The sequence below is a fragment of the Cupressus sempervirens genome, chromosome 3, assembly GCF_028749045.1.
Source record: "Cupressus sempervirens isolate cs-2001-9-10 chromosome 3, ASM2874904v1, whole genome shotgun sequence".
Classification (NCBI taxonomy): Eukaryota; Viridiplantae; Streptophyta; class Pinopsida; order Cupressales; family Cupressaceae; genus Cupressus; species Cupressus sempervirens.
Genome location: NC_143120.1, coordinates 1,095,536,805 through 1,095,608,893, shown reverse-complemented (window position 1 = coordinate 1,095,608,893; position 72,089 = coordinate 1,095,536,805). Strand labels below are relative to the sequence as shown.

At 34.4% G+C, this 72,089-nt stretch overlaps 1 protein-coding gene and 2 long non-coding RNA genes across 3 annotated transcripts in view; all 3 read left to right on the top strand.

Annotated features, from left to right (window-relative positions):
- LOC149570602 (uncharacterized) overlaps positions 1–1,355 on the top strand; it is a 3,461-nt gene extending 2,106 nt beyond the window's left edge. Inside the window, exon 2 of the mRNA XM_089823181.1 lies at positions 743–1,355. Within this exon, the coding sequence (XP_089679307.1) occupies positions 743–1,180 (438 nt within the window). The 3' untranslated portion in view covers positions 1,181–1,355. The remainder of the gene's footprint in view (positions 1–742) is intronic.
- A 15,761-nt stretch (positions 1,356–17,116) lies between these two features.
- On the top strand, positions 17,117–29,026 carry LOC149570600 (uncharacterized). The gene is made up of 4 exons (XR_016362975.1): positions 17,117–17,382; positions 17,459–17,584; positions 27,334–27,384; positions 28,697–29,026. It is a non-coding gene; the product is annotated as an uncharacterized LOC149570600 (long non-coding RNA).
- LOC149570601 (uncharacterized) lies at positions 19,394–21,018 on the top strand. Its single transcript, XR_016362976.1, has 2 exons — positions 19,394–20,289; positions 20,379–21,018. It is a non-coding gene; the product is annotated as an uncharacterized LOC149570601 (long non-coding RNA).
- Positions 29,027–72,089: the final 43,063 nt, after the last annotated feature.

Sequence of the window (72,089 nt, the reverse complement as noted above, 5' to 3'; positions counted from 1 at the left end):
AAAGAAAGAAATATCAGACCAAAATACGAAGAAAGAATTAAAAACTTCTTTAAGATTTCACTGAGAAAATTACTTTTCTCTGTTCAGATTGTATAGTCTAGCAGTCATCTGAGCAATTGTTTTTTTTTCTGTTTATTCATTTCTGAACTGTTTCTTCATATTTAAAGGGTCAAGTATCTACGCGTAAGTATGAGTGCAGGTTATATATTGTATATCAGAAAACTGAGTAAATTTATTGACCTGTTTGAGAAATGGTATAAATCTGATATTGTTGTGTCTTGTTCTTTGAATCCTCTTTTCCATTTTCCAATTTCTTTAAGTTGCCATTTTATATCAGCTCTATAGAGAGGCCAAAGGTTTCTTTTGTCAATGAAGTTTTAAATAAACGATGTTGCTGAGAGATGATTCTGTTAAGCAAATAGCCCGCTGAATAGAACCAGCACCCTCTGAAGCTACTGCTTATTGGCACGAAAATATCCAGAATCATGTTATTCTTAGTTCTTTCTAGCTATCCATCAGCTTAGGAGAGGCTACTAAGCCTTTTTCTTTCCTTAGACCAGTTCAACCCAAATTGGTCGCGTGGAGAACCAAAAAAATTGAGTTTTTTTGTTCAAATTGTGAAAACTGGTGCCTGCCTTAGCGGGGCAAAACTAAATAATTGTGGGTTTGATCGATTGATAGACTGGTTTTCAATTAATTGTGATTCGAGAGTTTCTGATGATGAGCTGTTTTTGGGATGCAGGGTTCGGACCTATTGGTAAGGGAGGCTCGGAGGTCATTGAGCAAGGAACTGGTGACATTACTCGGTTCCTTAGATAAAATGGGGACCCAACCTAAACCCTCGGTCCAGGGTAGAGAGGATTTTGCGGTGAGGATGTCAAGTGATTGTTTTGATTGCAGTGGGGAAGCGCCCATGCCACATTCGGAGTCGCTGACAGAGGAGGAGGACGAAGAAGAATTTACTCAAGAGGCGAATGATCGGAGGAGTTATGCGTCTGATAGAGATAGAGATAGGGACCATTTCACTCTCGCGCGCAACAGAAGCAGACATGGGCTCAATTATCACAGACCACCCGATTTCGACGTGCCGAGATTTGCAAATGGCAAAAACGGCAGGAGAAGGTTTGGTTTTCCAGAAATGCCTGATTTTCGTTACGATTGTTATGATTTTCCCTTCTGAGATGTACCAATTACTCTGGAAATTTTCCCCTGTTTTGGAAGGGCGCCAGCGGCTTTTTGCTTGGTTTGTATTGCACGCAAGAACTACAATGAATTTGGTGTGGTTATACACAAAACATCGATTAAAGCTGTTACTGTATTCGATTCTTATTCTTTTACTAGAGTGGCTTTCTTTCTATTGTTAGTATTTAATATGGTAGTACTTACATCAGGTGAAGCCTCAATGGTTAAGCTGATAAAAAGCTAATCTTATTTACTTAATTAGAAATAAAAGCTAATCTAGAAGTCTTAAATATTAGTTCTCTTTTAGTTATTCAATTTAAAAATAAATTTTCTTTTCATGGATAATTAATAATTATATTTGTTTAGTACAGTTATGTTTTATTCGTTTTTACAAAATCCATTTTATGGTCATATATAGTGCATGTTTATATATTAATATAAACATGTTGATTGACATATTTTTAGCTTGTTTGTGACGAAGGTATTGACATCTTGATCTTACTTCTCAATATAAAAGCCCATTGATTTTGTTTTTACTTATCCTCTACTCTCATGAAGATTTATAAGAACATTGGAAACTCACCATTTCTCAACATTATGGCCTCTTTGAAAATCTCTCTTTGGTATAGTAATATTTGTAGGTATAATAGATAATAATAATAATAATAAATAGATTGGAACTTGATGTCCAAGAAAACATAACATAAATTAAATAAGTTACCATTATTTAATTATAACTAGTTAAATGAAATTAATTAAATTTGTCAATATTAATGTATTTTTTAAATTTCTCTAATATACGATATATTTCTACAATTTCAATAAATTATTTATTTTATATATGAAATATGCAACGAATAACTAATTTGATTTGTGTTTGTAAATGTATTTATATTCCACTATAATGTTAGTTCAACATACAAACTCATAACATCAACAATAACAAACTTTCAAACCACAAAAGCAAACTTTCCAACCACAAAAGTTTTATGGTACACATACTTTTTCTAGAATATCATATTTGACATCAATGACAATAGACAACAATCATATATTTCTAACAAAGATAAGATTTTGCTAGCATGGCTCTCATACCATGTTTGAACTTTCTAAGATAAATTAACAAGGACAAAACTCCCAACTAATATCACATAAACAGTCTAATTGATAATAGTTAAATGTACATAGAAGCTTACATATAATTGATAATAGTTAAATGTACATAGAAGCTTACATATGCATGCATGCAAGCTAGATGAGGTAGACTAGTTGAATGCAACAACTAACCCACCCTTAAGATGGGACACTTGTGATCACACTTAGTGTGTACAAGTGGATAATTGTATGCATGTAAGCTAATGAGGTAGACTAGTTGAATGCAACAGCTAACCCACCCTTAAGATAGGACACTTATGAGCATACTTAGTGTGTGTACAAGTTGATAATTTACATGCATTAGGTATCCAAGCTAGATGAGGTAGACTAGTTGAATGCAACAACTAACCCACCCTTAAGATGGGACACTTGTGAGCACACTAGTATGTACAAGTGGATAATTTACATGCATTAGGTGTATCACTAAGTGAGTACACATGTTTCAACTAGTTTAAATGAGACAAAACATTTAGGTTAAACTTATTTATGAATAGGCCAATCTAGAAAGTGTTAACAACTTACTAGTTAGGTAATGGCACTACTGACACTAAAATTTTTAAATTCTTAACTATCTTTGCTGTAACAGGCCCAAAGAATGTGAAACTAAAAATATGAAATGAAAGAGAAATTATTGATTCAGATTTTCAGGATACATTCGGAAACATAAAGAATTGATAATGAAAATGACATTAAAATGATACTAGAATAATACGAATAATATTGAATAATTTACATTGATGTTTGGGCATCTTTATATAGTTTTATTTCCCCTTACAACAACCACTTACAGGAATAACTTCCCACAACTATATATTGAACTGACTTTATTTATCTAATCAAACACAAAAACTAACCTAATTAATGTAATAAACCTAACATTCCCCCCTTATTACATTAATTCAACAATCATTCTTGCTAACCTAATTAATGTAATAAGTCCAAAATTCCCCCCTTTATTACATTAATCTAACAAAATTGAAAAGCCTTCACCAAGATGATAAACTTTGATGAAGCTCCTTCACCAATCTTTGAAAGTAATCTGCAACTTCAAATTGCAAAGCCTAATCCTGAAGTTGAGCTCCTTCACCAATCTTTCTTTGCAACTTTAGATTTCAAATCCTAATCCTGAAGTTGCCCTCATATCCCAACTTTAGATTGCAAATCCTAAAGTTGGCCTCATAAAAACATTGTTCTACCTCTTTTACACAACAAGACATAGTTCCTCCACATTTTCACATCTCCATGGAGTGTGCTTGATGTCTCCTTTGGTGCTGCACATGAGACACCTTTCCTCCGAAAGTCCACATGTCCTCCGAGTGTGTCTAACGCCTCCTCAAGTGTCGTAGAAATAATCACCACTAATATGTTTGGACGTCTTTCCTTCGAAAGTCAACATCTCCTCCGAGTGTCTCAAATGCCATTCTTGAAACCTACCCCCCTCACTCAATAGAAGGACAATCACGTAGCCAAGCCCCCTCTTTTCTTTAGGGACACAAATCTATCAATTCCCCTCTTATCTTCAGGGAGGAATTGGCCAAGCCCCAACTTTACAAGGACACAAATAGTTGCCTCTCATGCAGTAATCATCTCCAAGCAAGAAGCTAGCTTGAGATGATAAAAATCCTCCAATCTCCATTTCCTCTAGCCTCCTATTTACTTCTATTCTTTATAGCAAAAAACTTGTACCTTTTTCACCAATCCATATACAATATCCCATAGATCTTTTTCAACCAAAAGAAACTGTATCTTAATTTGCCATATGCAGAATTCAAAACCTTCAAACTTAGCAATAGTAGACATTTTATCCATTTTCTTCTTGATTGATTTGAAAGAAAATCAAGCAACTTAAATAAAATGCACAATAGAAAAGTGAACACTGCTTACAAATTAAAATGCATGCAAGGCTGTAGGAAATGGTTCTCCAAGAGCATATGAACCAAAGCAACTTACAAATTATGAAAGGCCAAGCAAAATCTCAGAATCATTCCTCTTGCATTTATAATGAATGCAATGCCAACTTCACTGTTGCATATAAACATTATCGTCACTGCTGGTCACAACACATTTTCATCTCACCATTAACTCTCCATTGCCTATATACCTTGCTCTGATACCACTGTAACAGGCCCAAAGAATGTGAAACTGAAAATATGAAATGAAAGAGAAACTATTGATTCAGATTTTCAGGATACATTCAGAAACATAAAGAATTGATAATGAAAATAACATTGAAATGATACTTGAATAATAAGAATAATATTGAATAATTTACATTGATGTGTGGGCATCTTTATATAGTTTTATTTCCCCTTACAGCAACCACTTACAGGAATAACTTCCCACAACTATATATTGAACCGACTTTATTTATCTAATCTAAACACAAAAACTAACCTAATTAATGTAATAAACCTAACATTTACTAGTCTTTACTAGTGTTTTTAATTCATGTTGCCACATATTATTAGTTGACTTATGCTTATTTGAATATGTAATAATTCATCAACTTTGTGTGATTAAAGAACACTTATTTCTAATCAAATGTGTAAGGCATAAGTGTTAGCAACTTGTCGGTTAGGTGATGACACTATTTACACTAATTTTTTAAATTCTTAATTGCCTTTACTAGAGTTTTTATTTCATGTTGCAACATATTATCAGCTGACTTATGCTTATTTGAATATGTAATAATTCATTAACTTTGTGTGATTAAAGAACACTTATTTCTAATTAAATGAGTAAGGCACACGTTATTTGCATGTTTCATAAACTTGGGTGAATTCTATAATTGACAATTAGATATGATTGAAGCATATACATATTAGAAAATGTAGAGATTGACCTTCTGACACTAATGCAACATCTACAAAGTTATCAAAATTAAAGGGAGTCAGCCATAAGGTCAAATGTTGAACAAACAAATTGGCATCATATAAAAATATTTTAAATAATATAGGAATGACAAATGTACAATTGCGACTAAAATTGTCAAAAAGATAAGGCACAACAATAAAAGATGTTGCATCGATTCAATCAAAAGTTCAACGAACTTTTCTAACTAACAACCCAACAAGATATCAATTAATTGTCAAACCATATCAATGCAAGATAAAGATTAGACAAAATATTAATGCATATTAATGACAAAAGTAAACAATCAAGTGTACCATCTTAAAATTGAAGCACTTCATTTTGAGACCTTTTAGCCCTCCTTAGCATGTGTTTGGTCTCTTTCTCTTCCTCCTCCTTCAATCTTGCTCGTATTTCTAGGTCATCTCTCTTTTTCAGACATGGCCCTATATGTATTATTTTATCACCCTTTTGGTCATATCTTCCAATGGTTTTATTATTTTCTTGATCTTTTAGTACTTCCTTCGAGACCTCAACAACCTCTGGCTTTGGATCTCCTTAGGAGTAGGTCGACCCAAGTTGAGCTATTTTGGAAGAGGATGATCCAGGTCAACCTCTTCCCAAGGGTTTCGAGTCTTGGGGCTCAAAGTGTCTCGAGACTCTAAATTGTTTAATCTTGTTGTAAAGTTAGTCTGCTTTGTTTTCAATCCCAAAAACTAGTATATAAATAGGTTTAGGAATCTATTTTTCAATCCATCAAGCTACATCAACATCCCACAAGCAAACAAGAGCAAGCCTACATGCAATCATAAGGTATTCTTCGAACATTCATCAAGATCAAGAATTTCCTTCTTAAATCAACCTTCTTCCTTCAAGGTTGTAGTGGAGTTTGGCTTCCAAGGAGGGTTATCGATCACTCAAATTATTCACATTCTTCCATTCTACATCATGGCACATCACATACATTCTCATACATGAGGTTTTGACTTCTATAGTTTCCTTTAGGTTTCTTTGAGTCAAGGCTTTTACATTCACATACTTGATCGCATATGAAATTTAATTTCATCTACAAAGGTAATTGTATATTTTATTGATATATTCAATTCTACTGCATACTAGCATTTCCTTTATCAATATTTTTACATCTCAAGTTTCAATTTGATCCCTCAATCTAGGGTTTGACCAAGGCAATCCTGTTAGCATGAATGATGATGGTATTCCTTTGGGGGAGTATCCTAAGCATTGGTAAGCATGTAGCATGATTGACATGTTGCATTTATAGCTATGTTTGTCATTGATGACAACGTAGTATGGTTTCTGTGAAGATTGCAAAGTAGAAGACAAAGAATGAGGTCGTACATACAAAGGTTTGATGGTCAAGTGACACGTGGTTAAGGACATGTTCCACACTATGTCTTGATGACGAGGTTAAGTGTGTGTAACAAAAGTCAAATTTACAGAGAGCAGTACAAAGACAGAGTACTTGATAAGTAGTTTTTGATGATTGGGTTGTATCTCCTAACATAGATATAATCAGGGTACACAGTTATACAGTGGCAGAGGATAGTCTGATGATGACATTGGCAAGTGTGCAAGTTCTAAAGTAACATGTGTGAGAAGTCATACAGATTGTGACCCAACAGTGTTATGTGATTGTGAAATAATTAATTATCTTATTGTGGTCCTATTATAATTAATTGGGAAAGCTTCAAGGCTAACTCAAGGAATTGTTTTGAGGACTTGGTATAAAGGAAATTATTTTCCTTGATTGTAAAGTGTGATGGGGATACAAATCAAGAGTGAAGTGTGCGAACAAGAGTAGAGTATTTGGTAAATGTGAGTAAGCGATCCAAGCGATTATTGGATGTGAAGTTTGTTATCTGGTATCAAGATCAGAAAGAGCAGAAGTCTGGTTGATAGGATAGAGAAAAGGAAGAAGAAGTTCTTCAATTCTATTAGTCTACAAGGAATAATACAAAGATCATTTAGACTGTGGGTTCTTTGGTCTTGCCCTTGAAGCTATTTGGACAATGGGTCCATTTGCCTTCTACAACTCCTAACAAGGTTGGCACAACTCCTAACAGGGTTGGAATATCCTAACAGGGATTCAAAGTCTCCTAACAAAGATTGATATGTACTGAATGTTTTCATAGACTCCTAATAGGGTCCATCCTCTAACATTGAATATTTATATTACGATATATCAACAACAAAAAGTTGGAAATTTGAGAACCATCAAAATCTGGAGCTAAACAACAAATACAGACCCCTGAGGAATTAAAAAAAAGGTAAGAAGCCCTATAATTTTTGTTGTTATAATTGGGGAAAATTTGATCATATCACAAAAAATTTGTAGAAGAAAATAAGCAAGCACTACAAGCAACACATCTTTCAATTATTATTACAACTACAACAAGTTTGGACATAAAGCCTATGAGTGTAGATCAAATAGAACATTTGAGAATATTGCTATAAATGTAATCATCATAGACACAAACCCAAAGAATGCTAAACCAAGCAATTGACAAAAATGAAATTGATAAGCTATAGGAGAAAACAGGTTAATGACCTTGTTAAATGTTTTCAATATGGAAAAAAGGAAGAAGATTTGGGTAAAAAAGGAAGATGATATTGCATCAACATTAAAGGAAGAGCTTGTGTTAGATGGTGCCGGGGGATTCATCTACCAACTAAGAAAGTAAGTAACTACTTACATACCTAGAAAATCATTGAAATTATTTTTTAGTCCATAGAGCATTAGAGTTATAACATCTATTAGCATATAGATGCATTATAATATAAGTTTGCTCATTATAAACCAAAAGAGAAAATATGTCTTATATTATCGAATAAAGAAGTGACTTATTGGAATGAAGAGTATTATCAGTGATTGAGCTAATATTGGTAAAGAGGAAAACTCGTCAGCTTATAATTAATGATTTGGTACAATAGTTAGTAGGCACTTCACTACTATAAATAGGGATATTTTTCATATCATTTTCACAACTTGAGAAGCTATTGTGTAAACAATTTTGAGCAAACATTACAATATGTTGCGCCAATTCAACATACAAAAAAAGATTTAAGGATTGATCGAGTTGCGAACCCCAAGCGATCAAAATCTTGGAAAAGTGTAGGAACTTACAAAAGATACTATGTCTGGGATGTTTGTAGTAGTTGATAGATCACAGGAAAGAGGATCACTTATGTAGATTGATTATTCCTCATAACAATAGGTTGTCTATGCTCTAACTATTCCATACTTTTAACTCATTAAAATGATTTTTTTGCCAAAATGAATCATACAATTATTTTGTGACAAAAATGATTTGAAGAAATGGAAAAGGTAAAAGCGCAGACAAGGAAAATGCTTTTGAGAATTTATATAGATTTTTAAAATATATATATATATATGCAAAAAATGTAGAGATATATTAGGTATTTGAACTAATTTTTGAAAGCTCACGTATTAGATATAATGTTGTTTATTTTTTTTAAAAAGAGTAAAAACTTTTGAATTTGACATCAACCACATTTGAAGTAAAGGTAGTGTTTTATTTTTTAAATATATTAAATAATTCATATAAAAAATGAGTGAGTGAGAGAGAGAGAGAGAGTAAAGAATGATCATATTAATTATCACGTGGTGATAAAATATCATATTTTTAATAATTATAATTTACTCTTATAGATGAACTATAATAATGTCTTTCATTTTGTGTGGCTACTTTGATGCCTATTTTAATAAATTGTCTCCCTTAAAATGATACTTGTTTTATATAAAATACATGTACACTAATTTAGTACAAATACATTCATATTAATAAGATGTAGAAAGACCAATCTTATCTTATTTTAAATTTAATAAGGTTTCACATATCTTTGTTTTATTCATGATTTTATTATATATCCGTAAAATATATAGAAGTTCACGATATGACAATAACTTACATTATATAACAAGAGCTCTTTGCAAGCTGGAGTCTTTGCCTTTTGGAGTCATAATGGAGTTGTAGTTGTCAACATGTGTTCAGAAAGGAAATATAGTTGTATATTTGTAGCTTCTGCGATGATGCTGGCAGAGTTTTAATATCCATTAGATGATCATTCTTGTCAAGGGTGAGAGTTTCAAGGTAGGGACAACTTTCATTAGATAATGATATCTTTGACATTGCTCTAGGAGCTATAAATACCTAAGAGACCAATTAAATAGTAAAGGTCATTCCCCAATGATTTCAAAAGGAATGAATGAATGTTCATAAATACAATAGCTTAATAGTCAAGTTACAATTGCCATACACTACGAAACTAAATCAATATATATTAAAAATAATTTATCAACAAATGACTTTCTATATGAAGTATTTATAACAAATGTGTAAATTATCTTTTGTTTTATTTAATTTTTTAAAATATTATTTTCCTTAAGAATTTAATTTGATATATTTTTAATCTAGAAAAATTAATGAAAATTTTAATTAAGTCATCGAAGAAAGCTTTCAAAAAATAAGTTTAACAAGAGCTCTGAGGTATATCTTATGATATACAAATAATTCAATTTTAAATATTTGATCCTCTTGTCCTATTGATAAAAAAAAAAATTAAAATATTAGAATTATTTTAATATTACTATTTTATTTATATTTAATACCAAAAGCTATAAAAAAATTGACATTGAATACATTAAAATTATTTATTTATATATTACATATATTATGATATAATAATAATTGATAAGAGGCTACTTTGGAATTAGTGAAATTTGAAGCGAATTAGCAAATTTTTGCAGTAAATGTGGAAGATAGCTGTGAACCCCTTGATGTGACGAACTCGGGTAGAAAGGCAATTTTGTGGAGGAGATCTCTCCTCCACGTGGTTTTCTTTTCTCTCCCCTTAATTAAAGACTCTATTTATTTTGTACTATTTTCTTTTATGGAGCTCAAATCTAACAGCTCTGTATTTAGTTGCCCTAATGTGGGAATGCCTTCTTTAAATGCTAATCTGGCTTCGACTACCTGTATCTCACCTTCGAAATCTACTAGTATGGTGTTTGGAGGGGCTAATCTAGCCTCTGTTGCCAATAACCCTTTAGGAAATCGACCACCTGCTAAGACTTTTGTGAAAATCGTAGCCCCTGCCAACAATGGAGTCTCCTCTAATGTGAGGTTTCTTTGGGTAGCTGGAGGAGAAGGACCAAGATAACAACGTAAGAACTCCTCCATTGCCTTGGAAGATTTTTTCTTTTCACCCAATGATGATATGATGAAGGAAATTATCCTAGAGAAAACTATGTTAAGCGATATTGCAACTTTTTTGCTTGTGTGGATGTTGATAAATGCCTACCCAAAAAATTCTTGGATGACTAGTTCCATAATTTATGGAACCTTAAATTAGGGCTTCAAATCTCATTCTGTCGTCAAATTCAAAAAGGGCTTTATGTTATTTTCTTCATCAACCACGAGTCTCAATTAGAAGCCCTAAAAAGGCAATACTGGGTGGTTGGAAAATCCTCATTCTAGGCACTTGCTTGGTCTCAGGAGGTTGTTTGTGAAGAAGTTCTTACTTTATCTAGCCCAAGATGGGTCATCCTTAACGATGTTCCCCCTTCCTATGGTGATTTCTTCCCCAATTAATGGAACCTTTTGGTAGCATTATTCGAGTAGATGAAACTACCAGATTGGTTTCAAACTTGGATGCTATAATACTTGTCTCCATCAAGCTAGGAGTTGATATCCCTCAGAGGCTAAACCTTAATATCTGTGGTGATAACTTCTCCTGTCCTATTGAGATCCTTGGAGGGTTGAACGCATGTTTTCTCTGCAAAAAGGAAGGGCACCTTAGGAGGAATTGCCCCATTATTTCTAAAAAAAACATAAACCCAATTCATGTGAAACTAATCCTACTACTCCCAGCAATGAAGTTGTTCCTCCTATTCATAACACACTTAATGCTATTGCTGTGTCTGATAAATCTAATAAGAAAAACTTTTTCGATAGCCCTAGAAAGAGTAAGGAAAATAGTGGGTCATTCCTTGGCTCTTTTTTGAGGTGATCCTATGCCTCTACTCCCTTCCCTCCTAAGGTTGCCAATGTCCAGAAAAACAACCCTGTTATTCACAATGCCCTTTCTAAAATTGTTCCTCCAACTGATAATGATGGTTTCCAAACTCTTAACAACAAAAAGTGTAGAAGGAAGAACACTCAACAATTTGCCTTAGACCAAATTCGATCTAGGAATTGTAACTCAAACCCTTTCTCAAAGTTAGCTTCACCTACTTTGCTGATTGAAAATGTTCCTGCCATTGATAATGATAGTGTTAACTTAGAGCACTCCAATATTATGATTGAAAATAATTCAATTCAATCTATTTCGGTTCAGAGAAAAAAAGTTGATCTTAATAGTAGGATTGGGGATGTTATTATGTGTAATTCTCCTATTAATGGAAATAATAATTCAGAGATGGTTAGATTACCACCTGACCTTATTCCAAATATAGGGACCCCCCTGATGATAACACCCCCAACCCTACTATCTCTATTTTAAATGAATTAGATGATAGCTCCTATATTGAGGTGATTTATGCCAGACCAAATCCTATAGATAAATTAATCTAGGATCCTTCGGGATACTTTATTAATGATATATGTGGTATAAATTACTCTCAATCTAGAGATATTCAACCCGAATCTTTAGAGGATGTTGAGGACCTTCTAATGGGACCTAACTCTTCCAAAAAGAAAGGTGGACCTCTTGGTTCTAAAAACAAGAAGAATGGAGAGCCTATTGCTCCTCTAGTAGTGCTATTGATCACTATTAATCATGAAGTGCATATCATGGAACATAAGGGGACTTGAGTCTCCTGATAGAAAATTTATAGTCAAAAGAACATTGACTTTCTGATGCTTCAAGAGATTAAGGCGATTGACTTTCTCCTCAATGCTGCTCTGGATTGTATTTGGAGAGATGCTATCAAAATTTCTACTAATCACCAAAACGGTAAAGGTGGTGTTGCTCTTCTTATTAATCCCTATTGGGCTAGACACATCTCGAATTCTAGCACCTCTCCTTGTAACCGTGTTGCATGGGCTACCTTTGACCTTAGAGGTTCCCAATTTGGTGTTTGTTCTTTGTATGCTCCTAATGATTCCAATGATAGGATGCTTCTATGGAAATGGTTGTGCGGCCTCCCTAATATCCCCTAGATATTGGCTGGAGACTTTAATATGATTGAGAACCAGGAAGATAAATCAGGGGGTTTGCCATTCCAATGGAAATCCCCAAAAAATGTGTATTGGGATCAACTCAAGCAGAAAATGAACCTCTATGACCCTCTAGAAGGTCAAAAATCTGAGAATTCAGATTTTTGGTATACTTGGTGTAATTTTAAGAAAGGGCACAACTGAATATACTCAAGACTTGATAGATTTTATGTTAATGCTAATCAATTCTCCTTCTCCCCTAATCAGCTAAACTCACCTATTACTATCATCCTTGCCACCCTATCTGATCACCTTCCTATTATTTCTTCTATCTCTTTTAGGAATTCTATTGATCATTGCAATCCCTTGAATAAAAAGTTCATTCTTAACTCCTCCATCTCCATGACCAAGATGCTCTTGTCGTCATTAAGATGATCAGATCCTTCAATTTACTCAATAAAACTACCTCCCATAATGCTCGTGTAAGGAAACTTGGCAAGAAAGAGTATAACCATTTCCACATAACCCATAATAGATCTGAAATAAACACGGAATTTAAATCCACATGCAAGAGAATAGACAACATACCCACAAAATTGTGACACAAGATATACCCTGGGAAACCCTCATTGAGGGAAAAACTCAGCCTCCAAAAGCATCCATCACCATGTATTATTCAGCAAAAATACCATTACCATACAAGCATAGAAGCCTTCATGGCCATAGCCACAACTGAGCAAACTATGTGAACAAGCATGAATCCACACATGCCATGCCATGCTTCCAACCTTCACAAATGCTCCCTTGGCTAACTTGTCAAGCCTTGTCCCACTCGACTCTTGCCTTTCTCACTCTTTTTCTACAACAACTACCCTTGTGGCTACTTATATAGTAGTAAGTCCCACAAAACCACTAAGTGGTATTACATAAACCATGTGCTAAAACCATGTGCTACCTAACCCACTGACCCCACATTTAATATTGGGCATTTAATTCTTTTCCCCAATATTAAATAATTACATGAAATATTATCACAATGTTACAATACAACTCATCAAGAATATTCCATGGGAATCTTTACATGTTGCACGTCCATCTAGGTGGAACATTACATGATAAAATAAAATAATAAACTATAAAAACATTCTACAATGTGTGCAACAACCATTATCTCAACAGCTCGCTGGAATTTGAATGTCATCTCCTAGAAAAAGGTTCTTCAGACTCTTGGTCAAAAGAAGGCCAAGGATTATAGGGCCCAAGAAAATTTCCTAAATGAACAACTTCAGGTTGTTGAACATGAAATCTAGCTTAATCCCACCTCCCTAGCTCTCTCTGAAAATGTCTTGCTTGCTATAGATGCTCTAAGACAACACCAACAATACAAAGTTAGGGGTGTTTGTGTTAGAGCCAGGAAGAACTAGTTACAGTATGGTGACAAAGGTTCAAAATTCTTCTTCGATCTTTTGAAGCAGAAGTAGGATAAAGAGAAGATTGATAGAATTTGTGTTGATAACAAGGATATCACTAACATTAAGGATATCATTCATGCCTTTGAGGAATTCTATAGGAATCTCTTTTCATTAGACGATAATAATGCGTCCAGAGAAATTCGTGAAAAATGCAAAACCATTATTCCTAAGAGGATCTCGAAGGATGATGCCCTTATTCTTAAATCTGAAATTTCCCTTCAAGAAATTATCAATGCCATTAATTATCTTAAAGATAACAAGGCTCCTAAACCTAATGGTCTTCCCACAGAATTCTTTAAGGCTAATATTTAGTGGATTGCTAAAGATCTTCATGAACTTTATTCAAAGGCTTTCGATTTGGGCACTCTTGGAAACTCCATCAACATGGGAATCATTAAGCTAATTCCCAAGGATGGTGACAAAGCTCTTATCAAAAACTGGCGTCTCATCACTCTCCTTAATGTCTCCTATAAAATCCTTGCTAAAGTCCTTGCTTCTAGACTTGTCAATACTCTTCCCAAGTTTATTTGCTCTACCCAGATTGGTTTCATCAAAGGGAGGTATATCTTGGAAAACCTTATTACCAGTTGGGAGGCTATGGAATGGGCTAAGGAATCTAACCAGCATGCTGCTATGTTTCTCCTTGACTTTGAAAAAGTGTATGATAGAGTTGAATGAGAGTTCATTCTTACTATGCTAAGGGCTTATGGATTTCCTATGGAATTCTGTAGATTTATCCAAGTCCTTTTAAAAGATGCTTCTACTCTTATTGAAGTTAATGGTAATTTATCCCACTCCATCCTCCTTTCCCAATCCATTAGGCAAGGTTGCCCTCTGGCTCCTACCCTCTTTGTTATTGCCTTTGATGCTCTCTTCTATCTTCTTAGGGACAACACCCTTTCTCCTAAGGTTCACGGTATCACTCTTCCTAATGATTCTGAGTTGCTTAATATCCAATTTGCTGATGATACTTCTCTTTTTCTGGAGCTATTTGATCACAAGATTCATAACCTTACCCTTAAACTTGATTTCTTTGAGAAGGCCTCAGGTGCTCGTATTTCTAAATCTAAGTCCATCCTTCTTGGTTGGAATGATGATCCCCTTATTTGGATTCAACACTTTGGCTTCTCCTAGGGGGTCCTCATAAAATTGTGAGATATTTAAAGAAATGTGGGCCTGGGTCAAGGAGAGAATCACTAAGAAAATCAATAAATGGGATAACAGAGTGCTCTCCATTGCCAGAAGGATCCAAGTCTGTCAAAAAATCCTCTCCTCTTATAGCATATACTACTCTTCTGCTTGGATGTTTAGTAATTATCAAATTCATGAAATTCAAAAAGCTGTTAGAAGCTTTCTCTGGTCTAATGGGAGAGGGAAAAGAAAGGCTTATAGTGTTAAATGGAGTTGGTGCCATGTAGATAAAGACCTGGATGGGCTAGGTTTGAAGGACCTCAGGCTTCAAGGGATCTCCCTGATGGCCAAATGGATCTTCTAGGCCCTTGATGGTCAGGAACCATGGAAAGTTCTCATTAGAAATAATATTCAGGGAGGTGTCCCTAAGCAGGCCAAAACTTGGAAGAATCTCCCCTTTAGCGATCTTGTGGCTGGTTCCTTCTCGGTTTCGATTAAGGGTACTTTGGTCTTCAAATCTATTTGGAAGGCTTGGGAGCACATTCATGGATTCATCTATAACTCTAGATTTGATAATTACAATTCTCTTCATGGTGAACGATCAATTTGGTGGAACCTTCACCACAATGGAAAACCTTTTGCCCTAACTCAAGGATGTTCTGCTAGATATTGGCAGAATAAAGGTATCAAGTGTTTTATGGACATTCTCGATAATGATAATCTTATTAGTTGGAAAATGCTCAACAACAATTTTGATATCCCTGTTTCTCATAAACGGACTTTCAATATGATTAAAAGTGCATGTTACTCTCTTAATCTTCCTCGGTTCACGGATGTGGACTCTCATAGATACTTCACCTTTCATTGGGATGATCGATTCTCAATAAAAATCTTCAAATCCTAGATTATCTGAACTCCTTATGGTATGTTAATTTTGATACCCCCATATGGCAGAAAATATTTAGCAAATGTTGGAAATCTTCTATCCCTCCCAAATTAAATGTTTTAGGTAGTAGCTGATGTTGGATAGATTGCCTATTAAAACTAATCTTGGTGCTTGTTATACTTGCACTATTTGTAGCATGCCTGAAAGTATGAGACATATTTTCTTTGAATGTTCTTTTGCTAGAGAAATTTGGTGGCTTTTTGGTTTATCTTTAACTCAACATGTTTTTACATATGATATTATTACAGGTTCTATTCCTGGTCTTAAAAAATATGCTAACCTTTTTTGAAATATTCTCTCATCATACATACTTTGGTTCATTTGGAAGTTCAGAAAGGAGGAAAAATTTCAAGGTAATGGAAGAGTTCTTATGTGGTTTTCTAAAAAACTCATACGTTTTAAAATCATCTCACAGGTTTGTTGTGTAAATTAACTCACAAAGATATGTGCAAGTTTATAATATTTTAAATAATAAATATACAGTAGCATGATTAGTTCATCTACACATTCTATCACCAACCATTTCCATATATATGTTTTTTATGAATTTTGTTTTTATGTTTTTGGTGTTAATCTAAAAGTTCGAAATGGGACTTTACACATTGTTTGCATTACAATTATGACAATGTTATCCTCAACTTTTTTTTGGGTGCTTTTTTCCATTTAAAAAAATTTGACTTATTCCCAAGAAATTGGCATGGGGTCAATCAAAAATCAGAATTTAGAATATTATAAATGAATTTATAAATATTGTATTCAAAACCTTAGCTTGAAGCAATATTTTCTGTGATGAAAAATTAATGCCATCTACTGAGAGCATTAGTTCCTTGCCTGATAAATAAGGCAGGGACTAAAAGATCATGAGTATATATACTTTAAAAAAACTATTGATAATATACAATTTTAAAAACAATAAGATCAAACTAAGCTAGACTAAATTTATCTTACAGACATGTTCAAATTATCTCAAGTCAAGTTGATGAGATCTTGAAGAAAGTAAGGGCCCATTTGGTTGCTGGAATAGGAATAGACATTCCAGAATATGTTTGGTTTTCTCCATTTGGTTGACCAAATTGGAATAGAGAATAGGGTTTCCTATTCCAATTTGACCCCTAAAACGAGCATAATTCTATGCCAAAAAAAACTTATTATTAGAATAGGCCATTCTTATTCTCAATCCTATTATGCAAAATTTATGAAATTTTCAGGTCCGTGGGCGAGCGCATCAGGGCATAAGAGCATTTTCGCGGGATTTCATCGGGCTATATCCACCGCACTTGTCGGCTCCACAGCTGAGGTTTTCTCTGGGGCTCCATAGTGATTCTCGGGCTCCATAATTTGTTTGATGTTTTGTCGCTGACGAGGATTCGTAGGTTCACACTCAAGCATTCTCAGTCATTCTCAGCTCGGGTTCCACTGCAGGATAACGACATCGATAACGACAGAGGTAAATTTATTTAAATTATTTGTTGTCTCTGCTGACTCCAAACCCTAAACGGGCTTTTATGGCACATTCATTGCAGATGTAAATAAGTTTTTATTCTTCCGCCTCCAAACCCTAAACGAGGCTTTTATGATTGTTGGTTATATGGAGGCTTATAAATCGGGAAGAGGGGCTACGTTTCATTGTCCACAGCATTTTGCTCACAGTAAATGGGTGATTTGATTTTTCAGTTCCGTCTATTCTGGCTAATTCATTAAGATGGCAGAATATAGTTTTTGCAGTTGAAAATTGCTGTGTTGTTATTAGGGTTTTGCCTAAATGTGACGACTTCCTGGGCCATTACATTGTTGCCCTGTTTTCAACCAATGCATTCTCTGTTTTCTCTAGATAATGTTCACACCATATTAGAATTTGGAATGGCTCTGGTAATCAAACTTAAAGTAGTATTTTGATAAGAACAAGATGATTTATCATTGTTTTTTGATGTCAGAGTGATGGGTGTTTTTTTTCCTTTGGCCTAACATATCATTACCGCTACATTTATCATTGTTTTTATTTTTAAAGCTCCTTGTATTGATTTGCCAGCTCCCTGTATTGATTTGCTAGTAGAATTTGCATAGATGCTCTTGATCACATATGCATAACTAATGTCTAGGTATGAGATGCATCTCTACATTGAGTCGTTGAAAGTTATTTTGTCCTTTTCCATACGGAGCTCTCATGCTAGTCATGGAGGTCCTGTACAAAGGAGCTCTCATGCTAGTGAACAAGCTGTGAAAATTGCCCATTGCCAGATGCCTGCATGAAGAAGAGCCACTTTAAGTTTTCAAAGTATAACAGGTGCAATCTAGTGGTGTGGCATGTTTCCTTGATCCAAATAAGTCTTAACTTGCATCAGTTTCACAATATTTTCACTTTTATAATGTCGACATTTTTGTTTTCATTCTATGGATTGTAGAGTTCTTAGATTTTCTCCTGATACAACTTTTTTAGTATGAAGTCAAGCATCACAATAGAACTGCCTTTTATGTCCAGTTAAATGCAAATTACTTACCAGTTCTACTCTCATGTTTTTCTATACATTACAAAGTATTGATTAGGTTATGGGCATAGTGGTCTACATTAAAACAAATGTAGCTTAGAATCATTTTTGGAGTAGGTTTGAATCCATTCATATTGAAAAGTTGAAAACTATCCAGCATATGCATAAAACTGACAACACAACCTTTACAAGAATTCCAATTTATTGATCATTAGAATACCGCTATACTTTTGAAACCATGAAACATTGGCCACAATGATAGTTGACTATGGAGAATTAGAATGTGATCAATATTTGTTACCCTTTGTATGTATAATTTGCATTTGTTCTTTAGAAGCTTGTTTTGTCACTATTTGCTAATTTATGTTATCTGTTGCATGATTTGTTATTCTAGCAGAATACTTTGAAATGTTATTATAGAAAATTGTCTGGCATGTTTAGCTTATCTAGCTCGTGAGAAAGTTTGAAGGCTTATGAATAGTATGAATGTAAAATTTGATTTCCAGCAATGCAAGTATGCAAAATGAAATTAAGAAAGAAATAGAAAAGGAGTTTTATGCATTAGAAAAACAGGCACAACTCTCTTCTTAAACATACAACTTTTCTTTGTGCTACTGTTGGAGGGGTAGACATTTATGCTTTGTATTTTCTATATTTTTAGCTAGATTAAAAACTCTGCAAGCACCTACAGGACTTGTGAGTTGAATTTGGGTCCTGAGTGATCTGCAAGAAAACTCACGAGTTATTGTGAAAAATTAATTCAAAAATGAAAATATTGTCTTCCTTATAGAATTTGAGGTTATTTTTAATGGATCATAATGTTGACTGTATCAGCATCTATATTTTGAGATATATTATGCGGTATGCTATGATATATATATATATATATATATATATATATATATATATATATATATATATATATATATATATATATATATGTTTAGTATGTCTATACAAGGCCATGCGATTAATGCTTGCCCTACATTTTATATATTTATATATTGTTATGTGAGTACACCAAACATTTAATCCATTATGTGGTTATAGGTCATTCGATGGATCCTATTGATGTTATAGAAATCCAAGGAGCCATTGTTAAGAAGACCAAGGTCATGCACCTAATCGCTGTTTTTCTTGCCAGCCTTGTCGTAATCATAGTAGCATCTCATGAAGAAGCTAGAAGTCAGAGACATAAGCGAAGAATACCTTTATGTCCTTTTTATAAGTGCATTATCCATTCAAATAATACTAATTGCCATGACCAAATACACATGAGTAGAGCAGCCTTCTTTCACTTGGCCACAATTCTAAGGCAAAAAGGGAGAACTGAAGATACACCAAACTTAACATTAGAAGAACAACTTGTTATGTTCCTCTATACCATTGGCCACAATCTAAGGAATTGTAAGATTGGTCATAACTTTGATCATTCTGGGGAGACAGTGAGTCGACACTTCCACAAGGGCTTGAAGGCTATCTTAGGGTTGCATAACGAGTATCTTTTACCCCTTGTTGCAGCCACTCATCCAGAAATAGCTAGGAAGGACCGTTTTTATCCATTCTTCAAGGTTAATATACTAGTGCCACGTATTTCATCACTACAAACTAAAATATGGTATTATGTATTTGATAAGAATATTGCTTATTGTAGGATTCTATTGGCGCAATTGATGGAACCCATATGCCAGTTACGGTTGATGTGGACGTCCAAGCCAAATATCGAGATAGAAAAGGCAACTTGTCACAAAATGTTTTGGGTGTTTGTTCGTTTCAATACATTCTTCCTAGTTGGGAAGGGTCTGTTGTAGATAGTCGAGTGCTTGCTTTGGCTCTCTCTAGAGTAGATCCCTTTGTGGTTCCCCCTGGTATATTAATTCGTATTTTTATATGGTTATATTTTGATTATGTTAAATGAAACCCTTATGCTATATGTTGACTATAACTTTATTTGTAGTTGCGTAGGAAATTTCTATTTGGTTGATGTTGGGTATCCAATTGTACCTGGATTTCTTACTTCGTACCGGTGTACGTGTGACCACCTAAAAGAGTTTTGTAGAGCAAACCCCATCAGCAATCCTCAAGAGTTATTTAACTGTTGACACTCCTCTCTTAGGAACGTGAAAGATCGTACATTTGGTATCTTCAAGCAATGCTTCCCTATCCTGAAGCATGTGACATCATATAATATCAAGACCCAAATAAAGATTATTTTAGCATGTGGCATATTACATAACTTCATTGCGATGGAGGATGGTATTCCATTAGAAGTGGAAATTGAAGATGATGATGATGATTGTGTTGGGATTAACGTACTAGTTCTTGATACTTTTGGGATGAACCAGCAAGATAGAGATGACTGGGGGGAATTTTGAGATGAAATAGCCCAAAGGATGTGGGAAGACTACAACTCTCCAACTTAGTTGTTCTAGAAAACATGAACATTTATTTGCACTTTCTGCTTAATATAAATTGCACTTTATACTTATGGGTGCCAGACATTTCAGTTTGTCTAGTATGTATGGACTTATATAGATTTTTGAGATATTTAGAATTAATGTACTTGGTATTTCTATAAAAAGGCTTCGTGGCTGCAACACGTAATTTTTTATTATTAATTTCTGAATATAATTACATCTATTCATTTGGATTTACTCATTACCTACATAAATTGTCTACATAACTAGTTCATAGTTTAAAATATATATTTTCTACATAATTGTAGTTCTTCATATAACTTTATTTTTGAAAGATTGAGAATTTTGTGATCATGTACCTTTACCTTTACCTTTAAGTTTTAGTTCATACCAAATGACCTAAATACCTAATACCAACACTTCATTGGGTTATGAGCAAAGTAGAATAGTTGTTTTGAAACGACACATCTATTGGCCTATGTGGTGTGTCAGCCATGGTAGTAGGCACTAATATTGCTAAGAGAAGGAACCACATTTGGATCAGCATCTTCACTAGAGCCTCCTCACTCTGTGAGTTTAACCTTTATAAACTAAATATCAATATATCAATATATATCAATCAAGCTAAAAGACTGATCCAATTATCAACTTACTTTTTAATAAATTTAGATAGCTATTGATCCAACATACTTTTAATTAGCGTAATCTAATGCACCATTATTAATGATAATATATATTATAACTACTACTGATCTAACCCTAATTTTAAATTATATTTTAGTCCACCCAAAATTTCATATTGACCCATCACAAAAATGAAGATATAGAATATCCATAGCTGTGATTTGTTTCATGGTAGTTTGAAAAGTTGGGTCAAGTGGGTTTAACGTATTAGGTAACATTAATGGTGGATTGAGTTGTAGTAAACTATTGTCACAGCTGCATGAACAAAGAATCCTTCTTCCCGTCTCTCTAATATTTAATATTTATATCTAAATCTCTTAAAACTCAAAGATACACTAAACTTTTGGAGTTGTGTTGACAAGATTATTTAAACACGTGGATGCTTTCAGAATCCCTAGGGACTGAGATTCCTTTATCAAGGGTGAGAATTAATGGTCTCCTCATAGAGAAATGTGATAAATGATCTTATTTTTAGTCATAGATTGGAAAGAGAAAGCAGTGGTAGTATGTAGTTTTTTTTTAGTTGTAGAATTAAAAGTATATAGTCAAACAAGAATCATTGGTGAGGCTAGAATTGTATACTTTGTAAGATTGCATATTAGACACCCAATTTGTATAGCAGAGAGATTTATAGTATTAAATTTATATCACAAATTAATTTATTTGTAAGTTTTTAATGAAATGAAAAGGTTGTTACTCTTTTTTCAATTGAGAGAATCATGATTGTTGTGCAATTCTAACGTGGGTTAATGATTGTCATATGTAAGAAGCTTTGAGAATGTATACATGGGAGCATGTGCTATCCATATTGCATGTCAAACACCTGTAGTTTTGTTTTCATGTGGTTCAAATGTTCGAGTGGCCATTGCTTGCTTTTTATAGTGTTGCATGTTGAACTGGTGGAGATAAGTAACCATCCTGATTTTATTCAATGGGGTCTATGTAGTAACCATCCTGATTATATTCAATGGGGTCTATGTAGTAACCATCCTGATTATATTCAATGGGGTCTATTGCTGTAACATGTATTAGTTTCTTATATGTGTTAATGAAATGAAAAGGATTTTCTTACAATCGATATTTGTATGCCCATAAAAATGGCATTCAGTTTCTTTTTATTGCTATACAAGGTTACTATTTATTACTGTAATCTTACTAGAAATGAACTTGGGAGCTGGATCTCTAGCTTTTGAAGAGCAGTAGAGTGCCCTATTGTTCTATTCAAAGCTGGCTGTGCTAAAACCACCCTCAACAGTAACCATCTTTGAATAGAACAATAGGGCACTCTGTGGAGCTCGAGAATCGCTATGGAGCCATGGCATACTTATTGAAAATATTATCAGCATATACAAAATGCTAAACATATTTGATATGGCACTCTGTGAAGCTCGAGAATCACTGTAGAGCCATGGCATACTTATTGAAAATATTATCAACATATACAGAATGCTAAACATATTGGTAGGGAATGTTAATTTCATTATTTATAGGGTTACTATTTATTACTATAATCTGTCTACTCCTCTTACAAAGTTAGAGATCCAACTCGAAGGTTCCTAGTCACATCCTGTACATGACTATGTTAGGTAGCTAGAAGGAATGTATGATTTGTTAACAAGGGGGCATTTAAGGGTAAAAATTCAAGTATGAACAAAGATTAGCAATCAGATGATTCAGGAACATAGAGCATGAAAACCTTTCTAATTGTTAATCAGTGTCCAAACTTCATTTTACCTGCAAAGGCCCCCTTGTTAACAAATCATGAATGGAAAGGAACTTGGGAGCTCGATCTCTAGCTTTTCGAGAGAAGTAGAGTGCCCTATTGTTCTATTCAGAGCTGGTTGTGCTAAAACCACCCTCAATAGTAAGCACCATCAGTGCTACTTTTTACTATGGTAATCTGTCAACAGATCTGATTAATCTTGGAAACAAGCAAAATATTAGTAATAAATTGGTAGTGATTGTGGATGCATAATTAGGAACAACAGTTTCATATTAGCATACGTCCAGGACTTGTGACTCTTTACACTTGTGAAAGTATCTCAAAACATAGCTTTCACAGTTATGACAATCCTGTCCGCCAATCATATTATATTTATCAAAGAAAGAATAATAGTGACATAATAATATTGTCTTGCACATAGAATAAAGAAAAAAAATTAGTGACAATATTGTCTTGTAGATATGATGGGATAGGGTCTAGTTTTCTAGTCAAGTTTATTGATCCATATTTTATGGGTAGTAGTTTACACAAATTCATCTCTTATGATAATGAGTAGGACAGTTGGCATTCATCACATCTAAGTGATGCTAAAAAAGGTGAAGCACCAGAGGTCAGCTCGACTATAGGTCAACTTGACTATGCAAGATTCCTTTGGTTAAAATCACTCTTCTTGTAACCTCATTTGCAAGCAGGGTGCAACCAGCCCATTTGCAAGTAGAGTGGGTTTAACCATAGACACAACTTAGTAGTTAAGTATGCTTAACTAGGAAGTCCTGATGCCCAGCCCTGGTCTATTCATTGTTGTGAGAGATAGATTTGTGGAAACCACTACTCATGAAATATGAATCAACGAGTTTGACTCAAAAAATATACATTAATTGTTACACAAATGGGTTTCTATTTGAGTATTGGGAATGTAAATTGTATGGCGGGTATCTTGTTGTTGCTTTGGTAGAGATTTCAAGTTTTAAATCTTCTAAAATAGCTCTACTCTGGATTCTGAGTTATCTTGATTTTTGGGATGGAAATAGCTGTTCTGGATTTTGTGTACCTTTAACTTCTTTTTGTAATCTTATATGAATAAATAGCCATATGAAATGAATGTGATCTGAAATAATATGACTCTGATCTGATCTACCAAATAATTTTTCCAAGACTTTTGGAAAACATGGTAAAATGCAATATCATATCTTACAGCTAAATGATGAATCAAAATTGCAAACAAGCAAAGTGAGTGCTGGTGAGATACAGGATTGCTTTGCTTCTACAATACACATTGATTTTGAAAAGTGTGTCTCTCTCTTTCTTGATTCACCTCAAGCCTAGAAATTCAATTTGAGTTGTCGTGTGGCCTTCATCTCCATTTTATCTAATACTCCTCTTTTTCAGCATATGATATATTTTGATTGGAAATCTATCCTTTCTGAGGTATACTTTTCTTTCTCTTTGCCTTGCTTGGGTGGGCGGACTAGGTGTTGTAGTTACAAGCTTAAGCGGTCAGAGTGTTGAAGCCTTCATGGTATCTGATGACATGTTGTCTTCCTCCAATACCACTTGATGGGTTTGTCTCATCTATTAATTATTTTGATCCCATTTCATAGTTAACCATGTGGTTGTAAATCTTAGTTTCCTCTATTATACCAATGCTCTTCCTCTAAATCAGTTTGCATATTATCTATTGGTCCTATTTACTAAACTATTGTTTATATTTCCTAGAGACTTTCTTGACTAGGATGAACATAATTAGAGGAGTAGCATGTAAGGATTAACCCACGATTTTTTCATGGGAGCTCATGAATGAGTCCCGATATTAGAGTGACTCCATATCTAATGATGAAGTATTCAGGGAAGTCAATTCTCTATTTTAGCATATTGATTCCATCTATATAGAAAATGAAAACATAAATGTGTACAGATTATTAGTTGCTTGAAAGTTTCTTGAGACAACTCCTTTCGATTTTTAAGGAATATCTTAAGATATCTTTGAGGAATTCTGTGAAACAGTTCATATTGATATTCATACCCATATTTATTGCATTATGTGCCTCTATATTTACTATAATCTTCCTTTCCTCTATGCTTCTAATTGATATTTGTACCATGTTCATATTTTTTTGATGTAGGGTAGTTGTCTAACAACATAAATGGCATTCAAATTGCCTTGCTGGGGTAGCAAGTAACCTTGCGCACATCTGTCTTCAACTCTTGATATATATTATGTGTCCTAATAATGACAATGAATTATTTTCTAGATTTATTGCAGCTACCAATTCATTGCTGAATATGTTATTCACCAATCTTTTGACGAGTGTAGATGAGGATCTTCGGGTGACCACAATTCATTCATCATCTAGAAATACAAAAGTAGTTTGGACAAGAGACTTGGAGCGGAAATTGTTGGATTTGCTCCATGAGAAAGTTCAGTTAGGCAGAAAAGGTGAAGGTGGGTTTTGAAAAGAAGCTTGGACTGCCATCGAAAGGAGGTTCAACGAAGACATGAAGATGAATCTAGGAAGGGAAAACTTTAAGAACAAATTAAAAACATGGAAACAAGGCTATAGAATTATGAAAGAATTGAGAAATATGAATGGATTTGCATGGAATGAGAGTACGCAATGCGTTGACGCTGATGATATTGTATGGGAAGAGTTGTTGAAGGTAATGTAGTCTTGACAATATTTTTATGTAAGTAAAATATCTCTTTATTAATTGTAATAAAAGACATATATTTAATTCCTTTTTCATCATATAAAGGAGGGATTTCAAAAATTCCAGAATGTACAAGAGGCAGCCATTCCTCTATTTCAATGACTTAGCAGTCATTATTAGGAATGACATGGTAGATGGAACTGAAGTTGCAATAGCCACAGAGACTAAAGATGGTCACCTTTTTGATGAGGCCATTGACCTTGACGATGATAGGGACTTTAGTACGCCCATGGTTGACACTCTTGTTGTTGATGAAGAGTTTGTTGATGAAAATATCTCTAGTACATTTGCTAGATAGAGTCATTCCACACCAACGTCAAGAAGGCCAAAGAAGAGGAAGGCAAGCATGGCTTCTTCTTTGGATGTTATTTGTGAAAGCATCCAAGACATACGTACGGGCATAACAGAAGCTCACACTGTCAAAGTTGACAAAGGAGAAACTAAGCAAGATATAATGGCTGCATTTGCAGCCCTCAAAGCCATACCTGGAGTAAGTCAAGAGACTCTGGTTATTGCGTATGACACTTTCACTTTCGAACCTACGAAAGCATGGGGTTTCCTACAGATGAGTGTAGAGGATAGGGAATATTATGTGAGATATAAGTTTGGAGGATATCACTGATATTCCAACTCTTCACTTTAAGAAGCTTTATCGTAAGAACACTCACATCTATTCAATGACTCATATTTGATATGGGACCTCCTATTTTTTGAGACTACGAAATGACTCATATTTGATATGGGACCTCCTATTTTTTGAGACTACGAAATGACTCATATTTGATATGGGACCTCCTATTTTTTGAGACTATGAAACTTACCATCTTTTTGAAGCAATTTAATGAATCATAATTTTTAGCACTACTGTAGCTTCTTCGTTCGTTGTGTCAAATTGTGATATTGTTGTCTTATCTAATGATAATTATTTAGCAATGTTTTTAGTAATACTTTAATTCTTTAAAATAGTTGATATAAATTCAATGCAACTATTGTAAATATTGTTTTATTGAAGTTGAAGTTGAGTCAAGTACATTGGAGGTTTTAGTTTATTAACTCCTTTAAACTCTTTGTTGAAACTTCTCTATGAGGTTGGCATTATTGAGTACTAGTGTTGTATTTCCATGATCAGATTGTCGTATCCTTCATTTCCATTATTATACTTAACTTATTATTATCTTATAGGTTTTGCTGGTTTTGCTTCTAGGTTTTTAAACTATTCTTCACACTGGACCAAATGGCAGTACTGCTAACAATCTGGTCTAAGTGATCTGTAACTAACTATTTTGTAACTTTATCAAGAATAGAAAGGTGGTATTTTTGAAGCAGTTTTTTTGGTTTGTAGCAATAGGTGGCTTACATGTTTGTCTGTTCTATCACAGGTGAACAAATATATTTCATGTTAATTAAAACAGTGCAACAAGAGTTTGCAGGTTGGTGGTCTCAGCTTTAACACATTTGACAAGTTAGGTTTATGTTTATGGTTTGCATTTTGTTGCTGGATTATGCTTGTATGATTGCTCGATTTGATTTTCATGTTCTCTCTATATATCCTAATTTTTTATCCTATGCCTGTGATTTAGAATCATTTCATGGAATCATTTTGTTTAGAGGTTAGATCTCAGTTTATGACATGTGATTTATAAATGCCTTTTTAAAACCGGTGTAGCAATAGTAGTTTTCAAGTCATTGGTCTCAATTTTAATAAATTTGTCAAGTTTGATGTATGTATTTGGTTTGCATTTTGCTACTTGGTCTATGATGGTATGAAATTTGCTTTGGGGTTTGCAAGCAAGGTGGGTTTAATTGTGAATGAAACTCTGCAGTTAAGTACGTTCAAGTTAGCATAGTACTGCTACATACTTTTTATTGCCTTGGCAATTGAGATTCATAGTTTTCCACAATAGGTTTCCACAGTAAGTCAAATTGTGATATTGTTGTCTTATGTAGTTTTTTTATTCAAACTCATTCACATCAATCCATCTCTCGGGAGAATCATTGGCCCATGTTTGATGATTAGTGATTCACAGAATCTATCTGTCTTAAGTTTTTTTAAGTTGATCTTTGAATCTATCTAATTTCAAGTATTTGAATTGTGTTGCAAGTGTTTGGCAAAGGGTTGTCTCTCTCTTCTTTCAGCACTAGTATCAGAGCAAAAATATTTTGAGTGTGTAGGAAATCTCACTAGAAGAAGGCAATATGAAGTATGAAGTAATCCAGCAAGTTGTTGTAATTCATTACAATGGGCAAGCAAAGCCATGGCTAGACATAACATTTCCACAACTAAGACATATTTTGTTAAGTGTTGCAGCGTAGCGATTGCAATGGAGAATTACCTACTTGGTTGTGTACATTTCTCTCATTTCAATGGAACAGTGTCTATATCCATGGATAATTATGTGTCAAAGTTTGTAAGTCAGATGAGGTATTTGCATTGCTAGTAGGATTGGACTGAGAAGTCACAACATAGTCCATTGAATACAGATATCATAATATATTTTACACGTTTTTCGTAATATCTCATTACATTTGTTTATTATTTATATAGGGTAGATGGATATGACAACTTTATCAATGTGTCGATGTGGTTCTAGACTTGTAGCAGTATAGACTTCACGTACAGAGAATAATCTTGGGCGCAAGTTTTTGTGTTGTCTAGATAAAAAAAAGATTGTTACTAATCTTTTATATGTTTATTTTTTATTTCATTATTGTGGCAATCCTTAATGTAGTTTTCAAATGCAGGGGGACAATGGCTGCAACTTCTTCCAGTGTGTCAAGGATGGCTCATCTACGTTAGCCACATCAAAACCTATCGAAGAAGAAAGAAATGATTGCAAGCTATGTATTATGTGGGAGACATCTGCTAGGGAGATTGGTTTAATGGCAAAATTTGAAATCATGTTTCAACGTAGACTTAATTATGTTCTAGTTTTTATAAATACACTATTGGTGATGGTGATTCTTATTTTACTAATGATATGACTATTTTGTTGTAAAGAACAATTATGATCATGAAGACTAAATCTTTTTTGATTTTGTTTATAACAATTATGATCATGGAGACTTAGACCATTTTCTTGTAAAGAAGAATTACGATCATGGAGACTAAATCTTTTTTTATTTTGTTTATAACAATTATGATCATGGAGACTATAAATCTTTTTTGATTTTGTATATAAACGATGAGTAAATTTTATTAATTTGAAGAGTATATTATTGTGTATAACATTTATTTTTTATATCCATTCATTTAAAAAATGTTGAAATTAATTAATTTCTTATTAATTTCATTAGATAAAATAGAATTAAAAAAATAATTTTCTTTACTAATAAGTTGAAATAATTAACCAAATCCATTTATTTGTAAAATGTCGAAATAAATTAATTTCTTATTCATTTCATTGAATAAAATAGAATTTTTTTAAAAAAAAATCTTTACAATAAGTTGAAATAATTAACCAAATCAATTCATTTAAAAAATATCAAAACAAATTAATTTCTTATTAATTTAATTGAATAATATAGAATTAAAAGATTATTTTCTTTACAATAAGTTGAAATAATTAACCAAATCCATTCATTTAAAAAATGTTGATATAAATTAATTTCTTATTAATTGCATTGGATAAAATAGAATTAAAAAAAATTATTTTCTTTACTAATAAGTTGAAATAATTAACCAAATATAATAATATATTAAAATAAATAAAATATATTAAAATAGAAACTTAACTGTATTCCAATTCTAATTTCTCTCAACCAAACATGAGAGTAACATATTCCCACTCAAATACTAGACGAACCAAAAAAGAATGGGATTACTCTTCTCCATTCCCATTCTAATTTTCCATTCCCATTCCACATACGCATTCTAATTTTCTATTCTTATACTTGCAACCAAACGGGCCCTAAAGGAAAAGGTAACTTTTGACCAGTTCCAAAGAATGAAAGCTGCCAAGGCACCGACTTTCAGCGAATTTCCATGCCATCATGTGGCATACATAGACATTATAAATGCATTGTACAATGTGTGATGTGTGACACTTGAAAAGTATTTTTTCATCTCTATGCAATATATATAGTTTTTCTTCTTTTGCAAAGTAAAAATTGTATGTTAGTATTTCTTAATATGAACATTTAAAGTCATAGATAACTTCATAATAAATACAATAATAGTAAATTTTTTATTTTTTAATCAATCTTATTGGTATACAATATTTTAAAAAATTAATTATAAGTTTTTGTTTTTAATCGAATTTATTAGTATATAATATTGGAAAATATTATTTTAACTCATTAAAATTTGAATTTTTTAATGTATATCTATTTCACATTTTAATAAATGTTATTATTTTTTCTCATTTAAAAAGCATTTCTGTAATTTTAATTGTTTGTTTGAAGAATAATTTATTTAATCATAAATTCAAAATAATTTAAATGAAGTTAATTTTTATATTATATAGTAGGGATCAACTTCTTATTCTTAAGTTTCAATCTCAATGTTCTTATGATGCCCCTCATTTTCAATCTTTAATATATATTTAAAATAAATAGAAATGTAAAGAAAGTGAGAATGAATGATAATAAAGAATTCTTAGTGTTCTTATGGTGTCTCTCATTTTCAATCTATAATATATATTTAAAATAAATAGAAATGTAAAGAAGTGAGAGTGAATGATAATAAAGAATTCTTAATATTCTTATGGTGTCCCTCAATTTCAATCTATAATATATATTTAAACTAAATAAAAAATGCAAAGAAAGTGAGAATGAATGATAATAAATATTTTTTATTAGATATTAAATGACTTTGCAGATAAATAATATAGTATGCAATAATCATTATATATATATAAGATTATTGTTATACAACCATATTTCAGAATTAATAAATTTTTTAAGATTATTTTTTAATATATTAATTAGATTATTTTCCAGTATCTTATGTTTGTCCATTTTGCTTTTGAAAAAATTACAAAGTAGAAACTATGAATTAACTATTTCTAAAAAGAATTTTTTTTATATCAAATAATAGAATTGTAAAATGACACCTAGGAAGAAGAATAAAAAGTCATAAAATATAGAGAGAATAAAATAATTAATTAATGAGTGAACACAAAACAACAAGAAGCTAAGTTGAGAAATTGACAAAATCTAACACCCAAGCAATTAGGATAAAATAACTTTTAAAAAAATAAAACCAAAGTAATAAAATAAAATAAATCAAAGAATGAAAGAAAAACTAAGAGAATCAAAGAATATGGATGATTAATGAAAAAAACGAATGGAAAAACTACCCTACAAATATATGTACGTGAATTTTAAATAATGTATAGAAACTATATGCACATAAAGCCTAAACAAAGAAATAGAATAAAATATATATCCATATTATTTAAAATTATATTATGTTTATATTTTTGTGTGTATATATATATATATATATATATATATAATCAAACTTTAATTTTTTTATAAAAGATAGATAATTTTAAATATTATATATTTATAAAATTAATTAAATAATAAAAACTAATAATTATTTTCTATGTACTTGTAAATTTGATTAAAAGATAATTTTTTTAAAATATTTTATATTAATAATTTCAATTCAAAAATTAAAAAACTTACAATAGTTTAAATGTTCAAATTAAAAAATATTAACATATAATTTTTAATTTGCAAGAAAGAATATATATATATATATATATATATATATATATATATATATATATATATATATATATATATATATATATATATATATATATATATATATATAAAATCTAAAACTACACGGAGATATAAAATAGTGTCAACATCACATTGTACAACACAAATAGCTATGTATGCCTATATGCCACGGGATGGCATGGAAATTCCGTAGGCGGTGCCGTTCGAAAAGAGGGAGGACAATATACGGTGAAGGGAAATAGTCTTTTAAGATTGATTCGTTATGAGGTGTACCAAATTATTTGATTAATAATAAGTAATGGTAGATACTGGTAACCTCCACCAGACAAGGACACACGCTTCCCCTCCATGACGGCACTGGCTAAATAGCCACGAAAATGCACTTCGCTAGCCAGTGCCGTTACACTTTCGTCCGTCAGATCCGTCCCGTCTTCCCATGATGCCCATCCCCTCGACTGGTGTGCCCTCTGTGCTTCTACGCCCTCTCAGGCGTCGTGCAGTTTCAAACTCTGCAAAATCCACATCCTGCGTACGTGAATCAATTTTGCAGAGTTTCAAACTATATATGATAATAAACTATAAACTTAGGATACCTGAAGCATATAAGATTTATCATAAACTATAATGACAACTATAAACTTTCTAATAATATTTATCATAAATTAATATATATTATTATTATTATTATTATTATTATTATTATATGATTAATTATGTTTATATATATATATATATATATATATATATATATATATATATATATATATATATATATATATATATATATATATATATATATATATATATATATATCAACTTAATAATATAATATTATTATTATCATATTATATTATATTAATAATATATTAGCTTAGAAATTAATATGATTAGTTATTAATATAATATTAATTAGTTAAGTTTAATTATCTATTAAATTAATAAATTAATGTATTTATTGATCTAATAATTAATAATATTATTAATTAACTATATTAAGTTAATCTTATAGTTGTCATTATAATAATTATAATTTATATAATATATTAATAACTTAATAAGTTATACATATTATAGTTTTAATATTATTAACTTATTAATAATTAATTTTAATATTATATTATGATATTTAATTTGGCATGGATTTTACAAATTTATAGAAATTTTAATCTTTGGCATGATTTGCCAAGATTGTGGTTCTAATTGGTACACTTTTCACGGTACATTTTAATCTAATTAGAACCAAAATCTTGGCAAATCCATGCCAAAGATGAACAGTGGAGCGTTCAAGGATGTTCTATATGTTCCTAATCTTACCTAACTTTCTTTCAGTCCACCAAATGACTTACTATGGAGGTGAAAATAAAGTTGAATTTCTTCCAAATTCAGTGGTAGTGAAAAGCATCAAGGATGACTCAATGATTACAATAGGTGAAGCCAATCATGACTCAAGGCTTTATATTTTCTCCTCCTTTGTGCCAAAATCAAATGCACAAGCCTTGTTATTACATTCAAATGCAAAAAGAAAACTGTGGCATGAGAGATTTGGACATCTCAACTACATATATCTTCAGCAGCTTAGCAACAAGAAAATAGTCAATGGTCAATGGTCTACCTCAAATCTAGTTTTCAAAATGTGTTTGTTCGGGTTGCTCACTTGGAAAACATCTATAAAAATTATATGAAAAGGAGAAGTCTTGCAGAGCACAATGTGTTCTTGAATTAGTTCATAGTGATGTAGCGGGACCATTTCCAGTGCCATCATTTGGAAAGTCTCGCTATGCACTCACCTTCATAGATACTACTCTCACTTTACTTGGGTTTTCTTTGTGGCTCATAAGAGTGAAGTGTTCGAAAAAATTATTAGCTTCAAGGCTCAAGTGGAAAAGAAGTTAGGGAAAGCAATCAAAGTTCTTCGAATAGATAATGGGGGGGAGTATGTGAACTCAAGACTAATAGACTTTTGCACTCAAGAGGGCATTGACCTTCCGCATTCATTACCATATACACCACAAAAAAATGGTGTTGTTGAAAGGAAAAACAAAACTCTCAAAGAGATGACCACTTACATGCTACTAAAAAAATCTATTGATCAAGTCTTTTGAGCTGAAGCTATGGATTGTGCTAACTATATCCAGAATAGGATTCCTCATAAAGATTTGGATGGTGTAACTCCTTTTGAAGCATGGACTGGCAGGAAACCTACGGTTAAACACTTTAGAGTCTCTGGTTGTCTAGCATGGGCATGAATACCTCCACAGAAATGCAAGCCATTAGAAGCTCAAAGAAAACCTTGCATCTTTGTTGGATATGTGGACTCACATAAAGCCTACAAGTTAATGGATCCAGAGACACACGATATATTCTATGTACACACGATATATTCGATGAGAGGAGTTTACATTTTGAAGAAAGTTGTCCAAGCTCTACTTCGTCGATTCCTCCTTCTTCCTCCATTGAAGAGAGTGATAGTGATAATAATGATGTAAGATGTTCATCCCTAACCCAAACAGAGGCATCAACCATCAGAGTTTGAGGATACTCCTTCTACATCTTCTTCCAATATACCTAGATGGGCTAAGTAGACATTGGATGCAACAAGACCATTGGCAGGGAATCCTTCTGATAATAGGAGGACAAGATCACAACAAAACTCACTCCCACATGCTTATATTGTAGTTGCTTCAGATCCACAATCCTTTAAAGAAGCATCGAGTATTCCATAATGGGATAGAGCAATGGAGGAAGAATATAATTCTCTTATGAGAAATGATACATGAGACTTAGTCTCTCTTCTAAGGGAAGAAAATTGGTTTGGTGTAAGTGGATCTATCAGACCAAATTCGTAGTGGATGGAAGTGTTGACAAACATAAGGCTTGACTTGTTGCAGAAGGTTTCTCTTAGGTACTTGGCATTGATTACACTGAGACATTTGCACTAGTGGAAAAGATGAATTCCATTCATTTGACACTAGCTATAGCAGTAGCTCAACGATGGGTTGTTCATCAAATGGATAATTATTATTTATGCTTTTCTTAAGTTTAATTACCTGATAAATGCATTATTTTATTATTTCTTAGGTTAGACACTTAGGAGTTTGCATACTCATATGAGTTGTCATGCACATGGTGTCTATAGCACTGGAGTTTGCATAATCAACTGAGTTGTCATGTTGACAACACAGTTATTCACACTCTTATTTTAGCACATGGTGTCTACAACATAATTTTACGTGAGACACCTTTGTAGCCTTATCCTCTTATCATCACACTAACTCCTGTGCTTAATGGAGGATAACCCACTCTTGGTGGACATGTGCTTAATTGTGAGGCTTATCAAATTACTAACTCTAGACATTCTAGATGCATCTTAGAGACCTTTATATACAGGCACCTCTAGCATACTTGAACATCAATCAACACATCAATTGAATATCATATTATTATTCTGATCATACTCTATTGGTCTATTTTGTGCTAGTTATTGTGCTTCTTGGTTTTGGGTGATTTTTCCTTAAGGAAAATTCTTAAACTCTTTAACTCTTTATTAACTTTTTTTTAATGTTTCCATGCACGCTTATTGCAATATAAAATATCTTTATTTAAATTTACTTGCCTTCTTTTTTTAATTAATTTATTATATTTTAATCTCATGCATACTTTATGCAATATTAAAACTCTTTAATAAATTATTATCTTTTCCACTCTTTAATTTATTTTTGAAGTGTTAATTGATAAAATATTTATCAAGTCAAGTAATAATAATATTTAACATTTATTTAAAAATGATCTCCTAAATATATATTATTATTAAATTAAATTAATATTATTACACTCCAAAATTAAACTATAATTATCTCTTTAAATTTGATTCTTTTTATTTAATTAATTTTCTAATTAATTAAATATAATTAAATATTAAAAAAATATCATAACAATTTTTCTTTAAATTAAATCATTTAATTTGACTTAATTAATAGGAACAAAACACCAACGACCTATAAGAAAAAATAAAAAAACCCATCATGAAATACCACATACAAAATCAAACTAAAGGGTTATAATCATGAATTTACATCATACGACACATTGAGAAGGTAATCATCTCAGATACTTGTCCTAGTTTTCTAGGACAATTGGCTTAAAGGTTTAGGATTTGGACTCAAGAATTTATCTCCCATCTCTTACCATTGAGATAATGCAATAGGGTACACTCATCCTAGCAATTCAGGGAAGTCTATACCTGGTACTTAAAATTTGCATAAAATCCACGCATGTACAAACACATGTGATAGGGTACGCTCATCCTAGCAATTCAGAGAAATCGATACTTGGTACCTGCAATCTACATAAAATCCACACATTTATAAATACATATATACTAAGCTTAACAAGAAATGGTAGAAAGTGGTGCATCGTGTAGATCCCGACTAGCAAGTGACTACGACTCACTTCCTTAACCAAGTCAGAAATGCCATACATAAAGAAAATATATAGGCACACCATACACATGTAGTATGTGGTAAGTATCCATAAGAAAACACATAAAATAATCCATCTAACTAATCATCATCAAATAACTGAAATCACTGTAATAATCCTCATTATGCATAGATGAAGTAAATAGTACCAAGTAGTCTCATCATAAAATCAATTGAATATGAAACAATATCTGATAATTTGAAAGATAATGCTATTAATCATCAAGCATAAACTGGCCTAAAAGAGTTTGGCAATGATAAAAAAATGTAAACTAGGGGTAGGCACTACAGATTGTATATTTTAGAAGAATTCCATAGGTTTCATCATTATTATATCATGTGTTCTCCTTGTGGTGACCAGACATTTATAAATTATTGGGATTCAATGATATGGAATCTATCTAACTTGACATATTCATGTGCTAACTAGTTTAATTCTTTTCAATATCGCCTTCCTTTGTTGGTGTCATCTTGTGTTAATTATGTGGAGGCAATTTTAAATAACTATAATGAAAGATTCATCTAGAGAGGCTCACGTCCTCATCCATTCTTTTTCTTCTCATCCTTATCATCTCTTAGTGTGGTTAGTGTTTATGTCTTTTGTCCATGATCAAAAGTTGCTTGGGTTATTGTGCATTGAGAGATGCTTGAGAGTTGCCTTTATGTGTGCATGTGTATCAAAAGCTAACTGTCTTTATGTGGGGTAGTTAGTAAAGAAAAAAAGTCCTTAAGTCCTTTCTTACAATATTGGTCTATTCTCAAAGACATGTGAGAATAGTATAACTTTTGATTCTATTGAATCTATTTAAGACTGTGGCATTAGAGAATATGAGATTAAAACACATTACACGATGACATTTTCAAGGTAGACTGTGTGATCTTTTTTGTGGAGATTAATACAACTGAAGAGAGGATATTATCCAATGAACATACCTACAAATAAATGCTTGAAAACCTTAAAAAATCAAACCCCATTATACAACTAACAACATATAATCTCTAGGAGTCGACAAATTCAACTCTCACAAACCCAACCTAAAGCACTTAAACAAACAAAACTTTCAAAATCTCCAATAGTTGTAGACAAAAAATTTTATTTTTGGGACAATATGATGTGTACATTTACACAAGGGTAAACATGTAAGCAAACAGACCCAAAAACTTTATAAATTTTGATTTATAAAAAAGTGGAGTTGGAATTAGTTTTCTATTTCTACCTTTATAGGTGGTAGAATCATATGTTCATTTTAGGCAAACATTAGAATTTGGAAAATCTATCATTTTTTTTTTTGTTTTTTAAGAATAAACTGCAAATTTGGGAATTGTAATATTTGAACTTTCCATTTCAACAACCAGATGGGTTTTAAATGAATTGTCAATATCATTTGGAGCTCATATTGCTAATGTCATTGAAGCCCAAATACATAGTCACCTTGAAAGTACCAGAACACCACTTTGAAGAGCAACTCCATTTGATTAACATTGGTACAACTGCACAAATTTTCATCTGTGGAACCCGGTGGATTACCTTCCCCTTTTTCATTGAAAGATGATTAAGGACACCACTATCTTTCTAGGCTAATGGTCATGACCACAAAAGTTTTCCCACTACTAAGCTCAAAGAACATCTGACAATAGATATAGACAAATTTAATTTCATAGTAATGGGCACTTCTCTAATTGTCACTTGCTCTCTACAAAACTCAAAAATGATATTTCTAACATAGATTCCTAACATTCTTTAGATTTCACAGTGTAAAAGACCACTGGAAAGTCTAGACATTCCAGTGGGAGTCTTGCTCTACATAAGCCTATCAACTAATTATAGAACTAAAATTTTGCAATGTATACAAAAGATAAATATTAGTTACATAATTAAAGTATATATAAAGCTCACATACAAGAAAGTATTCATTTATAAAATTAAAATATCTAGGTACATTTTAAATTTAAAAATTCTATAAACTATTTTGTACAATTATCCTTCACTATTTAATTAGAGCTCATATTTGAACAAGGTCAAGTGAGCCAATTGATCTATTTATCTACCTTATAGACCTCTATAAATAAGGGTAATATTTTTGAAATGATACTCAATGATGTGTCAATTTTAATATAAGGTTTTCAAATGGTAATGTATAATTTAATAGTTTAGTGAGTTATTATGTTTAAATAAAATTAAATGAAAGCAATTTTTTACTAATACTAGATGGTCTATGAAACTTAAGATTGGAAACAATATGGAACATCTAGTAGACTTAACCAATAAACCCAAACTTAAGTTCTAAACGTCCATGAAGAGTCCTTCCTCTCCAAAAGAGTGTCATCCAACACGTCTAGGGGAAAGGACCCAATAGTGGATTACCCTATGGTGAACATAGATTCCAATCTTCCAACACATTTTTACTATATATTGTAATCAAGGAGTAGACCAAGCCTGACTTGATATAATCAAATGTGTATTCAAAATGATAAATTAACAAAACATAGATTATATACACATCAAAATGTTCTTCTTTGAATGATCTAAACTTACTATATACACGTCATTTTAGTTCATAGAATAGAGTCAAGTTTATATCTACCTAAACATTTTTCATTAATTTGAATTAGATTACTTAAACATGATGACAATACCAATACCAATTTTGTTTGTTTGTTTAAGATAGATCCATTTTTATTCATATTTAATTATCAAAATTATATTTGAAATATTAAATTGTATGCAGAAGACTACCCAAATTGATTGTTGTTAATGAAAAATTGCAAACTACTAGCCACTATATTTACTAGCATATTGCTTAAAATAAAATTAATTTTGAAAAATCTTGCTATGCATTGATAAATTTTTAATAACACTTATTTTATTTTGTTTTTCTGATAATTTTTAAAAATTATCTATAAGATAAAATTAATTTATTTTTTATTGTTATAGGTCTTCTAAAAAGAATTTTGAACTATTAATAGTATCATAGAATGAATAGGAGAAAACTATGTTTTGTTAATTTATCATTTTGAATGCACATTTGATCATATTGATTGTTTGATTAACATTTAAAAAGTATAGTTGTTGAGTCAGGCTTGGTCTACTCTTTTCTTTTTCTATTCTTTCACTCTCTCTTCCTGAAGATGGATCACTGAGTGTGATCTAAAATATTGATGCTAAAAATACACACAATCAAATCTAGAAATTTAATCACATGGATTGTAGAAATATGATAATGTTAAGTTCATGGTTATTGCATTATGATGTACATTGAAAAACAATAAATATAAATCTGATGTTAAATTGATAAATCGTAATAGTTATGGTATATTTCATGTCTATGGTTGATGTAATATGATGCACACTCGAAAATAATTAATTAAAATCTTATGTTTTTATAACTCTTGATGGTTGTGGTACAATATTGGTTTGTGCTTGTTGCATATGATGTACACTAAAAAATAATTAATTTAAATCTTATATTTTGATTTAACTCTTGATAGTTGTGGTACATTGCAAATTTATGGTTGTTGCATTATGATGTACATTGAAAAACTGTTAATTTAAATCTTATGTTTTGATAACTTTTGGTGGTTAAGGCACATTTTAAGTAAATGGTTGTTTCATTAGGAATTGAACAATGCTCAACAATTCATATATCGATGAACAAACACCAAATTAATGAGGAAAACTTTGATTATTTGTTCATGGCTTCTTGAATCAATCTTAACATACATTGGAAATTACCTCATAAAATATTTACTTGACAACCCCAAATACTTTCAAATTTGGCTATGTTCATAAAGTTTCGTAGATCACTACAAATCTAGTGAGATATATAGACCTTGTCGAAGATGCTAGCACATGTTTTCATTTAATATATCAATTACTCATTAGTTTACAAAAAAAATCACTTCTAGAATAGCCAAGATAGCTATTAAAATTATTTATTATTATTTTTCTTACCAATTTTATTATTAAAAAATATATATTTATTGTTTAATTTAAAAATTCAATTGACACATTATGTAAATTCATTATTCTACAAACTTTGACTTAGATATTATTTTACATTTTAATTATTACGTTAAAACGTTAATACAATATAGGTAATGGTAATTTTATTATTTATTATATGTAAATATATTTATCAAAAATATTTATTATTCATTTTACTTTTAATAATCTTACTTTCCACACTTTAAAAAAACAAGTGTATTAATTTTAATTAAATAAATGCAGTGAACCTTAAAAATAACATATCAAATGCGAAGGCAATTCAGGCCGCTTTACTGATTCTGCCTGTACGTCCCTCCGTGGCTTGCAATGAAAGCGTGTGTGTTGATGGTAGCACTGGGATCTCTGTTTATAACTATACTTACCGGCTGATGGCTTCTTTCGTTGGGCACGAGAGACGTTCCATGCCTTGGATTTCTGATGTGGACCGTCAGAGTACGTTTGGATCGAACAGAAATGTCAGAGTACGATTGGAAGGTCAGAGTACGTTTTCTTCCAGATAGTTAACGGACGGAAATGTAACAGCACTGGCTAGCCGATGCATTATCGTGGCTATTTAGCCAGTGCCCTCCATGACCCCCCGTTCTACTCTCCTTGTCAACTTTCCACAACAATTATTACAAGTCGAGTCATCATCATCACAATCCCACTACTTTTTTGTTTTGAATAATACTTCTTTTGTCCTTTCCCCCGCCTGCCTTCTATAATTAAATTCACTTCACATAAAGGTTATATGTGGACGCCCTTCAACTTTTTTTCTACTTGTTCTATTTCATTATTGTTGATTAATACATTTCATTACAGATGTGTTTGGTATGTGATTTCATGGATGGTCCATTACAAACGAAAATTGGGTTTAACAGATTAGTTCCATGAATGGAATTAAGGGGAATCGATTGAATAGAATAATGTTAGGCTCGTGTTAAATTAAAGTTTTCTAAACCGATCCAAACAAAAGTATGGTTTTCTTTATAAAAAAATGAGTGGGTGGGATTAAGTGTTTTAAAGTGTATATATATATATATATATATATTGGAATAAAAATTTAAGAATTACAAAGTGATTAAAAACAATAACAATACATAATAAATCAACATCGTTACAGCATAATCAGTAGACTATGCTCATGACATCAGACTTGACCATCACTAGCGATGCTAGATAAACATGAATTAGCCAACAAAGTAGCATGATATGGCACTATGCTCATGACATCAAACTTGACCATCACTACACCAATACTGGATAAACAAGAGTCGGTCAATAATGTAGTATGGTGCTCTCCAAATCATGATCAGCCACTGAGCACTCCTTTCTTGCTGATGTTTTAAAGAATATTTTAATTTTGGTATGGAACAACTTGTGATACAATTAAGTGTGAAATTTAAGTTGATATTTTGATAGTTAAAAAATCATCAATAATATTCAATCTATTAAATGCAAAATCTTGAATTAAAGATATTTTTTATTCTATTAAAATTTTAAAAAATAGACAAAATATAATGAGAAATCATTATAAAATATTTTATTTAAGACATAAGTAACTAGCAGTCGCATGTTTTTGTACATGCAACGAGTGTGCTGATAGGAGATGAGATTTAAGAGAAAAATGTAGAATGAACATTAAATAATGTAAATATAAGTTTTTTAAAAATGAAAATACAAAAATAAAAAAGTGGAAGATTAAAACATAGATATAAAATTTACAATATTTAGGAAATTTGAATATTGCTTAAGAAATGTGTTCAATAATTTCAAGATTTTACAATTAAATTCAATTTATCAAATATGAAAAAATAATCATTTAAAAAAAAAACCTATCAAAAAATTTATTATGAAAAATTAATACTAGGAATACAAAAAAAATAATATGAAAAATAGCGACATCTATAACAAATATTCTATTGACTAAATAAATTATAGAAACTTAAAACACAATATTTAAAGAAGGAAAAAAACTAATATAAAAATAATAATTTAAAGTAATTTAAAAACTAAAACCTAAATCAATTTAAAAAATCAAAAGTTTTATAAATAGAGATCACAACATAATCTAATGTGGAGATCACAAGTAATTATTTTTTAAATAAATAAGAAAAGAAAAACAATAGTTAAAAGTGGATATTTAAAATATAATCTTATGTGAACAAATTAAATTATTAATAATTTTTAATTTAAATAACATAATATTTACTAAAATATTTTAAATAGATTAATAAACATCATTTTATTTAAATTAAATTTATCAAATATGAAAAAAAAATCATTAAAAAAAAATTCATCAAAAAATCTATTATGAAAAATTAATAAGAGAAATACAAAAAAAAAAGTCTAACAAATATTCTATTGACTAAATAAATTATAGAAACTAAAAAATAATATTTAAAGAAAAAACTAAACTAATATAAAAAAAAATAAAATAATTTAAAAACTAAAATCTAAATCAATTTTATAAATCAAAAGTTGAATGAATAGATCGCAACATGAGTTAATGTGGATATCACAATAGTTAAAAGTGGAGATAACAACTAATAAATATCAAAACAAGAGTTAAAAGTGGAGTGAGGTAAAAAAAAATGGCCGGTAAATAATTAACGGGAAAGATTTTCAAAATTTCAGCCAAATTGACAACTTTCTCAGCCAACTTGCAAATTTTTCGTCAAAAATTTAATTTCCGGGAACAAAGTTCCACAAATAGCCTATCGGCTAAAAAATAAAATAAATTATGAATACAATTACAATGAATTTAATATTTAAAATGTTTAAAATAGAAGAACTTAATTTTTTTTAAAAAAATTGTTTGGTTGAAGTTTTATTTGTTTAGAAGAATTTAAATTTTAGATGTCTCCTATGGTGGTGGGGCAAAATCTAGTCCCACTATATTTTTTGTGCTCAAATATTCAGTTCTTGGTGTTTGATCTTTACTATTTTTCTGTTCTGTTTGGATTGCTAGCTACTGGACATAATTTGCGTCGGTGTTTTTGGAAATCTTCTGCAATCAATTTTGGATTGGGGTTTTATTGTTTGCATGGTAGGGCCTGGAATTTCTTCTCCGTTGGTGAGAACAGATGGTTCTTCTCCAACTATGCATGCAATGCGATCTGAATCGTTTTATTCAAGGGAGAGCTCCAAGCTGAAAAAAGTTAATGGTTGTTTTCCGCGTAGCCATGATCGCCCTGTTCTGGTTATTCCTCCAACGACTGTAATGGAGGACATTGATTATTGGACCAAGCATGCTTTGATATGCAAATTTCTTGGAATCCAGATTTCCCCATCCGCTCTTGAGGCATGGATCCGCTGCTCATGGCAGGTGGAAGGCGATATGGAGATTATGTTGGCGGGGAATAGTTATTTTTTTGTTGTATTCTCTTGCATGTCTGATCAGGATCGTGTTTTTGAAGGAGGCTCTTATTTCTACAACCATATGGGGTTATTTGTCAAACCTTGGCATTCAGGTTTTAATTCTGCCGAGGATCTCCCTTCAACAGTGCCAGTTTGGGTTCGCTTGCCTTGTCTTCCCTTGGAATTTTGGTGTGAAGACATCCTTCGAAAAATTGCTGCTTTGTTGGGGAAGCTGGCTATGATCGCACATCAATCCCTCGATAAAAAGGTTATTTCTTATGCTAGAATTTGTGTTGAAATTAATTTGAATAACCCATTACTAGATTCTTTGGAAATTTGTATGGGGGATTTTTCTTGGGTGCAGCAGTTAGATTATGAATCTCTCCCTTTCCGTTGTCGGATTTGTCATGAGTATGGTCATTTACTGTGTCAATGCCCCCGTAACTCAAGTTTCAAAGGAGTGGATGGTTCTACAGCTGGCAATACTGGTGGTTTGGTAGATACTACAGGGAAAGGACAATCTCAAATGGCTAATACTACCAAGGGGATGAATCCGCAAGATGCTATAGGTAAGGGTAAGGCTCAAATGCAGGATAGGGATGGATTTACCCCTATTCGACCTTGTGCTAAGGGTCGTGGTCAAAAGAGGCCTTTGAAAGAAAGATTATCTGATTCAGGTTTTAACCGCTTTGAGGTGCTGGATAGTATGGTTCTAGAGGAGGGTATTCCTCCTCCTATCTCTTCTGATCCAGTTTGCCCAGATGAGAGATCTGTTCCTAATGATGCTTGTGGGGCATCCCAAGTTGTAGTATATCAGAATTGTGCGGTCCCTGTAGCTCCTGTGACAAAGGCTCTGGTGACTCCTACAGTGTTGGAGGATAATGATGTTGTTTTAGCTGACTTGGTTAAGGATGTGTTACCATCAGGTAAGGGCAAGGGTTCTCCTCTCCCCTTGGGGTTGATGTCTCGACCCTTTAAGCGGGCTTCTTCTACTCCTCCTCTAAGGAGTGGGCGCAAAACAGACCAAGAGAAGATTAAACTCACAGGAGATATATTGATTGAGTCTGGTTCAGTGAAACCTTTGGATTCTCATTTCCCAATTTTACGCAATGATGATTATTCTCTCATGGAATGTAAGGGGGTTGAATAACATCCCTAGACAAAAGGCTATTCATAACTTGGTGGTTGATCATAGCCCTGATGTTTTTTGTATCCAAGAGACTAAGCTCTCTGTGGAGTCTATGGTCCAACATGCCTCTAGTATTTGGTCTCGTGGCCAATGCCAGTGTGTTGGGGCAACAGGCAGTGCAGGTGGTTTAGCTATATTTTGGGATCCTCAAAAAATTTCTCCTCTTGGCTGGATGTCTTCTCGCTCAGCTCTCTCTATGGTAGCTTCTGCTCTAGACTCAGGAGAGGTAATCATGGTTACTAATGTGTATGCACCTGTTGATCTTGTGGGAAAGGAGGAACTTTGGGAACATATTCAATATGTTAGAAATTGTCATCCTTATCATCCTTGGGTGTTAACAGGGAACTTCAATTCAGTTTTAAGTCTGGAGGAGAAGCATGGTGGTTTGGCTAGATTGGGGCCTTCTTCTGCTCTTCTTTGGTAACATATATCTCTTTTGCATCTCTCTGATGTTAAACCTTCTAATGGTCTCTATACCTGGAATAATCGTAGGACTGGTGTTGCTGCTATCTCAGAACGTCTGGATAGATTTCTTGTTTCTTGCTTCTGGGTTAGTGGCACCCTTACTATCTCTTCAGAAATCCTTGATTGGAGGGGTTCAGATCATTGGCCAATCAAATTTTCCGCTATAGGGGCTTATGTTCCGAATCATCCTCCTTTTAAGTTCCAGTTGATGTGGCTTCGGGACTCCTCTCTTCATGATTGTGTTTTCTGTTGGTGGAAAGATGGTGCTCCTGCATATGGTACTGCAATGTTCTAATTTCCTAAAAGGCTTCAATATGTTAAAAGGTAGCTCAAGATATGGAATAGGGAATGTTTTGGGAACCTTCACTTTATGAAGAGGCTTGCTCAAGAAGATCTTGATGTCATCACAAGGGAGATTAGAGATCGAGGTTTCTCAGAGGAGCTTGGCAAGGTTGAATCCCTTGCTTCTAGAGCTCTAGAAGAATGGGAACTTCGAGAAGAAATTTTTTGGAAGCAAAAGGCTAGAGTTGATTGGCTCCAGGAAGGTGATCATAACACTGCCTTTTTCCATAAAACAATGCAATCTCGCCAGAATCAGAGCACTATCTCTTCTTTGGTTAATTCTCAAGGTATCCAACTGAATTCCTTGCCAGCTTTGTTCCAGGAGGCTATTTGGTACTTCTCTACCCTCTTCTCTGAGGACTCTCCTCTTGCTGATAATGAAGAAAATCTTATTTTGTCCTGTATTCCTTCCCTTATAACTTAGGAAATGAATGATTATCTCATGCGTCCTATTTCTTTGGAAGAGCTGGAGGAGGTGGTCTTTGGCATGCCTAAGGGGAAGGCTCCTGGTCCTGATGGCTTTCCAGTTGAATTCTTTCAGGAATTTTGGGATATCATTAATCATGATTTGTTGGAGGTGGTTAAAGAATCCTATGCTAGCAAGCAGATGCTTCAAGCTTTGAACTCTACATTCTTGACTCTTATTCCTAAGAGAGAGGGTGCTAATCAATTGGAGTTTTTTAGACCAATTGCCTTATGTAATGTGGTTTACAAAGTTATTACTAAGTTGATTGCTGAGAGATTGAAAAGGTGGCTTCCCATTATTATCTCAGAAGAACAAGGTGGTTTTGTTGCTGGCAGACAAATTTTGGATGGGGTGGTTATTGCTACTGAGGCTATTCACTCTATGGCTACTTCAAGGGAGAGAACCATGTTTGTTAAGTTGGATATGGCTAAGGCCTACAATATAGTTAAATGGAGCTTCCTAAGGAGTATTCTTCTTTTTTTTGGATTTAGCTCTGACTGGGTGAGTTGGATTATGAGTTGTGTTACTTCTGCCTCTTTTTCTGTTCTTATTAATGGTCAACCTTCTCAACTATTTGGTGCTTCTAGAGGCCTCTGCCAGGGTGACCCTCTCTCCCCATATCTATTCATCATCATGGCTGAAGGCTTGGGCAGATTCATTAAGCATCAGGTGTCCCAGAATTCTATTCAAGGTTGGCGGTGGGGTAATGGCTTACCTTCTCTTTCCCATCTTCAATTTGTTGATGATTCTGCTCTTGTTGGTCTTGCTAGGATCAAGGAAGCTGAAGCCTTTTGACATGCTTTGGACGTTTATTTGGCAACTTCAGGCCAGCAAGTTAATGAGCAAAAATCTTCCATTTACTTTTTTAACACTCCTGATTCTATTCAGCACAGGATTGTTGGTATCCTACGGTTCCAGATAGGATCACTTCCTTTGACTTATCTTGGCATCCCTATTGCTATTTCTAGGCAGCCATGTCTCTTCTGGAAAAATTTGATTACCAAGCTTCAGGATAAGGTAAATCATTGGACTCATAGATGGCTTTCTACTGCTGCCCGGGTTACTCTTCTTCAAGCTGTTATCCAAGCTCTTCCTACTTATCGAAGCATGGTTCACGCTGCACCTATTTACTTTCTCAAGGAGTTTGATGCTCTTTCTCGACAATTCCTTTGAAGTGGTAATTTGCGTAGTACTAAATGGAGCTTGGTTAATTGGGCAACTGTTTGTAGGCCTAAAAAGGAAGGTGGTCTTGGTCTTCGATCTGCTCTATTGAGTAGTCAAGCTTTGGCTGCTAAACTTTATTGGCGATGGTGCTCTGGACAACATCAACTTTGAGCCCGTATTATCACTCATAAATATTTTCATGGTGCTGATCCTTGCTCTATTTCTGCACTTCCTCTTGAAGGTCGTGGCTCAATGGTTTGGCATACTTTGAAGACAGGTGCGATGTTGGTAAAGAGGGGTCTATTTTGGATATGTAAAGGAGGCTCTCAGGCTTTGTTTTGGTCTGATGCTTGGGATGGATTCCCTTCCATTTTATCCATATACCCTCATCTTCAGCCTCTTTGTGACTCTTTTCTTGCCGCTGGATGGGATAAAGTGGCTCATTATAAAACTCCTTATCAATTGGGACCTGTTGTTGGTTACAGATGGAAGCATTCTTCTGATTGGCCTCCTAGAGGTACAGACATGGATTGTCAGGAGCTTTCTCAAATTTTGGCCTCTAGAGAGTGTTCTTCTTTGCTTGGTCCAGATGTTTTGGCTTGGGGCGGTACCTTGTTTGGTAAATATCATGTCTTTGCTGGGTATCAGGAGATAACTAGACAATTATTTGGGGATGCTGAGGTCCCTTGGTGGAAGCAAGTTTGGAATAAAGTTTCTTGGTCCAAGTGCAATTTTTTCATGTGGCTAGTGGCTCACAACTGTTGTCTTACCTGGGATAATCTTTGTAAACATGGATTTCAGGGCCCCTCTTATTGTGTTTTGTGTGGTAATGGAGAGGATTATGTCTCCCATTTGTTCTTCCATTGCTCCTATTCTACTCAGATATGGCACCTTTGGTGGAGCGCTTGGGGTTGCTCTTGTCGGCATGCTTTTTCTTTGCCTGAGTTCTGGGCCCACTTGGGTTCTGCTCCCTCCAAGTCTTCTTTTCTCCATGCTGCTTGGATTGCTGGCCTGTCATGTCCCCTATTCAAATAATTTTAAAAAAAAAAAAACTTTGTTAAGGTAGGCAGGCTCCAAAAAGGTGAAATTTCAGAAAAAGGGGTTAATCTTTGGAAACCAATGGACTAATAAATAAAAATTATTATTAAATTATATTTTATTAACCCCTCTTGGACGTGAGTTAGGGTTATGCCCTCTTTAAAAGGGGTTTGGAGGCATTTTGGGCTCATTCTACATCTTGATTCTTGCTAATTTTCTTGTTGTTCTTCAGAGGCTGCCAAACCTGTGGAGAAGGAGACCCAAGAACGGGAGTTTGCAGGTTTCCAGGAAGGCTAAGGATGAGAGTTTGAAGCCATTCCATGTGCATGCTCATACAGAGTTTGCCTTTGTGTTGAATAGTGCCGATTTGGGTGTTTTCAGGGTTGTTTTTGGTTTGAGTTTGGGTTTTTAGTTGAGTGTTTCATATCAGTTTGGTTTGCTACTGTATTTCAGACTTTATGATGTTAAAATAGAGCTGAATATATGTATTGGGTCATGATTAAACTTCTGAGATAGTTTATGAGTGTTTTGTGGTGTTTCCGGGCATTTTTATGTTAATTTCGGGAGCCCGATTGAGCATAGTTTTGCCCTACATTTGTGAGCTGTTGTGTAAAGGCTATACAAATCTGGAAATGTCATTTTGTAGGCTGTTATGCTACTGAAATTTTTTTAAAAATGTCCATTTTCAGATTTATTAATAATTTGTGAAGTTGTGAAGTTTTTGGCACTAATTTGGACATACCCGATTTGGGTTTTATTGGGAAATTGGCAGATCTTTGTAATATTGGTTGTTTGATTTTAAAGTTCTGATTTGAGGCTAGAAATATCATAAAAAATTAGTAAAGGGACATTACAGTGGTATCAGAGCCGTGATCTTGCCAGCCTGAGGGTTTGTAGAAGTTGCATGTCAGTTTTAACAACTACCCAGATCTTGCATGTCAAGTTTTGATAACTACCCAGATCTTGCATGTCATATTTTATGATTGCATGCAACTAAGTGAAAGAGAAAAAAGATATTTACAGCGAGAAAAGAATAAAGAAATTTTGATCAAACCTCTAGTTGAAAGCAAAAGTACAAAATCCAAGGAAGAAAAAAGTATGGCTGATCCAGATGAGATGGCAAAGAAATTCTTCCAAGACATCCAAAATACTCAGAAGCAAACAGTGGATGGTTTGGCGGAAACTAGAGAGGCTTTGCGAATATTGACAGAAAAATTACAAGGAATTGCATCTATTAATGAGAAAGGGAGCACTTCAGAGGAGCCGAGAAATGGGAGATCCACCCCATCTAAATCAACCAAATCTATTTTCTTGCCTGCAGATGAGCCACCAGTACCAAATCCAGCCATTAATCCAGTGGAAGAGGTTACAGGTAATTTGATTACATTAAGAGCTACTTACAATGGCTTAGATGATGACTTTCGTAGTTCAGTTCCTTTTAGAGAATATGTGGATATGATGAACGCTTTGATGCCCAAGAAAGAGAACAGGAGGGAGCATGACACAAGTGGAAGAGAGCTCAAAAATAAAATAAGCAAGTTTACAGCACCTACTTTTGATGGAACAAATAAAATTTCAGCTAGAGCATGGCTACAAAAATTACAAACTTTCTTCACACTTAACCCCATGAAAAAGAGTGATGCTATTCAATTTGCAAGTCTACACTTGGAAGATGCAGCCTATGATTGGTGGTATCATGGAATGACTACTCAAGGTCACGAGCAGGTAACTACATTTGAAGATTTCAGTCAAAGGGTGATAGATAGATTTGACCTCAAGGATGATGAAGAGTACTTTAAAGAATTGTCAAAGTTGAAGCAAACCAAATCAGTTAATGAGTATATAGAAGAATTTCAAAAAGTGGCTGTTATGGTACCTGATATGAGTGAAAAGAGGATCGTTTATCTTTTTCTTGATGGTTTAGAAGATTCTGTTAAGGGTTTGGTTAAGGCTTTCTCACCCTCAACCTTACAGGAAGCTATCAAAAGAAGCTTGCAACTTCAAACTTGCGTGCCTATGAAATCAATCACTAATCAAAAACCCCCAAATCTTTGGTAACATAAGGGAAATTTTTAGAAAAAGAATTTCCCAACACTACCACCAAAAGATGTGACAAATGTGGCAAAAAAGAAGGTAGATGAAGAGACTAGGAGTGAATTACGAAGGAAAAAGCTTTGTTTTACTTGTAGAGGACCATGGGTTCCAGGACACAAATGTTTGGGAAAAGGTCAAGTGCACTATATTGAAGTTTCTTCAGAATCTGATTCAGATGAGCATGAGGAATTTCATGATACTAAGGAGGAGGTAGAAGAAGAGAAAGTAAAAGAAATCAGCAAGGATGGCACTTTAGCAGCATTATCAGGAGTGCCAAGATACCATCCCTTTCGAATTCGAGGGGTACTAGCAAGGCAAAGGTCGACTGTTCTTCTTGATAGTGGGGCAACTCACAATTTCATTGATGAGGGATTTGTCATGAAAAGAGGGCTTAAAGCAGAAGATTTTGAGGGATTCAATGTTACTGTACCTGATGGATTCACTATGCCTTGCACACGGGTGGTGAAACAACTCAAGATGACCTTAGGAGATTATGAGTTATGTGATGACTTCTATGTGGTTGGTATTGGGGAGACAGATCTTGTATTGGGTGTTCAATGGTTGCACTCTATCGGAGGCTATTACATGAACCGTCAAACTATGGAGTTTAAATTTCATTCCAATGGCAAAAAAGTCATATTGAGAGGGTTATCGAATGGAGCACCTAAGGCGGTCTCTGCAAAGAGGATGGAGAGGACTTTTCAAAGAGGACAAGTAACATGGGCAGCAGGAGTCATAATCCAACCAACAAGCTCTCCAAAGAATCAAGGTAATTTCCATTTTGAAATTCAAAATATTCTTGATAAGCATAGTATAGTTTTCAATGATTTGCCTCCAGGATTACCACCAGATAGAGGTTTTGAGCATGTTATAGAGTTAGAACAGGGTGCCAAACCAGTTATAACAACCCCATACCGCCATCCAAGAGGTTATAAGGAAGAAATTGAAAAAACTATTAAAGAACTCCTGGATATGGGATTCATAAGGCCTAGCTCTAGTCCATTTGCATCATCTGTGGTACTTGTCAAGAAAAAAGATGGTACAATGAGAATGTGTATAGACTACAGGGCTCTAAACAAGAAGACCATAAAAAATAGGTATCCCATACCACGCATAGATGAACTCATTGATGAGTTATAGGGTGCTGTATACTTCTCAAAAATTGACTTAAGATCAGGCTACCATCAAATCCGAATGAGGAGTGAAGATGTGGAAAAGACTGCTTTCAGATGTCACTATGGGCACTTTGAATTTCTTGTTATGCCATTTGGACTCACTAATGCACCTGCAACATTCCAATCTTGTATGAATAAGGTATTCAGTCAGCATCTTCGGAAATTTGTTTTGGTATTTTTTGATGATATCTTGATATACAGTAAAACATGGGAAGAGCATCTAAAGCACATAGACACTATTTTGGGAATCTTGGAGCAGCAATCCTTCTATGCTAAGCTATCTAAATGTGAGTTTGGTTTTACAGAGATCCTATATTTGGGACATATTATAAGCTCTAAAGGAGTACAGGTTGATCAACAAAAAATCCAGGCAATTTTGGATTGGCCACCACCCACTAATCTTACACAGTTGAGAGGTTTCTTCGGGTTGTGTAGCTACTATAGGAGATTTGCCAAGGGATTTTCTCAGCTTGCTGCCCCCTTGACTGATTTGACAAAGAAAGGAGCTTTTGTTTGGACAGAAGAGGCACAAAAAACATTTGATAAGCTTAAGGAGGTAATGAGTTCATGCCCTGTGCTTGCAATTCCAGATTTCTCTTTACCTTTTGTTGTTGAATGTGATGCTTCGGGAGAAGGTATAGGGGCTGTCCTAACTCAAAGGGGACATCCAATAGCATTTGAGAGTCAAAAATTAAATCAATCAGAGAAAGGGTACTCCATCTATGATAAGGAAATGTTGGCAATCATGTATGCACTTCATAAGTTTAGACAATATTTGGTATGTGGGAGATTCATTGTAAAGACAGACCATAATAGCCTCAGGTTCTTCTTGAACCAAAGGGATTTGAATGATCGTCAACAAAAATGGGTAAGCAAATTGCAAGCTTATGATTTTGATATTGAATACATGAAAGGAAAGAATAATGTGGTTGCTGATGCTCTCTCAAGAAAGCCCACTTTGTGTTCCTTATCATCTATCTCTGCTGATTGGAAAGTCTCCATAATTTTAGAGTATGCTAAAGATTCATTTTCCACCAAGATTTTGGATAAGTTAGTGGATGATAATAGGTACAAGGTTGTTGATGAATTGATTTATTACAAGAACAGGATCTTCTTAGTGCCAGGGTCAAAAACTAAGGAGAGGATATTGAGGGCCTTTCATGACACACCTTTGGCTGGTCACCAGGGATACTTCAAGACATACAGGCAAATTCGAGAGCGGTTTTCATGGAAAGGTATGAAGGAGGATGCCCTTAAACACATTAAGGAATGTATGGTATGCCAACAAAGCAAGAGTGAGCAAAATTTTCCTGCAGGGTTGTTGCAGTCACTTCCTATTCCCGAACAAAAATGGGAAAGTATTTCCATGGATTTCATCACTGGGTTGCCCAAGGTTCAAGGTAAGGATTGCATATATGTGGTGGTAGATAGACTAACTAAGTATGCACATTTCTTTCCTATCACATCTGATTTCAAAGCATCACAAGTGGCCGAATTGTTCTTCAAGGAAATTTTTAGATTACATGGTTTGCCTAGAAACATTGTTAGTGACCGGGACAGTAGATTCCTCAGCTCTTTTTGGAAGGAGCTCTTTCATTTGGTAGGAACTAAACTCACTCCCAGTACTAGCTATCACCCTCAAACAGATGGACAAACAGAGATAGTTAATAAATGGATAGAAGGATATTTGAGGAACTATGTTTCAAATCAACAATATGCTTGGGTGAAATGGTTACACGTAGGGGAGTATTGTTACAATACATCTCATCACATGTCTATTGGTATGCCTCCTTTTCGTGCTCTTTATGGTTATGATGCCCTTTCCTTTGTTGATCTAATACTTTCCGATAGCAGAGTACCCGCAGCAAATGATTTCATCAAGCAAAGCCAAGACATAATAAGGTCCCTCAAGGATAATCTACAACATGCACAAAACCAACAAAAGATATATGCTGATAGGAAAAGGATTGAAAGATCTTTTGAGGTGGGAGATTTGGTATTTGTTAGGTTGCAGCCATATAAGCAAAGCACCTTGAAGAGAAGTGGGGCAGAGAAACTCAAGCCAAGGTTCTATGGGCCTTATAAAATCATCAAGAAGGTAGGAGAGGTAGCTTATGAATTGGAGCTCCCACCAAACAGCAAAATACATAATATTTTTCATGTATCTTGCTTAAAGAAGGTTCTAGGCCAGCAAACCATAGTATCTACAGAATTACCACCTCTTGATGATGAAGGGAAATTAGTTTTGATACCAGAAGAGATTTTGGATACAAGAGAGAAAAGGTTGAGAAATAGGAGCATCATAGAGCATTTGGTCAAATGGAAAGGATTACCACTAGAGGATGCAACTTGGGAAGGAGAACATATTCTTGAGAATTCCAACCTTCATTGCTTGAGGACAAGAAATATTTGGGAGGGGAGGACTTGTCATGTCCCCTATTCAAATAATTAAAAAAAAAAAAAAACTTTGTTAAGGCAGGCAGGCTCCAAAAAGGTGAAATTTCAGAAAAACGGGTTAATCTTTGGAAACCAATGGACTAATAAATAAAAATGATTATTAAATTATATTTTATTAACCCCTCTTGGATGTGAGTTAGGGTTATGCCCTCTTTAAAAGGGGTTTGGAGGCATTTTGGGCTCATTCTACATCTTGATTCTTGCTAATTTTCTTGTTGTTCTTCAGAGGCTGCCAAACCTGTGGAGAAGGAGACCCAAGAACGGGAGTTTGCAGGTTTCTAGGAAGGCTAAGGATGGGATTTTGAAGCCATTTCATGTGCATGCTCATACAGAGTTTGCCTTTGTGCTGAATAGTGCCGATTTGGGTGTTTTCGGGGTTGTTTTTGGTTTGAGTTTGGGTTTTCAGTTGAGTGTTTCATATCAGTTTGGTTTGCTGCTGTATTTCAGACTTTATGATGTTAAAATAGAGCTGAATATATGTATTAGGTCGTGATTAAACTTCTGAGATAGTTTATGAGTGTTTTGTGGTGTTTTCGGGCATTTTTGTGTTAATTTCGGGAGCCCGATTGAGCATAGTTTTGCCCTACATTTGTGAGCTGTTGTGTAAAGGCTATACAAATCTGGAAATGTCATTTTGTAGGCTGTTATGCTGCTGAAATTTCTGTAAAAATGTCCATTTTCAGATTTATTAATAATTTGTGAAGTTGTGAAGTTTTTGGCACTAATTTGGACATACCCGATTTGGGTTTTATTGGAAAATTGGCAGATCTTTGTAATATTGGTTGTTTGATTTTAAAGTTTTGATTTGAGGCTGGAAATATCATAAAAAATCAGTAAAGGGACATTACATGGCCCATCTTTCATGCTTTGGCATATCTGGTTGGAGAGGAATCGTCGCATATTCCAAGATGTTCGGCTTGGTGTTTTGCATCTTTGGTGGAAAATATCACATTCTCTTTAGGAAACTATTCTTGTGAAGTGTGAGCTTGATGGGGGTATGGATCCGGTTGATCTTGCTATCTGTAATCGCCTCAATTTTCATCTGCAGGATGGGGCTGTAGCTCATAGGTTTCCTTCTATGTCCAGGCAGCTTCACCATCAGAGGAAGGGTCGGGTTAACTGGGATGGGCACTGGACTCCTCCTCCCTATGGAGTTCTAAAAATTAACACTGATGGTTCTTCCCGTGGGAATCCTGGTCCGGCTAGTATTGGCGGAGTGGCTCGTTGTAGTTCTGGGGATGCTAAGTTTTTCTTCTCAGTTCATAAGGGTGATTATACTAACAATCTCATGGAAGCTCAGGCTATTTTATATGCTATGGAATAGTGTTGCTTGCGGGGATGGAGTAAGATTATTTGTGAGTCTGATTCCCAGGTGGTGGTGAACATGCTTTCTTTGCAAGAGCTTGAGGATGTTAGTTGGCAGCTGGCCACTGTTGTTAAGCAGATTCTTTTCTTCTCTTCCTCTTTTCAGTTCATTAGGTTCATGTATATTCCTTGTGAATGGAATAAAATTGCTGATTGTTTAGCCAAATGGGCATCTAGTCATGATTCGGGTTGGAATATTAGGGATAGGAGGCAACTGTCCTTTGAGATGGTGCAAGAATTTGATGATCTTGTTGCTCAGGATCTAGCTCCTTGTTGAGCTCTCCTTGTTGTATTCCTTTCCGTCTTAATAAATTTTTACCCCTCTTTTTGCAAATATAGTAATTTATTTTCTTCTCCATGGGACCTCTAGTTCTTTGAAAATAGAAGCTTAACCTCTCTCATAAGGCCCTAACTTAGAGTGACTTTAGACTATTTATAACTAGTAGTTGCATTGCAACCATAAGCCTAAATTCGTGATAATAATAGAAACATTTTTAGAAATATAATCATATATAATAAATTAAATAATAACTAATTTTTAATTTAAATAAAATAATTAAATTTTTTTTCGATGGAGGTCATCCACAAACAAGTTTTTAGGTACCCGATACAGGCCGAGAGCCAAGGACTAAGGAGCATCCACGCTGCCAAATTTGCTCGAAGCACAATCTCAGCCTCAACAACACAATATTGGCTTCATCCCTTATGATGTCTTCAAGCCTTGCACTCAGCAAGACTTGATCCCTGGTGGGCCATTCAACTTCACCAGTAGACCAAGGACCCATTGACAGAAATTTGTATTTTGAAATAGAATAGTAATTAATAAAATAATAATTATTTTTAATTTATCATATATATTAAAGGAGAAAATAAATATTATAAAAAGTAACAACCTCAAAATTACATCCTTCCATAAATAGATTTTATTGACTGAATAAATTATAAAAACTAAAAATCAATATTTAAAAGTGAAAAAACTAAATTGAATTAAAATAATTTTAAAATTAAAACTTAAAGCAATTTTTTTTTTAAAAAAGAAAGATGATAGAGGATATTAAAAAAATGAAGAGTTTAAAGTATAGTGAAAACAACCCATTAACAACTAAGTAAGCTAAATAAATAAACAAGAGTTAAAAGTGAGGTGAAATAATTAACGCTGACAATTTTATGGCCAAAAACATATTAAGGGCCACATATTGACAAAAATAGTGTAAAACATTGATTTATAACATACAAAAGTTAATATTGTTTTGAGAAGGGTGATTGAAATTATTTTGTGCCTTAGAAAAATCTAATGGTCAATGAATCAAGTAATAAAAATTGACATGTGGTGGCTTCATCACAATTATAACAAAAAATATTTCTTCACATCTAATTGGTTCTCTTATGATTTTTCTACTTTTGACTTGTTGTTGATACATACTAATTTATGTTAATTTAGTTATTATCACATGATATTTAAATTGTTATTTGAGTAATATCGAGAACGATTGGAAAATATCGCTCTGTTAGAGTTTTCTTGCTACATGCGAACTTTCAATTTTTTTTGCGTACGACCCTTCGCCTGCACTCCCCTTCTATCAACACTTTTCATACCACATTTACTGCGGGAGCTTTAGGTTAGGATATAATGGCTCTGGCCAGCAGTGAACTAGATGTTTCTGGTATTCACGTTGCTGCTTCGGACTGCCATGGCACCGCCACCAAACAAACGCACACACAAGTTTGTCCCAAAGGTTTTCCACGAGGTAATCCTGATATTATCCTTCCTTTGCAAGAATTTGATGCTACATGTGACTGGTTAGAGAAACATACCTTGATAGAGTATTTTGTTGGTAGGACTCCTCCTGAAGCTATGCTCAGAGAATGGGTCAACAAATGTTGGACTCCTCATGGAGTCCACCTTGATGCTATGCAAAACTTTACCAAAGGTTTCTTTTTATTTCGCTTTTCTAACCTGTCACAAGCAGTTGTGGTCTTTAACAATGGCCCTTGGTCTGTGCGTTCCTCTCTGCTTGTTTTTCAGAAATGGTCCCGAGACTTCACTATCTCAGATGATAAAAAGCTTAGGGTTCCTGTATGGGTCGAATTCTCAGGTCTACCCTTGCCCTACTGGCCTTTCATTGAGTCTATTGCCCAAGCCCTTGGCAAAGTTGTTACCAAGGAGTCTGAGAATTTTTTTAATGCTCGCTAGTTGATCTTTCCAAAAATCTCAAGGATTCTGTGGAAATTCAGATTAGAACTCAAACCTTCTCATAGAAGGTGCTTTACTTGAACCTACCTAACACCTTTTATAGGTGCCAGTCTGTGGAACACAAGATTAGGGATTGCCCTTTGGCTACGCCTAGGGTCAAACCCCAGCCTAAAGCAGCGCCTGTCAAATAGGCCGAAGAAAAAGAAGAAGAATAGGTTACTGTTGGGGGGCCTAGCACACTTGGTCCAATTTTCGAGCCGGTCCTGACCGCATTTTGAAACGTCTTGATTGTGCTATGATCTCGGCGCAATCTTTTTTCTCCTTCTCTGAAGATTGTGATTTACCTGGCATTCCTCTGACCGATGTGACGTTGTCAGACCACTATCCCATTTATTTTGGCATTTCTTGGCAAACAGTTGTCCCCAAGGTGGCCAAGTCTCAATTCTTCCTCAACACGTTTGTGCTATTGCATGCTTCCACCATCTCCCACATCCAATGTGTCTAGAATTTGGAGCCACGTCTGCATTCCCATCGAGGTTGGATTCAATGGTGGAATGACGCCATTACTAGAACTGCTCATTTTTTGCGTATCTACAGGCGTTAGCTGCTAATCTTCAGAAAATGGTCTTATGAAGCCAACACCCTTGCCCTCAAAAAAGCCTCTGAAGCTCTCACCTTCAACCCCTTTGATGTGGATTTACAAATTCAGCTTGCCAAGCTTCGCCATGATAAGCAAATTCCTGATAACTATGCTACCCGAGGAGCCCAAATCAAAGCCCATCTCCACTGGTTGGAGGTTGGTGACAAAGCCTCGAAGGAGTTCTTCCAGGCTCTCCGAGCCCATCATACTAATGTTGGGATTTAAAAGATAAAATAGGGAACTGATGTTCTTTCCAGTCTGCCCGACATCTTGCAAGTATTTGTTCTTCACTATGAGAACGTCTTTGCTTCGCAGGGCAATTCGATTGCTCAGGAGGAGGCTCTCAGAAAGTGTATCGCTGTTACTCCAAACCGCCTCACGGTTGAGCAACGCGCTTTCTGTGAGAAACTTCTTTCCCTCCGAGACCTTAAAGAGGCAGTTTACTCCATGGTAGATGACAAATACCCTGGGTGTGATAGATTTCCCTGTGAATTTTACAAACATCTTTGGGAGCAAATTGGTCCTGATCTGCACCAAGTCTATCTTGAAGCATATCATTCTAAAAGCTTAGGAGCGATCATAAATAAAGGCAATATTAAATTCATACCTAAAGTTGGTAATCCTGAGGACATATGCAACTAGAGGCCCATCACCCTCCTGAATGTGTCTTATAAGATCATTGCCAAGACGCTCTCTCTCAAAATCTGCATATGCTACCTTTAATTGTGCAGCCTGAACAAACTGGCTTCATCAAATCCAGATATATTCTTGACAACATCATTGCTGTCTGGGAAGGTATGGAATGGGCTCGTAAGTCCAAGCAACAGGCTATCTTTTTAAAGATAGATTTTGCTAAAGCCTATGATCGCATTGAATGGCCTTTCATTTTGGCTATGCTTCAGGCTCTGGGTTTTGGTCCCAATTTCCTTCAGTCTGTGGAGATGCTTTTTGGTGACACTAATGCTTGCATCACCATCAGTAATTCGCAATCTAAATCTTTTGGACTTTTTCGCTCCATCAGACAAGGTTGTCGGCTAGCTCTAGTGCTTTATGTTCGTGCTGCTGAAGGTTTTGGTTATTTACTTGCTCACTCTGTGTCTTCAGGACTGGTCCGTGGCATTTCCTTGCCTGATTCTTCCTCCCAGTTAGTCAATGGTCATTTTGCTGATGATTCTTTTCGTACTCTTCTTGAAGATGAAGAAAACATAAAAAATGCTTTAAATTGTCTGGAAACTTTTTGTCAAGCCTCTGGCTCTGCCATTCAATGGCATAAAATGCTCTGTTACCGCCAATCTTTCTTACCAGCTCCACCTTGGCTCAGCTAGTTTCAATGGAAATGGGTTACTCATGGAGAAATCTTTCGCTTCCATGACATTCCCTTTGCTTTCTAGGCTTCCCCTGTGGAACTTTGGAATGCTATGCTTGCAAAGATTAGCAAAAAGCTTGAATATTGGATCACTAAGCCGCTTTCTCTTGTTGGTAAATTTCAGATTTGTTCTAAGATTCTGGCTACCACCCATGTGTACTATTCTTCCTGTTGGGCTCCCTCCAAAGCTTCCTATCTCAAACTAGAACGTTTGCTTAGAGATTTTCTTTGGGTCTTTGGTTCTGACCATCATGGTTTTCATAGAGTTGCTTGGGATTTCTGTTGTCTCCCAAGGGAATCTAGGGGTCTCGGCCTGCTTTCCACTCGAAAGCAGGGCCTTGCCCTCTGTGCTAAATGGATTATTAGAGCTATTTCTAGAGATGAAGCCTGGAAGATACTAGTAAGGCATTGCATTTCTTCTGGCTTCCCTATTAACAGACTGGCATGGAAGGGGATTGGTTTTTAGACCCTTCTCACTATGCGTGAACCAGTGGTCATACAGGGCTCTTTTATTATAAAGAGCATCTGGAAAGCCTGGGAAGCTGTTAAACCTTGGCTTCGTTGGGCTGGTGATGAGTTTCGCAATGGGCTATCCTTAAATCAACAGAACGTTTGGTGGTCTCCCCTATTTTCCATCCAGAGTACTCCTCTTGCCAAGACTCAAGGTGCCAGTGCTCTGCGTTTCTTTAAACGTGGCATTCGCAATACCAAGGATATTTTTTCAAGAGTCACCATGAATTTTAGGTCATGGGAGGATATGCAAGTTCAGTACCGCCTTGTTAGTTTCGATCACCAGACTTATGACCTTCTGTTGTCTTCCATCCCTGTGCACTTAGTTCATAAAGTGGGGATTCAGTCTGTTCGTCCTTGGTGGTATGATTGAAAGTGGTATCCTACCACTTCATTTACCAATTATAAGCCCAATATGGGGTATAGATGACTTTAGCCCCACCTTCCAATGGTGGACATGCTTAATCAACGGTGGCATTTGCAATCTTCGCTTTCTCAATGGAGAAAATGTTTCAACACCATTTGGAGTGCCATTACAGAACCTAAGATTGCCCACTTTGCTTGGTGCCTTGCCTTCCAAGGTCTTCCCCTGGAGCCTCGGCTCAAGCACATTGGGGTTCCTAATCCCAGATGCCCCTTTTGTGGTCAACTTGAGTCCTTTTTGCATATTTTTTGGTTTTGGCGTGCTCAGAATTATTGGCACTGGATTCATGATTTTTTCAAGCCTTTCAGGCCTGAACCTTTTTCATGGCACATGATCCTACTGGGTGATTCCCCCCAGAATTCCTCGGAAGTTCTCCCAGATTTGGCATACCTTCAGGAGGGAAATTTTTTTTCTCTATGGAAAGATAGGAATGCAGTTTTATTCACTCACATTTTTTTGGATGTTAACATTGCTATGTACACTAAGGCATGCATTTGTAATAATGTCATTATGCAGATATAGGTGCAAGCTAATAAAGTTGCCCTGGAAGTTGCGCACTTACAGGAATTGTTAAATCATTGGAGCAATGCTCCATGCACCATTGCCAGAGTGCCTCTGGATGCCTCGGTCAATGCCTCTTCATCTTGCGATCATTGTTCCCGACGCTAGTCCTCTGGCCACCATTCACACAGGCCGCACTCCCAGGGTCCTCGCCACCGCTCTCCTAGTGGTGGACATGGCGGTTGGAGGCACCGCTCCGCTTCCCCACCGTGTGGTGGTTCTGGTTGGTCCCCAGCTCCTCCCCTTGGGCGGGCTTCTGGCTAGTCCCCGGCTCCTCCCCCTGGACGGGCACACTCTGGCAAGTTTCCTCGGCTGGGCTTGGCAATTTCTCCTCTGTGGCCAGAAAAGAAGGATGTGGAGACTGCGACTACCCCAAATCCTACTGATGTTGCTGATAGCTGGACTGTTCCTAGTTCGCCCCACAATCCCATTGATGCGTGGGGATTTCCTGATAAAGATGATCCTCCCTTTGCTAGTACTGCCTTGGCAGCCTGAGGTTGTTAAAATTTTTTTTTTTTGTTTTTGATAAATAGTTAATAGTTTCTGGCTGAGGCCATGTTGTTTTTTTCGGCTTTGGCCATGTGAACTTATTCGCGAGGTGATCTTGTATCCCCCGGCCCCTTTTTTGTGAATTGTAATCTTAGTAAATTTTATTAATTGAAAAGGACTATTCATCAAAAAAAAAAAATTTTATTTTATATTTATTCCCTATTTTCAAATGTTTTCACCATAGTTCACCCATTTTTCTATATGAAATGTAAGATTTCAAGGTTGCAAGAATGCACTTGCCTATATGACAGGGTTTGTTAATGTTATTATGATTCTAGTTAGATAATATTAAATTGTAACATTCATATATTGACTTTGATGGTCAAAGTTCCTACTTGTGTTTTAAAAAACACTTTCCATCCCTTTTCATGTTCCCTTAATGTTTTCATAAGTATGAACATATGCTATTGTAATTGACACCTATTACAAATTATTAGACTATGTTTAAACTGTTGGTATGTACCCTAGAAATTGTGTCTTTTTTTAATCATCAATGGGGTTCCTTCATTAGTGCATATTCATTATGTTTTCCCTTTGCTTGAGATAAACCCTAGTAATTAAGGGTTTAAGGTGAAACCCTAAGTAAAACCATGAGGATGCCCTAAATGTTTTATTTCATTGTTACCTTTTCATTTTACTTAAAAGAGGGGACCTTTTTCATGAGACATGTTCATAAATATCTAGGTCATATTACTTATAGTCCTAACCTTAGTTCCCTTTTTATTTTAAAGGGCAAGCTCTTTCACCCTAAGTTTCTTTTAAAAATAAGAGTTCTTATACATAAAGAGACCTAAGTGTTCTTTACCAAGGAAAAGTCTTACCATGGTTCTCCATACTCCACCTTGTTAAAAAATTAAAAATTAAAAAGGGGAGCTCACCAGTGCTTTCCTTTTAAAACATATGATAAATGACAAGTTCGAAAATCAATGATGTGCGTGTCAAAGCTAGGTCTAATTCCCAAGATAGCGATATCGCAAGATCATGTCGCATGGACATGGAGACTGAACTCCCTTTATCTTAAGTTCACAGTATTGGACATATCAATGACTGTCACCATCATGCAAAGTGTCCTTCTCTCTACATGGCGTTACAATTCAATGTTGACAAGTGTCCCACTAGTGGCCCCCATATAGCAAGTATAACAAAGAAAATCAATGGCCAAGTTAACTCGCTATCTTCGAATGCCCTCATAGTGATGAAGCAAGATGATGACATGTGGAGCCGTCCCCAAGGTTAAGTTTTCTCAGTAGGATCATTGCTAGTCAGATTTGGATTTACACAATTCATCCACATGTACTTGTGTCAGCAAAAGGAGATGAGCCGAGAGTATGAGCTATTAATTTCACATTGGTTTTGACATATGAGTGACAATACGCTTAAGTCATTTACTATCTATAGAACTTAGTTCATGCCAAATAAGTAATGTATGATGAGCATAAGTTGTCAAATAGTGTATGCTGAGTGAGATATACAATATGTGCCAAGTATATAGTAAGTGTCGAGTCACTCAAGTGCCAAGAAGATAATTGATGCTAAGTGATTTAGATGTCGAGTGATCAATGGATGCCAAGTCATTCAAAGGCCAAGTTACAACATTGAAGATATAGTGGATGTTAAGCATTAGAGACTTCAAGTTTTGAGTAAAATAGTTTTGGACATAGTTGTTTGTAATGGCACAAACTTATATGTAAACCATTTTTTAGCTGACTTAAGGATTGTTTTGTAATTCTAGATGATAAGAATGAATCTATATTGAGGATCCCTATGCAGTACATGCAACCAATCAGTTGAAGGGATGGATTAAGTGGCAAAATGGATGAATCACAATTGTTGATTCATACCTAACCCTAATTCACCTAGGTCTTTGTAAGGAAGGCAAACCCTAAAACATTGTATGAGCAAAGAGAGAAGTTTGCATGCATAAACAAAGAATTCATGGTGGCTAAGGAGTTGTGAATCAAGTTATGAATTGCATAATTAGTTAGAAGAGAGCATAGGAAAGAAGTTAGAGGACAAAAGTAATACATCTGATCATATAGGATCAAAGATACATGAAAAGAGGTGATATGTTATCTAGTAGCAGAGTGCTAACTGCAAGATCATTGCCGAGACATTCTAACAAATGAATCATTTAATTTCTCAACAGAGTAGTCTTGACAGGCTATTGTAAATCCTTTAACAAGGTGCTTTCTTCATTTTAATTTTAAGTCCTTTAATCAAACACACTTCTAACAAGGTGTTGAAATCCTTTAACAGGGTAATATCTAACAATCTTGTAAGCCTTTAATAGTGCAGACCTTTCACAAGGTAGATCATAGTTTATGATCAAACATTGTAACCTTCATTGGATACACTTTACAACTATAGTAGTAAAGATTTGTGGGTGTCATCCCCACCCCAATTTTACCTTCTCATTGACCAAATATCTCGTGTCATATATGTGTTGAATGTTTATTTGATTTCATGCTATGGATAAACATGCTTAGTTTGGTATTTCAATTTACATGCAAATTGTGAGATGGATGTGTGGTGAATGATTTTATGGTTAAAGTTTTGAAGGAATGATTCAACCCCCCCCCCCCCTTAGAGTTTACTTTCCTTATTGTATTTCCAACAATTGGTATCAAAGTTGTGTTCTTTGGAAAGGAAAGCTTTGCAGCTTTGAGGAAAGATCTTGAAGATGGAAGTCTGCAAGTTGGGAAAGACTATTGAGAATCAGAAGATTAAAATCCAGCTTGCCCTACATCAACTAAATGAAGCAAGAGATGATTTAAAGAACTCATTAAAGAGAAGGAAAGAGATAGCTATTGAAGAAAATGACACATATTACTAAGAGGTAGACACTATTGAATTATTTGTAGATGGAAACTCAAATGAATTTGATGCAGCAGTTTCAAATCTGATGGAAAAGAATGGTGCCCTAATTGAAGAGGTCGAAAATCTTAAGATAGAAAAATAAGCCCAATCAATATTTCTATGCGAGATGATCGAACATAAAAAAGAAAGCTAAGGAAGACAAAGTCATGATTGAAGATGACAAAAGGATACTGACCAATAGGCTAGAAGAGAAGACATTAGAGGTAAATAGGATTGCGCATATGCAATTGGAAACAATGAATCAAATGATGATTACCAATCATGAATTGAATAGAAAGGATATTGAGATCACAACCCTGAAATTACATAATGAACAACTAAAAAATGATCTGAAAAGATAAAAATAATTTGTAGAAAGTTTCAACAAACCTAGTGAAGCCATCAAGTATTTGAGAAACTAATGAGATCTCCTAGATCTAATGATGATACTACTAGATTGGGATACACTAGCACTAAAGAAGGAGAATCATCTAAAAACGGTGAACAAAGAAACAAAAAAGGTAAGAACTACAAACCTACTTGTCATAATTGTGGAAAGATAGGTCATATAATAAATGTTTGTAGGAGCAACAATGAAAATCAGAACCCTAAGAATAAATTCATGGGTAACTATCATGAGTGCAATAATCAAGGACATTAGGCACATGAATGCAAGACCAAGATACAAGCACAAAAGGTTTGAAGGTTACTATTTCAGCTATAAGAAGTACGGACATAGAGCATATGAGTGCAGATCCAAGCCTAATTGGTCATCAAATAAGCAAGCTAAGGTAAACCATACTGAATACAAGGTATAGTTGTCACTATTGTCAAGAGTATGGACATGTTGCTGAGAATTGCATTACAACACATTTCAAAAGTGACTACAGAAGATGGTTAAGTCAAACTACATGTTTTAGCTATTTGAAGACTGGTCACATCAGCATAAATTGTCCGACAAGGTCAAAAGAACCTACGAGTGAATTCAATAAAGGCAAAAGAAAGGTTGATGTTGAAGAAGTTAAAATACAAGTGAACAAGACATGGAAGAAAAAGGAAGTGTCTAATCAATATAACACCTTTTTAGTTATAGGATTGGACATCCCTTACTACCAAAGTACTATGTTGATCTTCATTAAATGTCAATCCAAGAGCATGAACTTGAGATTATGTCTGCAAAGTATATGCTCTAGTTTCGCTAAAAGTCACTACCTTGAATGCAATAACCATTAAGGAAATCTAGTTTATCCAAAGGAAAGACAACTATCAAATACTTGGAAGGGAATTCTAATTATTTAACCATACATCTATGCACCTACTGTTGCAAGAACAGTGACTGGTTCTGTTTCCAGTGGCTGCAGGAACAACAGTTCTAATCTTAACTTAGAAAAATGAATCTAACTCCTACTTACTAAAGTAAACTCCACCTTCTGCATGGGCCCCCACGAAAGAATGAAGGAAAAGATCAACTCAGACAAAAGTATAAAAACTCAGCAAAGTCATGTATTCATTCAAATATGCAGTATTACAATAACTTGGAAAACAAGATGTCTATCAACTCTATCTGTCTGTTCACTACCTAACCTCATAGATATAGACGAGGTCTTATTTAAAAGGAAGGAAAACAACAAACTCCTATAATTACAACTTCCTCATGAAGGAAAGTCAGTTACAACTTAAGATTGCAAGCATGCAATTGTAAAGACATTAATTATCCCTTAAATTCCCCACAAATATAGATCACAGAAAATACTAGATTTGCTCTTTTATCTGACTTTAAATAGCTTCTAGGAATCCAGGTATCGTGCTTTGCATCTTTAATCGATCGCTTTGATGCTTGCTTCCTTGCTCGGCTGCTTTATCAGGTCCCTCTTTGTTATTCATTAAAAAAAGTTCCTTCTATCTTTGCCGCCAAGTCTCTAGCTGCAACGGTGTCATAACGCTTCTCTTTAATACCATCAATGCCTTAGCGCTATTCCTTCGGAGTTTTTTTTTTTTAACTCTAGCTCAGCTTGTATTCCTGCGATCAACATTTAATACACAAAAGACTTCTTGCAAACATTTATTTACATTTATTAGTTTACAAGGAAAAGGCATTAATTATTCAACAAACAGTTTTTGCAATCTCTTTGGATGCAGGAAGATCTACCCATATCAAACATTCATGAAGAAATATTTTAACCACAAAATGAACCACTTTTTAGATATAATTCCGATTATCATTTTTATGCCCTACGTCCATACTTTATACATCAAAAGTTCAAAACATGTATACTAAAAGATGATAAAGTTCAGTATGTTATAGACAAATGTTCACAAAAAGGGCCAAAAAGACTTATATTTCTTCATGTCATCATTTTTTCCCTCAACCGTCCTGAGGCTAGTCCCTTTAGCATCTATAGGTTTCTGATCCTCATCCGCAACCTTATATCATTAGCGATTTTCTCCCCTAATTCATGAGCTCTATAATTAAAATATCCATGATTTTGTTTCAACCTTTCCCATTTTTGTTCTTCAACAATCATGTTATATTCAACAAATGAATCATACTTTTCAAGCATAAGATGCAAGAGTATTGGTGGTTGGAAACGAAGAGGTACCCAATAATTTTTCTGACTTCTACCTAACATCATATACCTGGGCATCCTGCTGATGGCCAACTCCAGATTTTGAGGAGAGTGCAACTCCCTTGTTTTCAGATATTATGGTAATTGAATCCATCTTTGAAGGGAGGCTTGTATAGCATCAGGGGCATTTGCAGAACAATGTTGCTCCCAATCCAGAAATGCTTGTTCATGTACAGGGTGAATTTTGTCAGCAACACTTTGATTATTGCTAACAAAAAGCCAATCGAAGAATACTCTGTGAGTGTTTTGCACCTCTAGTCGAATATAAAATGGTTCAAACATTTCCTTTTCTCTATAAGGAGCGGCCTGGTTCTCTCGACTAATCTCATTCTGCATCCATGACATAACTGCCCTAAACTGTACATCTCCCACATATAACAATGAATTCCAATCTTTATCATCTGGAACAGCAAGATTATGCACATATAACTCACAGAGGAGATTCTACAGAGCCATCAGAATTGATTTGAATGCTGCATAGAATTTTTGTGGATTGTGCAAGGAAGGGTTCAACCCTCGATTAATTCGAGACAATTGAAAATTAATCATTTTCTCTTTTAGGAACAGTGTGTAAACTGGAGATGGTGACCTGCAATCACTATTTCCTTCTCCCAACCTCCATCCAACTTTTGCAAGGAGAGCCTTATTCAGGTCTCGAAGTCTTCTAACTCCCAATCCCCCCCCTTTCCTTCAGTTTACAAACCTCCTCCCAAATAACCAGGTTTAATTTGTTCTTATTTTCCATTCCTGACCACAGAAATTTCCTTTGTATTTTCTCTATTTTGTCAGCCATATTCTGATTGATCTTAAAAAGGGACAAAAAATAAATTGGAATACCTTAGAGTGCTGTAGAGAGTAACTGTAATTTACCTACATTACTAGAATCTTCCCCTTCCATCTTGCCAGCTTCCTTTAGGTTCTTTCAACAATAGTGTTCCAAAATTCATTAGTCACCTCCCTAGTGGTTAGCGGTAGTCCAAGATATATATCCGGGAGGTTGGCTGACTAACAACATAATATGTTCCTTGTCCTCCTCTGCATATTAGCCTCTGTATTGAAGAAGTAAAACTTACTCTTAGAGTAATATATTTGCTGCCCTGCACTTTCTTCATAGTTTTTAAGTATACTTTTCCAAGCCTCAACTTCCATAATAGAAGATTCCCCAAATAGAACTGTGTCATCAACGAATTGCTGCAACACCTCAGTATCAACGGTAGTTGCAAGATTTATTCCTTTCACACATCCTATGTTAACCAATTTAGAAAATGATCTCCCCAACACCTTTGCCACCATAATAAAAGGATAAGGAGACAATGGGTCACCCTGTCCTAGTCCTCTTTCCATAAAAAAATTACCCCAAGGAGATCCATTTAGAAGGACATCATACTGAACTGTCCCTACCATCCTCTTAATTAGGTTTGTAACTCTATTATTAAACCCCACTCTTCCAAGCACATCATAAAGGAAATCCCACTTAGCCTTATCATATGCCTTAGATATATCCAGCTTGAAAGCCATACTAAGTTTTTTTTTTTTTTTTTTAAATTTATAGAATGTATAATTTCATGTTTAGTAATTGTTGCATCAAGGATTTGTCTGCCCAACACAAACCCCTTTTGTGGTGTTCCTATAATACTTTCCAGGAAAGGCTTAATTCTATTGACTAACACTTTTGCAAATATCTTATACACTATATTACAGAGGTTTATCGGTCTAAAATTCAATAGACTCACTGGTGTCAGGGTCTTGGGAACCAAGGAATAAAGGTTTTATTTATCCTTTTTAACATCTTCCCTCATTTCGAAGAAATCTCTAGTAGCCCATATCAGTTCACCTTTAATGACTTCCCAAAAATGCTGGAAAAATGCAACAAGGAAGCCATGAGGACCTGGGGCCTTATAAGCTTTCATTGAGAACACAACCCTTTTCACTTCCTCTTCTATGATGTTACCTAAAATGCAATTATCTCCATGTCTCCAAGCACCTGTGGGATTGTATTTATCAAACTTCTTCTGATAACCTGATTTCCTCTATTGTTGTCCTTCTTATAGGCCTTGCAAAAATATTCTACTGCATGTCTCCCCATCTCTTCTTGCTCTTTATATTCTCTCCTCCCTTCTCCTTCCAACTTGTTTATCATGTTTCTTCTTTTATGATTGGAAGCAGACCTATGGAAGAAAGTAGTGTTCCCGTCACCCTTGGTTAGCCACTGAATCCTCGATCTTTGCTTCCAATAAATTTCTTCCCTTAAAATGATGTCCTTCCATTTTTTTCTATATTCCTCCTCCTCCTGAGTAATAGCCTCTAGGTTATTACCCCCCACAATCTCTTTTTGTAGCTTTTTACGTTTTTCCTCCACTTCCCCTTTAATTTTAAACAAGTCACCGAAGGAATTCTTAGCCCAACCCTTAACATTCCTTCTAGTATTGTCTAACTTTTGTGTTAGTCTATACATAGCAGTACCATCAATTTTTATATTCCACCATTCTTAGATACAATCTTTAAATTCTGGGTGGGACTGCCACATAATTTCATATTTGAAAGGTTTTGATCCTCCTCTTAAACCATCCTTCCAATGAAACATTAGAGGGGAGTGATCTGAGATAGTTCTTGTGAGATTCTCCAGAAGAGAATTACCCAGACTGTCCCAATTCCCTGACACCATTAATTTGTCCAATCTTACTTGGATTAGCTCTCTTCCTTTTCTATTGTTAGTCCACGTGAATGGGTTCCTTCTCAAATAACATCAATAAAATCCATTCTACCCATAAAATCATGAAGATCTTGCATGCTTTTAGGGTTGTCTCTGTTTCCACCTAATTTTTTTGAGTGATAGAGAGGGGTATTAAAATCTCCCATACACATTAACTATTCATCTTTCATGGTATTTATAATCCTTTCCAGCTTCCATAGGTTTCCTTCCTCTCCACTTTGTTGTTAGAAGCATAAATGTTAATAAGCCCCATTTTTGGTTACTAGTTTGGAACTTCATAATTATAAAATTTGTGTCCTTCCATATTTCAATGCCAGTCATAGAACACGGGTTCCACATGGTTGCAATACCCCTTGAGGCTCCCTTAGCATCCATATGTACAAAGGTAGCTCCCGACCAGACATGACTAACTAGTCTAACAAAATTAGCACTAGACATTTTCGTTTCTTGAATTAACACACAATCCACTCTTTCCTGAACTATATACTACTTTAGAGCATATTGCTTATGGGGATTATTTAACCCCCTTAGATTCCAAGAGAGGAATTTCATTTCTTACCTCTTGTTACAGTCTCCAATGTAAGATGCTTACCATTGGCCACATCCCTTGCTGCTTGTTTTGTCCTGGTTGCTCTACTAGACGGTCTTTCCGTTGTCCCACAAGTTCCTACATCTGGTTTCTTCCCCCCCATTTTCTTTCTTTTTTGCACTTCCCATTCCCCAATCTCACTCTCTTTCAGTAAGATGGGGCTTAGTTCCTTTCTTCTCTCTCCAAACTTGTCATTCCTTAGCAGCAATTTCCATAGGGGAGGCCTTTATCACTCTTAGGCGAGTGCACACCTATTCCTAGGTACCACAATCTACCTCAATATGTTCCTTTAAGCAAATATCTCCCAGACTTGCTAACAAACTAGGAAGGGAGTGGTGTGCCACTATTTCACCCTCTTCCATAATTTATCCTTCCTTAAGCCCCCCTAGTGGTGAACTAATTAATTCCTCTATCTCACATCTAAATGGGTATACTTCCATTTCTCTATTTTCTTCTAAAACCTCCCTTGCTTTAGGTACACTGTGCCCCTCAACTCTCTTAACCAGGATATCCTAAATCATGTTATCCTCTATATTTTGGACATCAGCTCCCTCCTCCTCCAGTCTTGAGGCATTCAAAGGTTCCCCCACAATCTCTTTAACTATTCTAGGGGATCCAACCTTATGTTTCTCTTTCTGCATTTGAAATTTACAGTCAACTATAAGATGTCCAAATTACCCACATTTCTAACTGAAAAGCCCAACATTCTCATACTCCATGTGTTGGTACTTCTCTTCCCACTTAGTTTTAAGGGTAACTACAGTCAGGAGAGCTTGATTCAATGCCACATTCACACTGAATCTAGCATACACTAGCCTAGATTTCTGCCTTGTCACCTTGTCCGTAGTCACAAAGTGACTAAAGGAATTTCCTATCCACCTTAGTATCTTTTCATCCCAAAATTCAAGTGGTAATCCAGGTAGCCTTACCCAGATAGGAGCTAGCTTATCGAGTTCCACACTAGCATCAAAGCCTGGGTGTCACTTTGTTAATGCAAGACAATGTTTCCCAAAGTACCAAGTACCCTAAAGTATAAAATTTAAATTCTCCTCAGCAGAGAATTTAAAACAGAAGAGGCCACTCAACATAGTAGAAATATCAACACTACCCATAATCTTCTATTTTTGGCTAACCCACTTGCGCACCATCTCTATTGTGGATCTAAAGGCCACAAATCTCCCAACCACACAAAATTTTAAACAAAGGCAACACAGTCCACCCAATCATCTTAATATGAACATTAAAAGTCATAGATAACTTTATAATAAATACAATAATATTAAATTCTTTATTTTTTAATTGAATTTATTGGTATACAATATTAAATAATAATAATAATAAGTTTTTATTTTTAATCAAATTTATTAGTATATAATATTAGAAAATATTATTTTAACACATTAAAATTTTAATTTTTTAATGTATATCTATTTCGCATATTAATAAATGTTATTATTTTTTATCATTTAAAAAGCAATTCTGTAATTTTAATTGTTTGTTTGAAGGATAATTTATTTAATCATAAATTCAAAATAATTTAAATGAAGTTATTATGTTCATACTTTTATATTCTTAATTAATTAATTAATGTATAATCTTAATTCCAATTTTAAAAAAATCTTCAATTTGTTACTACAAAATTATATTTTTTATTTTTAAATAATATAAATAAGTTTATATTTATATTATAGTAGTGATCAACTTCTTATTCTTAAGTTCCAATCTCAATGTTCTTATGATGCCCCTCATTTTCAATCTTTAATATATATTTAAAATAAATAGAAATGTAAAGAAAGTGAGAATGAATGATAATAAAGAATTCTTAGTGTTCTTA